General features: G+C 46.6%; 1 protein-coding gene across 1 annotated transcript; it reads right to left on the minus strand.

The window, feature by feature from the left end:
- Positions 1 to 23,697: 23,697 nt before the first annotated feature.
- Positions 23,698 to 55,310, minus strand: LOC146195758 (nose resistant to fluoxetine protein 6-like). Its single transcript, XM_084596854.1, has 15 exons — positions 55,019 to 55,310; positions 46,095 to 46,315; positions 41,263 to 41,386; positions 40,238 to 40,325; positions 39,754 to 39,863; positions 39,134 to 39,307; positions 36,806 to 36,899; positions 36,552 to 36,647; positions 34,181 to 34,346; positions 31,002 to 31,081; positions 30,092 to 30,214; positions 28,801 to 28,921; positions 25,670 to 25,856; positions 24,942 to 25,084; positions 23,698 to 23,997 (listed from the first exon to the last, which is right to left on the minus strand). The coding sequence occupies exons 1-15, from the start codon at positions 55,308 to 55,310 to the stop codon at positions 23,698 to 23,700; spliced, it is 2,319 nt and encodes a 772-aa protein (XP_084452980.1).
- Positions 55,311 to 72,089: the final 16,779 nt, after the last annotated feature.

Here is a 72,089-nt window from a genome sequence, read left to right on the forward strand (position 1 = left end):
GCAAATAGAGCTTGCTTTTAGAGCAGAGTTTTGCTGCCGCCAGGGAAGCTGTTCGCCTCGAAGACAGAATTTAAGAGCGATGATAGGGTAATCTCCGTAAATCAGGAAGCAACAAAAGGTACCAGAATACAAAGCAGCTTAGAACTGACCAATCTAAACTGAAAAAAAGGCAGAAAAAAATATTCCTAAAAATACATCTACAGGAATAGACGGAATTCCGATCAAGCTGATTAATGAACTCAGTCCAAAAAGTAAAGAAACGTTGTTAAAAGCTCTGGAAACAGTCATAACAAATAAGAAATTTCCGGACAGCTGACGGCAGAGTAAAATAAATTTGATTTATAAAGGGAAAGGAGACAGGATGCACATAAAACCCTACAGGCCGATTACCATAACATCTGTTATGTACAGGTTAGCCATGCAGGCGGTGAAATTAAAGGTGCAAGCATGGGTAGAAAGTAACAAGATACTCGGAGAACTTCAGAACGGCTTTAGAAATGGTAGGCGCTTAGATGATAGCCTGTTCGTGCTTACCCAATGCATCGAAATATCCAGAGTGGAAAATAGACCTTTGTATTTGGCCTTCCTGGACATAAACGGGGCGTACGACAACGTAAGCAGGGAGCTCCTGTGGAACATATTAAAAGAAGAAGGTATCGGTTATGAGATAATAGAGTTCCTACAGGAAATATACCGGGATAACAAAGTAGAAATTATGTGGGAAGAGATAAGAAGTACGGAGGATGTCAAAGTATGCAAAGGATTAAGACAAGGCTGTCCTCTATCACCGGTCCTGTTCATGCTTTATATGATAAACCTGGAACGAAGGATACAAGACAGTAACCTAGGTTTTAACCTGTCATATAGATTAAGTGGAAAGGCGGTAGAGCAGCGCCTTCCCGGTTTGATGTATGCAGACGATATTGTGCTGCTAGCTGAGAGTCTGGAAGAATTGCAAACTCTAGTTAAGTATTGCGGAGACGAAGGGGACGCTCTAGGCTTCAGTTTCAGCGCAGTTAAGTCGGGTCTGATGATTTTCGACGGCTCAACTGATCAGGGTCTTAAAATACAAGGCCATGAAATACCTAGAGTAGCAGAATATAAATATCTGGGGGCATGGGTAAACGAAGGATTAGCATACATTGGAAAGCATGAGCAATCACTTAAGGCCAAAGGGCGAAGGAATGCCGGGATAATGAAGCATAAGGCATTGTGGGGATACAATAGGTATGAGGGTTTGAGGGGTATTTGGAAAGGAATTATGGTGCCCGGACTTACTTTCGGAAATGCGGTTTTGTGCCTAAAATCAGAGGTACAGTCGACATTAGAAATAAATCAGAGATCCGTTGGACGATTAGCACTAGGTGCCCACTGCAAAACTACAAATGAGGCGGTACAGGGAGATATGGGCTGGGCATCTTTCGAAGTGCGGGAAGCTCAGAGTAAAATATTATATGAGGAACGCCTGAAGAAATTGGACAATAACAGATGGGCAGCTAAAATATTTAAATACCTGTACTTAAAAAGCGTTGACTCACTAAGAGGAAAAGAACTAGGAAACTAACTAGTAAGTATGCTAGTCACAAGGACGGAGAAATAAAGAGCATTAAGCAACAGGTGAAAAACACAGAAGGTAAAAATTGGATAAATTCGATGGAAAAGAAACAGAGTGTGGAATTATACCGAAAGTGGAAAATGTAGATCAGGAAGGAAGATTTCTTTGATAACTCAAGAGGCAGTGCCCTACTTTTTGAAGCTAGATCAGGGTGCCTTAGAGCACGCAGCTACAAAAAGAAGTTTAACAATGAAGATGACGCATGTGCTGTACGTGGAAACTCCAGCGAAACAATTGACCATATTATACTCGAATGTAATGGTATTTATCCGGAAGTTGATGCAGGCGCAATCACTGTTCTTGAAGCTGAAGCTTATCTCTAAACCCCATGGGGTTTAGAGATAACAGTGGCCGGGTGAATAAACCGGCGGTGGAAACTAGAAAAAAACGACTGGAAGATTGGTGGCTTAAAAGCAGGGAAGTGACATAATGTTAGTATTGTAGGAACAAAAATTTTATAAATAGAATGATGGTTTAGTTAACCATTCTAAATCAATAATTAGGATATAGGGAGAAAAATGAGCATGATAGCTACTGCTACCACCCCGTTTCAAAGGGGACGCTCCTATATTCCATCCATCCATCCATCCATCCATCCATCCATCCATCCATCCATCCATCCATCCATCCATCCATCCATCCATCCATCCATCCATCCATCCATCCATCCATCCATCCATCCATCCATCCATCCATCCATCCATCCATCCATCCATCCATCCATCCATCCATCCATCCATCCATCCATCCATCCATCCATCCATCCATCCATCCATCCATCCATCCATCCATCCATCCATCCATCCATCCATCCATCCATCCATCCATCCATCCATCCATCCATCCATCCATCCATCCATCCATCCATCCATCCATCCATCCATCCATCCATCCATCCATCCATCCATCCATCCATCCATCCATCCATCCATCCATCCATCCATCCATCCATCCATCCATCCATCCATCCATCCATCCATCCATCCATCCATCCATCCATCCATCCATCCATCCATCCATCCATCCATCCATCCATCCATCCATCCATCCATCCATCCATCCATCCATCCATCCATCCATCCATCCATCCATCCATCCATCCATCCATCCATCCATCCATCCATCCATCCATCCATCCATCCATCCATCCATCCATCCATCCATCCATCCATCCATCCATCCATCCATCCATCCATCCATCCATCCATCCATCCATCCATCCATCCATCCATCCATCCATCCATCCATCCATCCATCCATCCATCCATCCATCCATCCATCCATCCATCCATCCATCCATCCATCCATCCATCCATCCATCCATCCATCCATCCATCCATCCATCCATCCATCCATCCATCCATCCATCCATCCATCCATCCATCCATCCATCCATCCATCCATGCAGCAACGCAAATGTACTGTTGACGAATTTTGGCGCTGAGCACCAGCATCTAAGCATTGATACTGTATCATTGGGCGGGGTCACGCACATTCGGAACACCTCTGCTCTTGCGGTGATGTCACTGATCGAGTCGAATAGACATGTCAGCGATTTACAGCTCGACCTTAACCCCACGCTTTCTCAACACGCAGCATCTCCAAGTAAAAGACCTGTTCAGGCGCTATCGGGTGAACTTCTCTAATTCTTTACGTGTTGGCAGAATTAATGTCGGCAAGCATCACATTATTACGGATGACACCTTGCTCCCTCTTAGACACATTACCCGGTGTTTCCTACTGAACGCTGTGCTATCGCCCTCCAAGTGAAAAAGATGCTTCGCGACGGTGTTGTCTAGCCCCCCAGGGTCTGTGGGCAGCACCTCACGTCCTCGTAAAGAAATAAAGGTGGTAAACAGGTTTTTGCGGGGATTACCGCCGGCTAAACGAAATTACAAAAAAAAGACGCGAACCCCCTGTCATGAATTGACAGTAATCTGGATCGCCTCTGCTCCACGAAATATTTCTCTTCGATGGACCTGAAGTCCGGATGTTGGGAAATAGAGGCAGATGGGAGCGACCGAGAGAAAACCTCACTTATTAATCTAGATGAGCTCTACGAGTTTAAGGATGTGTCATTTGGTCTGTATTCTGCGCCGACAACCTTTCAGCGGCTTAAGGATACAGTCCCTGCGGACCTGAAGTGACAGACATGTCTCCTTTACCTTGACGCCATTGTCGACCTCGCCCCAACGTTCGAGGAACAGCTTTGGCATCTCAAAGCAGTTTTGCAAGCCATAACAACATCTAGTTTTACCTTTAAAAAAACGAGAAATGTCATTTTGCTTACACTGTGCTCAGGTTCTTGGGGTACGTCGTAAGACACGCTGGTGTCCTACCGGATTTCTGGAAAGCGAGAGCTATTGACAACGTAATTACCTCAGCCCAATGACCAGAAAGCCGTTGGACAATTTCTTCGCTTATGTGCCTGCTTCCGGCGCTTTGTCAAATATTTCACCTGACTCGCCGAGCACTTGACGTGTCTTACAAAGACAAACCTGCCTTTCACTTGGGACGTATCGCAGGCCAAGCATTCCAATAGCTTCAACGCGCCTATAAGCATTTCCCATTCTGGCTGACTTGGACGAAAACGCCGGCGCGGACCTTAACATCGACGCAAGCAACTTAGCCTTGGGCGACGTCCAAGTTTAAACCCAGGGCGGCCAGGAACATGTCTTCTCTTACACCAGTCTTTTTCTTTCTAAAGCTCAACAATTTTGCCACAGAGAAAGAATGTGTAGTCATTGTGTAGGTGACGCCGAAATTCCGGCCGTACCTTTATGGGAAATCTTTCAATGTATTTACACCACGCCCTGTGTTGGACGTGAACCTGAAGGACCTTTCAGTCCACCTTATGAGGTGGAATGTCCGACAGATGGATTTCGACATGAATTTTATAAGTCTGGTCGCCGATTGCATCTTGTGTGGTCCTAAAGACCGCCCCCCCCCCCCACCCCATCCCCCACCACTACAGAGGATATTGCTGATGATGCCTTATTCTTAAACGCAATCAACGCTGAGTGTCTCGATGAACGACAATCTGCAGACCTCGACTTCATAACATCATGGACTATCTAAACGGTGCTCAACAAAAACATGCACAGCTGCCCCAAGATATTTAAAGCGTGTTTTGCCATCGTTATCTGTGCGCGACGCTGCGCCTGTCCTGCGCAGTAGCTGATTGTTGTACCCATGAGCCAACGTGATGAAATTTTACAATCTTGCCATGATTAACCATCTTGCGGCCATTTCGAAGTCATACGAACACTTGCAAGGATCCAGGAAAAGTATTATTGGCCTCGTCTCAATGCGGACGTTTCACGCTACGCCAAATCGCGTCGCGGCTGTCAGCGCCGCAAGGTGCCGCCTACAAAACCCACTGGGTTCTTGAGGCCAATATATTGGCGGGCCTTCGAGACGCCTTGCAGCAGGTTGGCATGGGTATGCTGGGACTATTCCTACCCATCGAAACCCTTCCAGCAGATTGGAATGCGTATGCTTGGACTTATTTACTACTTTCGCACTCCGGTAACATGTAGGTAATCACTGCTAGATTACTTTACACGATATGCGGAAACCTTCGCTCACCGCAGAGGTTAGAAATCTGTTTATCCACCACTTTGTTCAGTGTCATGGCGCACCGAAGATTCTGATCACCGACAGGGGTACCGCATTCACAGCAGAACTGCTGCAGTATAGTTTGCTTCACAGTCATATCGAACACAACACAACGATTCTACACCATCCTTAAACGAACGGCTTGACCGAACGGCTGAATGCAACAGTCGCTGACATGCTCTCAATGTACGTTGGTGAGGAGCACAAAAAAGGATCAAATGATACCATATATCACTTTCGCAAATAATGTGGTAGTCCCGGAAATAACGAGCATGTCACCTTTCCGCCTGCTCTACGGCAGCGAGGTGACCATGATTATTGACGCCGCGTTACCATCTCTGCTCCACGACTGCCAAAACGCTCGCGTTCACATATTTCTGCAACTCGCCGAAGACGCCCGTCAGCTGGCCAGGGTGCGGATCTAGTTCCAACAACGCCGAGATGGCCAACACTGCAACGTCCGATGCCGTGATGCTCGGTACGCAACTGGAGACGGTGTCTTTGTCTGGTTTCTTATACACCGACGAGGCCTCAGCGAGAAATGACGAGCTCATCCCTGATTACTTTCATAAGTCCCGACGCTCCGCGCTCCCTGAGGTGGTCCACGTGGGCCGCCTGAAACCCAATTATGACCGATAGGGTTGATGTTTTGTGTGCGTCGAGCGACTGCCCTCTGTGCTTCCTTCAAGGACACTCTTCCAGCATCGGGACGATGCTTATTTTATCCGAGCAGTCAATGACACCATACATTCCTCGTATTCGATCTGCGTTGATCGCGAGTGTGTGTCATATCGAGCCGAGGAAACCGATGTTCTGACTCTTAGCCACTGGCCCTTTGCGATCATTGACAATGGAAGCAATGACATCATTCCTGGCCCAGTCACAAAACATGTACCTTCCAGATTTAAAAATTTGAAAATTCGTCGTGCTCACATTCCTCACTTAGAAAATTGTTTAATTTGCTCATGCATAGCCCACGCAGTGCGCCGTCTGTCTCAGGAATCAGAAGAGGCAAGTAAACCACGACTTTATCGTATGCATGACTGTGGATGCTTTCGCATTTGCTACTGAAAACGCTGGAAATATAAGAAAGGGTGAATTAAAGCAAGTATAATTAAGAACTTACGTCCTCCTGAAGACGACTTAGGAATGTCCTCCAAACGAAATGCACGGCACATCAAAAACGTTTCGTGAGCTGCTTTATGCTGAGATAAATGCTAAACTCATTTACTTATTAGTTAACTTATTCGCTGCTGTCCTACCATCTTCCAGTTGTCCTGTTTATTTCATTTGACAGAGCGACTGCCCTGGCCAGGTGATGGTCTTCGCCCTACTAAGAGGAATTCTTCAACTACACAAAGACTGCGTGGAAGCTTTATCTATTTCTTTTGTAGCCGCGTGGATGATAATGAGTAATTCCTTCCTTATAAATCGGTATAGATTTGAGGCCTTGGCCCCTTCCTTCAGACATCCTCACCGCGGGGCGCACTGCTTAGAGTGGTTGACTGCTGTGCCCAAGAATACGGGATGTAGTCCCAGCTGCTTTTCGATGGAGGCGAAGAGCAAGACGCCCATGTTCTGTGCGAGGTCAGTGAACGTAAAAGAACCTTATTTGGTCGCAAATTTTGGAGCCCTCCACTACGGTGTATTTCATGGCCTGAGCCGCTTCGGAACGTGAACGTTAAACCCCATAAACCAAATCAGACCGAACTCCCTTCAGATAAGTTACTATAGTTGTTCCCGGCTTCAGGTACCACGTACGAATGCCAAATGGAAATGCACTAGGTGTGCTTCCATTGAGAGACTGTGGAGAGTACGGTGGCAAACACATTGTTGGCCAAGGCATTCACGATCATTGCCAAGCAAGATTTCTTCCTCGCCACTGTGGCGGCGAACGTTGTACGCGTGCCTGGCGTGTACTGCAACGCAATCCGATGCCGAGCGTGGAATTGAAATTGGAAGCTGGCGTTAGGCTCTTAGAGTTTAACGTATCCGCTGTCGATTGTGCTGTAATAGTAACTTATTTTGCTTCAGTAGCTCACTGATAGTTGAAGACGTTTGATATGGGGCACATTTAGCCTGTCCTTGTTTTTCGTAGCCTGCCGCTACACTGTGCTCAAGGTGACGACATCCAACTGACACACTGAATGCAAAAAGCATCGTGAGACTGTTTAGGTCAGTAGTAGTGGCGTAGTGCAGCGCAGTGTTATATTTTGGAGGCCTATGGTGATTCTTGGGATCCTTTTATCATTTCGCAGTACGCTCCGCAGATAGACGACGTATATCACGCACCATCGGAAGGCCCCCTGGTGGAATTCCTCTACAATGTGAGTGCTTACATATGCTTTCTCGAATACTCCTGATTTTATTGTTTGACCACCATTCGCAGAAGACGAGTTTAAGGAAAAAGCGCCCTGATACACATGCGCTGATAACCCACTATCATTTTTATTCATGTTGGGCACGTTGAATCTGTTGGTGTTGTTTTTTGCGTGGGTGCAGTGTGTACTAAAGTCTTTTTGAAATGAAAGACTGGCTGATAGCGCTTGTGTCGTGTACTTGCATGTTCGTCGCATTTTCGCGCTGTGACCATTAACATTGTCATGAATCAAGAAGTCCAAATCACTATATACTTCTGAAACTGTCTCCTTAGACGGGCGAGTTTAATGCGGTTAGCAGTTCATTGAATGGGTGCCTTTCAGGATTAGTTTGCAGTTTTGGGAGACAATTAGGGTGAACATCGTGCAATATATCGGTTAATTTAAGTCCGCAAAACCAAGGTGGCATCAGCAGATCGCAGCAACTCTTGCCAGACAAGTGGCAGCATATACAGCGAATGGTATAACATTGAAGGCTGCCTATACCTTTAAAACCCTGTTCAGTAAACATGGGCTCTCACTGAGCACAATGAGCACATGACCTTGAGGTAAGCTTAACAGGGTGACAAGGTTGCTTGTCAAACTGTTGAGCTTGAGGAGTTGAAAGACAAACATGAATAAGAAATCAGGGACGAAGTAGATGAGGTATAAATACGTTTTTACGGGCAATATGTTCCAATGTAGTTCTACGGGGGTCGCTTCCAGCTCTGAGCGTTGTATTTGCAAGCATTCGTTTGGTACGTTTTCATTTTTTGCTGATAGTATGCCTCTTACTATAGCGCACTCTCAGTTATGGTGTCCAGTGCTCCTTCAGCGCTACTTTCGAGACTGTTTCCACCAGAGTTTCTCTCAAAAAAAATTTTTCCTCTTAATTTATCTCTGCCTTCCATCATAACTGCAGGCTATTGTGTCATCTGCGTTCTCACAATCTCAAATATACATTTCCTAGAAGGACTTCTGATATTCCTGCATAGACACTATGACGCCAAGTGAGCTGGTCGCATCTATCGCTGTCTGGTAACCCTATCAAAGAGAGATCACGAATGGTTTTGCCATACACAATAAAACCTTAGTGAGCAGCGAGACACCGTGATCTGCAGTGTTTCAACGTATTCTTGTAGCTCAGTAGTACCGCACGTTTTAAAAAAATGGATACTCTTCAGGAGGCATTGAAATTTGTGTTAAGGTGCACATTCTCATTTAATATTCAAGGGTGGCTAACTGAATAGTGACGTCATTTGATGTCTTATGATTTGCATCTCGTAGCGCCAAATGTGGAGTAAATATATTGTAACATTGGATATTTTGTTAGGGATTGTGGTGGCATTAAGGTACCCTGTTGGCCTTGATGTGCACTTGGAAAGATTGATTGAGGGGAAAAGTTTGGTAGGGGTTAACTGATATATATGGGGCGGCCATTGCCTTCTTCACCGGTGTGACTTCGCTTGCCGGCCCTGAAACCTTGACCGCCCCTGGTGCTTGTTAGCAGGAACCAGTAGAGGCTTGCTTCATCTCAATCGCCTTTGGTGCATGTGTTCACGTAGCTCAGCTGCAAACTGGGGCTAGAATCTGTCTCTTTACGACAAAGTTCTGGGTCCAGAGGTTCACTCAAGACCACAGCCAGCGCAAGGTCGCAGCGACGACTCAGGCGTCGATCATCTTCTTCAGGCTTGATGCTTTATCAGGCGAATGCTCAGAGAGGTCCCAGTAGGCCTAACATCAGCGCCGCGTCGACTTCTGGCTGCTCCTACCCGATGGGTTGAGCCCTTTGCGTGCAGTGGGCGGCTTGGCAGGCCTTAAAGGTCTTCCTAAGTCATTTTACAGCTGTTGTGTGGCAAAAGTAGCAGTTAAAACTCGAAAGCTCGCAAAGTGCACTGAAACGGTGTCCCACAACGACTCTTCGTTCTCGACACGAGAGATACTGCGGGAAATACTCATATAGCACTAAACTTTTGATTACATGTATAATAATGATAAAAGTGAAAGTGGGCAGCCGTTTAGAATATGATTTGGGTTTCTTACATAGATATAGAAGAATGAACGCGCCATGAAATCTCAAATTATCAAAGTTCTTGTTTTCATCTTGTTGTGTATGGCTAATACCTCTGAATGATCATGATTTAGTTTAAACGTTTACGAAATTGTATTCTCTTTTATTATGTCTCATCCAATCTGGAAACGCAGACGTTATCGCACATCATATGATGTTGACACGAAAAAAAAATTCATCTTCCAGGACTAGACGCCAGACTGATGACCGCAGATATGGAGACCGACTAGCGAAACCTAATTTAGGAAACATTCCCATTTTGAGCCGTAGTCTCGTTGGCACTTGTGGATAATTTGTTTGTGTTTTTAAGCTTATTACTGTTCAGGTTGAAAGCATTATCCTCGCACTGTAATTAACGTGGAGTGCCTTCTGAAACTATGGCGGAAAGAAGCATTTAAACAAGTCCTGTTGGTGACATCAAAGAGCACATGGACCGAGATGTGCATTTAATCGAAAAAAAAAAAAACAGCAACAGAAAAACGCTTCCTTAAAGCGGTATAGGCAGTGAGCTGCCCGTAGCTCGTCCAACGATAGTCACGCAAAACGCTTCTATCGCAGTTGTTCATGTCCAAGACGGAGAGCTGGAGGTTGAAGGAGAAGCCCACTGCAGAGAAGGTGTTCCTGTATGACTACCCAGATATCACCCTAGACAAGCTCTTTGTTATTGCCCTTGGGAGCGTGAGTACCCTCGTCGTTGGTACTCTGTTTGTGACGTCACTCAGGCTACGAGGCCGTGTTGGCAACACACGACGTGACATGCCTGAGCCGGGATAGGCAGAGGAGCTAAGGAAGCCTGGAGGGGTTTTGATTCGTCCTTTTCGGCTGCTCCAACAGGCACTTAATGATACTATAATCGAGCGTTACAGCGCACGCTGTGGAAAATAAGTCCACTGCTGGATTTTTCGGTTTAGAACCTTTGGCTGTCGCTCGCAAAGAACAAAAAATGTCATTGCACTCCTTCTCTAGCAATGTTCAATACCGTCGGGAGTCTCAGACGTTACTTCGGCACTGGGTTTATAAATTACGTAGTTAAGCTTTGTTTCCATCCGCGTCAACGATGAACTCTCTATATTTCGTCACAATCTTTACCGTGGTCGTGGTAAAGCATAAGCGGTAGCATAACACGCATGCTTCTCCTGCGCTCCGCAGTGTCTCGCTGTGCAAACTAAGGGCAGTCAGCATTGACCATATTAATGTGACGTCTTCTTCATTCCTTTTTTTTTGCAATTACTCTCCATTGGTCTCTCATTACTTACCTTCTTCCAACTTTTTTTTTCCTTGAAGAACTTTTGTCGAAAAGAGGACGACGACGTCAAGAAGTTTCAGAGCCAGAGGACCAATACCGGGATGAGCCGAAAGGACAGGTGAGCTATGCGCGCGAATACGTCATGTTACAATCATGATATATTCGCACATAGCGTATAGTGGGTACACTTGTAGAGAATTAACATATTTTCGACCGGAGCAGTGCGCTTATGTTTAGATCTCATAAGTTAAAACATTTGAGGGCACCAAGAAAAGAATCCTGGTTTTCGCGAGCACGTTTACGGGTGCCAGTTTATTTGTTTATGCCTGTATGCATGGTAGCAAGCTACAAACTTCCTGCAGCTTGACCACTGATGTCAAAACACTTGCCTCGTATCCTGTGACACGGTTCTGTTGAGGTACTTTCGACTGACTTTCGACGAACATGTGCAAGCAATTCGTTACGCGTATACTCAGTAAGAGAGGCATTGTTATAAATTAAAAATATATATATTAGTGACGTTGAATGTAGAGGTAGGTTCTTGTATTTTACATTTGTAGGAGTCCCGCGTAAAGATCAACGAATCAAATAGGTCTTTCTGAAGGCAGTCACTGAACCTTTGAAGACGTGGTGTGCTCAATGCGGCGTCATGCTGAACCATGAAGCGCCTATAAAGTGCCCAAATATACCAAAGGGAAAACAAATAATCAAAAACGCGTTGATTGCAGCCTCTCTTTACGTCGTGTCATCGGTGTATAAAATGACTTGGTTGACTATTAACTCTCAATCGTACCGTCATACGTCGAGTCGCTTCAACTCTAGAATCATAAAGTGACCGCACTATTCCTCGCTGTCCAGGCATTGGTAGTAGCAGCTTTGTTCTTTGTGTCGTAGCTCGGCTGTTCCTGCTGTAAACACTCAGTGGTTTACCAACTCTGTCGTGCACCAGTACACATTATTGTCATATTAGCGCCAAGAAGGACCGGCAAAGTAAAGGAGGAGTAGCCTTTCCAAAGAACGCATTCTTCAAGGGAATTCGCTCTGCAACTTTATTGGATACAGACTTAAAGAACGTATTGTTTAACGGGGTACCTAAGGCAAGGCCATTACTTTTTTAGTTTCAGTACAGATCTGCCCTAGAGCTTTTTTTGGTTATGGACACGACATGGTGGCGTAGTGGATACGGCATCTTGATGCAGAGCTCGAAGACTTGGACACAATCGAGTCGATGAGCGGGAACTTCAGCGTGCTGTGCGCTGTCAGTGCATGTTAAAAAGAATCTAAGGCAGTCTGAACTGACCCGGAATCCTGTCCTATGAGTTCTTTCCTAGCAGATATGTACAGATTTGCGTCGTTAAGCCTAAGATTGCATGCCTCTCAAGCTAAATTGAGAGATCTGTAAAGCAGCGCAAAAATAGGTATTTACAGCCGAGAAGTTGAATTTAACGATGGCCCGTTTTTTCTTCCTTATTCGATTAAAACTTTTCACAACACCTAGACGCACTGCGCGGTTATTGTTAGAAAGTGGATGGCAGCCCCGCCGCAGGGATCTGTGCTCAAATCATTGTCTCGATCTCGCCGCACTCTGCTTGCAAAAGCAGCCCCCGGTGGCGACACCTTTGTATACTCAATTTATTTTTGTTTTTCTATAGAGACAAAATCGTTTTTTATGAGACCCTTACTGCGAATAGCAGTTCGCAATGCATTAATCAGGATCAATTCCTTTTCCCTCGTATCGCTTCAAGTGTTCAGTGAAGTCATTTTCTTTACTACCGCCGTAACAGCAGCGCTGTCTGCTTCATTTTGCTTTGCGCTGGGGCATGCAGGCTTGTCTACACGATGCGCTTCTGGCCGAAGTTCCGCGAGATCTTCAACTGCAGCGCTACCGACTTATATGCGGAGGCTCCCACAATGCAGTGCTTTGGTGAAGCGAGCAGGCCGCCCATGTTGGTGACGCCATCTGTCCGATAGAGACCGCCGATAAGGGCCGTTGATAGGGACTGCCGATAGTGACGGGCCCGCTTTTGTTTGCTGTTTTATTCCAGCGTTGCGTGCGAGCATTGCGATCGTGGACCTTGAGGACTCGCTGCCTTATTTGTCTCCTGCACCGCGATTGGCAACACTGCAGTAGAGTGACTTCGAAAAGGTGTCGCTCTTTTGAGTGATGCCGCAGTGATATGGACAGAAGTATTGAATGTAGTGTGAAAAAGGAAATTTTTCGCTTATTTATATTTTTCAACTCTTTAAAAGTACTTCACTCATCCTTATGCGTGCCAACAGTGCAAATATATGCCAATGGTTGGCGTGGTGTTGAAAATAAATGTTCATAAGTCAAAATGATTTTCATTCAAACATGGCGCGTCTCGTCTGAAAACCACCGGTTTAAACATTAAACTTCTCTGCTAGACCCGCCCATACACACACACACACACACACACACACACACACACACACACACACACACACACACACACACACACACACACACACACACACACACACACACACACACACACACACACACACACACACACACACACGCACACGCACACGCACACGCACACGCACACGCACACGCACACACACACACACACACACACACACACACACACACACGCAAGCACGCAAAGACACGTTTTTGTATATACAGTGTGGTCTCCTGTCTGCTTCGCTCAAGGCGCTTTTCTGCTCGGCGTCCGAGGCACGCCTTTCTATCCCGAACAGTCCCAAGTACTGAAATAAGATTGACGATCGAGAGAAGGGATATTAATAGTGAAGTGTAGGAAACGCTAAATAAAATTTATTTCATAAAAACGACATTATATGTTTTGTATATCGCGACTTTTCTTACGAGCTGTATGTCGACTCAAACCGTGGACACGCGTTTGCAATCGAGTAACTGCGTTCGGCGCCCGCAGAATTGATTGATTGAATGTCCTTATTGAATGGAAAGGCTCATGGCCATGGATGGGGATAAAGGGGAGTAGACAGAATCTTCATTGTTTAGGTCGTCACTCAAATCACATTGCTCTAATCAGGCCACTAAGCGAGCCATACTTGGCAAATGTCATCTGTGTGTTAGCATCAGTTTCTAGAAGGATAGGGTTTGATCTCGGAGTGTCCAGTAGAAAAAGCAGGGTAATCCTAGAGTATATGAGATATGCCGCCACGAGTTCCGAAAATGCTCAGCAATATTTGAATGTTTTACATACCTTTCATATAGCTCAATCGCCTCCTTGATTACAGTGTGTAGGCGGAATTCAAAGCATTCCTTTGCAAGAATATTTTTGATATCGGGGGTTGATGTTCTGATCAGAACTAGCATGTCATCACGAACGTTTAATTTTTATAGCAACCAGAAAATCTGGTGTTTTCGTAGTGTCGAGGCTCCATTGAATTTTGCGGAAAATTGGCCACCGTGCTTGAGATTGACATTCTCAACTCCATTGACACTTATTTTCAAGTTGAATTCAAGTTGCAACTATTTGGCTGACTCAGCGCATAATACCGGCTTTGCCAAACAAATTTCGCATGAATGCATTGAATGCGTTAAGACCTGCCGATGTGCTTATCAGAGGCGTGAACACGTTATTGGTGCTGCCTATAGTTAAGCTTAATCTGCAGATGCTTAGTCCTAAAGCGTTTTAGACGCATACTATAATAAAACCTCTGCAAGGTAAGGAAGACACTTGGCATTGGAATATGCCTCGTCCCAGAGTCACACATGACAACTTTGCACAAGAGATTATTGAAAAAAAAAAAGTAAAACTCAACGCATAAAAGCAATAGTCAGAGAAATTTGTAAAGTGCGGGCCTTCCCATCGTGCCCAGTGACCCAATTTACTGTAGCGCACCAAGTAGCTGATAGTCAAAACTTCCGGTTTCTGTTTAGGTCACGCGGTTTGAGTGCTGGTATGGTATGTTCCCATTCTCGCTTCCACCACATGCGGGTACCCTCCTTGGCAGGACAGACGTGCTTGCTTATCACCGGCGGCCAGCGCCTAAATTGAGAAGATAAAAAAAATGTATTGCGGCACAATTTTTGATCACTAACAAAATAGTGGTAGGGGAATACTTTCCTTGCAAAGCTTTTTCTTTATGGCAAAAAAAAAAAAAACGAAAAACGGCTCAGAAGATAGAAGGCACTCAACGAAAGCTAACCTAGAAAGCACGTATACCATTACGCATCAACAACGATGATGTCTGCAGCACTTTAGAGTTACAAATGGGGTCCAATTAATAGTCTCACACGCGGTGTTTACCTACCTACCAGCCTTCTTGAAGCCTCATCACCAATCGAGCTTTGTTTACCGTAGCGCCACGTAATTCTCATTCAGGAATCGCGTGCCCTCATTCCGAGCGCTCATGCTGTGCATGCTGCTTACGATACTAATACAGCACTTACATTCATCGCGATCTTCGGCTGGAGACCACTGACGTCCTTTCAACTCGAACTTCACCTCTCCGCGTTTACTGTGCACCATGACCACTCATCTCGCCCTTAGTCTATTCTCATTTTTTATACTCTCCATAAAAAGTACACACTTTTCAAGTCACTCTCGCACTTTTCAAAATTGTACCGAGACTCCGACGTTTTAATAGGTGGGGACGCAGGAAATAGGCGACGCAGCGAGGTTCCCTTTCAGACCCCTCAGATAACCCGGGTCCTTAACCTAGTCTGCATCTGGAATAAGCGGGATGATTCTTGCCCATCCTTCGCATTCAGCCAAAGAATTTGCGCTTGTCCTAGCGCGTCACTGGATCGACGCTATACGTTGAATAATATTGCGTTACACTTTCCGTGAATTAATGGAACAAAATTTGTAACACAGTCAACGGCAAGATAAATAAAAAGAGAACCTGGAATGTACCTAGGGAACAAGTATGGGCTCCAACCGGCTCCTGTTCTCACTCTCGAGAAGCACCACACGATCTCTGTATTCCTCCTTCTTTACCTATAGTGTTTATGTTCCCTACAATGACGCGTCCAGTGCTGAACTCGATAAGCCGTTCACAGACTGAGATCAGGAATGGGCGCTAGAACCACTAAAGTGGATGTCACGCCCTGATCAGGGCCAGATTACCTATGCTCACTCATTCGAAACTTCTCCTACAAGGACAAAGAACATGTTCTGAGCATTGTAGGCTCCCCCAGAAAAAAGGCACCCTTCCGACATCTTGGAAGCAATCCCTTATAGCCCTACTATCAAAGCCAAGCAAACAAACCGCGCTTCAAAACTTCCGCTCTGTGTCACTAACCTCTTGCCTGGGAAAGACCGTAAAATGGAAGGCGCTCAGTGGGCTTGACGCACACCTAGAGTCCATGGATTCACCCCCCCCCCCCCTTCCCCTAACAAATTGGTTTCAAAAATGTGTGTACTTAGGATCACTCATACCTCTTGACACACGGATTTGATGCTTCTCCTTCTTCCCAGATCCAATCCGTAGTTGCCCTTGATGGGGTCAAGGAATTTTTATAACCTTTCCCACTATATATATCCCATGTTTCTCTACGCACTACCGGCTGCGGCCCAAAGATTTACGGCTACCTCAATGCATTTCTGCGAGACGGCATGACGGCATGGCCAATTGGTATCAGCAGCGCGCACACTGTCAGGGATAACACGATCCTCCGGACTAGTTGGTTGCGGTTCATTTGTAACAATTAGGAAAAAAGAAGGATACAAATGGATCCCAACCAACTAGCCCACTGATACAAATGGATTGCAACCAACTACCCCGGCAGATAGTGTTATAGAAGGCATGGCCAAGTCCGGCACCCCGATTCTTCCTCCGATCCTTTTCACCTCACGCGCAGTACTCCACAGGGTGTTATTCTATCAGACGCCTTTTTAGTAAAAAGCCTTTACATAGGCCCATTAGTGTGCGTCCGTCCACAAAAACGTGTCAGCTCAACCGGTCAAACAAATGACGGCGGTATTCTGTTTAACCTGTAAAAAATCATCCCACACCGGGAATGAATGAATGAATGAATGAATGAATGAATGAATGAATGAATGAATGAATGAATGAATGAAGCCTTCATTTGAAGGGATGGCTCTCGACCGTTGTTTGGGGAATTAGGGACTTAGTTCGGTTCCCGGTGCCCATTTTCCACCGGGAATCGAACTTCCAACCTTCCGATCACGTGTCGAGCGCGTTAACCGATACAAATACAAGTCACGCCGGGCACGTGATAAATATACCATATGTTTTGCGTAGAATTACTTCCGTCTTCATTAGTCTTCATGGCAACGTCAAGGCAAAATGACGACGCCTTCAACCAGGTCTCCAGGAGGGCGCGTGGCACACGCCATCTGCTGCCAGCTATGAAGATTGGACGCTGCAACCAGCGCGCTACCGCCGCCGAGTGAAGCTGCTCTCCCAGAAACCGGCACGAAGCAAGCAATGTGTGATCGGTGGGGCCTGAAAGCGTATGAAAGTGCGCAGGTCTGAAATGTCGCAAGCGAACCTCTTCGTACTGGACCAGCTAACGATTGTTGTAAATGCTTTTGCAAAACCGTTTGTGTGCTTTCGAGCGCAATGAGCTGGGCAGCATCGCAAGCGAACCACTTTGTGCTAGGCCAGCTAACGCTTGTTGTAAATTTTGTACAAGGTTGTAACGTTAATTTACGCTTGTTGTGAAGGTTTTCGTGTGCTTTCGAGCGCAATGAGCTGGGACCTTGGAAGAACTTCGCGAGCAGCAACGGTAAGAAAACCCTGCCAAAGTGAGGGCTGTAAAACGCTTCAAATTCAGGCATGATACGCGCTGCTCGCCAAAAGCACCAGTTGATGCACGCCTCTGTTGTGTACCTTTGGTATTATACGTACGCCAAAAGATAAACGTGTGCGCGGCGTCACTGCGAAAGAACTGAGTTGCGCCGAAATGATGGTTAGCATCGTCTTCTAAGAGCAAACGATGGAGGGAGCTTGCAAGGTTATGTGACCCTCATGCTGCTTCCTTTCAGAGTGGAAGCCTAGATTTGTTAGCAAGTAGTCCGGGACTGGACAATGCACCCTCTGATACCCTCTCCTCGGCGGTCGCTTTCAAGCGCGCCCTGACAACACAGCCTGATATTCCAGTCCTGGATGTGAATGTGAACAAGTCACGAAAAAATACGAAAGATGAGAAAACAGAGTGGCTCTGCACGCTGCAGGTCTGTCCGGAGCTGACGAGCACCGGTAACGTCACGCTCACTGAAGCCACGATATTGTGATCTTCATTGAGCAGGGATCGGTTGCCAACCCTGCGGGTCAGATGGGCACCTGCCAGGTTTGGGTATCAGCACGAGGCGGCTCTGAAAAACTCTGGTCTGATCCCGCTCTCAAGAAAGTAGTTCACCATAGTGACCAGATGGGTTTCAAGCACGTCAGTAGAACCTTGCGTAAAAGCCCGCGGGGCTGCCTTTTGGCCCCGGAGCAGAGACTGTGTTCATGCTCTTGGGCGTGGCGCGTAGCTGCTCGCTGGTAACAGGGGCGCATGATCGGGCCGGGAACTCTTCCGGTAAAGCAGGAACGGTACTGCAGAAGTCGCATCGCGCGTCATAGTACGCATGACCGCCCTCTTGGTCCACACCAGAAGCTAACAGCTCCGACACGCGCCGCGTAAAAACGTCACATATGTCCATCAGGCTGCTACTCCTGGTCCCGTCCAGGAGGGCTACCTCCTTAATGTGTCGTCCTCGAGTGCGCCTTCGCGTACCTGGTGGAGAGCCTTTCCTTCCGCAATAAGCTTTCGTCTGCTCCGGCTGTACCTGGTGATCGGTTCTTCTGTACATACTCCTCCACAAGGCTTCCCCGTTGTGTACAAGTAATGAGTTGCCAGTCAGCAAAGTTCTTCGTTCGAGTGAGTATTTGTTTAATGTGCAGTACAAATAATCAGATCCACATGCGACAACCTCTTAGCTGTTGTCTGTACAATAGAAAACAAAGCAGTGCGACATGCCGAGTCCTGGATTCGACAAAGGGAAGCGTGTGACGCCGCACTTTGTACTTCCTGAGTTGAGCCAGGCATCGGTGAAGTACCCTAATTTTTGAAGACGATTTGGATGTTTACAACACGCGCAGCTACAAGAAGGAAATTAACCAAGAAAAGGACACATGGGCAGACTGTGGTAAATGCGTGGAAACAACTGAACATCTTATACTCGAATGTGATGGTATTCATGTGGATGCTTATACAGGTGCAGTCACTCTCTCTGTGGCTCTAGGGTTTAGACACAGTTGGTTGGACGAATGAATCTGTGGCGAATGAATTTAGCAAAAGTGACTGGAAGACATGTGACATAAGAGTAGAAGGCTAGAAGTAAACATTTAGCAACTAAAATGACAAAATAGTTGACAAATTAATAACAACATTAAGACGAAAGGGAAAAAAAACCCGAGCATAGTGGGAACTGCCACCACCCCGTCTCGAAAGGGACGCTCTTATAATCAATCTATCCCCAGGAGGGAGGCCGGCGTGGCGGGAGGCTGTAATGCGCTGGCTGTGGGTGTTTTCTCTTAGGGTAAATTAGTGTGCCTGTTCCATGTTCACCGCGCACACGTACATGCATGTGTAGAAAACAAGTACCTGAGTACTGACGTCTAATGTTGCAAACTTTTTTTTTGGTACATTTGCGCACCGTACTCACGAATAGCCAGAAACTTGGTGTATTGTCGTAGATGTTCATCGAGAGAAAGAACATTTCTGGGTATGCTCTTCTGCACGTTGAAGTTGAAGTTGAAAGTTTATTTTTAATCAAAAACCAAGGTACAAGAATATACAGCGAGAGGTTTTTCACATCATCCAAGGGGTTCATATGATGCCAAAAACTGTTATTTGCAGTGGTTTCAATGAAAGGCTGCTATAAACATGGAACTTTCTTACCACTAACTATCACCGAAACTTTGGAAATCGTGGCTATGCAGTTTTGCCACAGGCAGCCAGTGGTAATCGAACTACAAAGGTGGGTGCTCACTACATTTTAGTAAGGAAGGTTATACGGGACGAACGAAGACCGAGCTGCTCAACCCGACGACGGTTCCGGTGCAGTTTCACTTCTATCCCCGTACAAGCAGCCAGTGACTCCAAAAACTGGAGATCACTTTTCTATTGCGCAGGCTGATGCTCTCACATATCAGACGGCCGGCAAGGTAGGAGATACATCGAAAATAATGAATGCGGAGGAGAAATGATCAGACTCAACTACGAGTACTGGAAACGGCGGAAGTGAATGTTTAGGAATCGAATCGGATGCAGCGGAAAGCTAAGCTTCTGCTTAGCTACGGAAGTACGTTAGATTAAGGAGTGCAAAGAAGGCAAATGTATGAATTCTATAACACGTTTTTTCAACATGCTTAATGAAGAGCTCGCTGCTCCGAAATTCAAGCCCGAAACTTGTTGAGTGACGGCTAAGGCGGCACGAAAGTCACGACAAATTCCGTCGACGGTGGAAACATTATAAAGATGACCCAGATGTGAAGGCCATAATAAATACGTTCAAAACTAATATATAGATTTGTTTTCGAACAGATGAAGTTCGAGAAAGACCAACATGGGAAAAGCCAATAGTGAGAGAGCGTGTCCTACGAAAAAAACATCCTCTAAAGAATACGATTTAGCGCGCGAAATAAAGCTTCCTAAAATAACTGCAAAAATGAAAAAGCTGCAGAAGCTTGTGTCGCCTGGGGGAGAGACCGGAGCCATTAGCCCCATAGCATTACGAGAGCAGTTAGAGAGGGAATGTATGGAGTCAGCCAATGAACTGTATACTGTAGACTCATCACAGACGAAACTTCGTTCCTCCAGAAAATTTATAATAGGTAAGGGTAATATTCAGGCTGGTTGATTGTGTGAGCTACAAAAAAGACGCTGAAGTAGCCACCAGACTCCTTTGCTATTTTATAAAGTTATTGCGCGCATTGTCATTCCGATCGGTTACTTTTTAAATAAATAACAAGCATTACAAGCTGCTGGATGTAATGCTCAATGCCATCTAGGGTTAAGAGAGCCAGGGTTTTGATCTGTTCGGTTTGTCCCCGATAACCATCAGACCGATACGGTGACTTTCTGAGACATGTACAATGAAACACTCCGTATCGGGTCCGCAAATGTGAAACGTTTTTTCTTCATCTTGTTCTACTCACGACATACTGGGAAAGTGACGTTAATTGATGTGGAGCTTCCCAGAGGTCGTTTCTTTCTCCATGTAGGCTCTCCAAGATTCCGGAGCACCTATTGGCCAAACCACCGCGACTTTCGAAGTCGGGCTGATGTGCAGTCATGCAGTCTACAAAGGAAATACAAGTATGACACGCGAAACCAATATTTCTTTTTCTTTTCGTAATCAGCACCTTGGAGTATTTTCAGCAGCATACACAGTAGCTGGAAAAAGTTTCCGAATTCAGAGAATTTATATCAACGATCACTTTTATGAAAGCAGTAGGTATGGGGTACTACACACCTTCCCAATATCTCCACATTGAAATGCAAATAAAGACTCACAATCTATTCCTTCAGATTTAAAGAGCCGTTTCCGTCCAATAAAAACAAACCGTGTTGTAAATAAACCACATGACTTGAGCATGCGTGGTCGGAGCTATGTCAGCGGTTGTTATGACATCTCAATTATGCTTTTCTTTTTCAGATCTGCTTGTGCCGTGAAAATGAACTGCTCACACGTATATCAATTGAATATTCGCGTACACAAACTTGTTGATTTTATTTGCGCTTCAAGAAATAAGGAATCGTGTGAGACCATCCAGTTTTCTACTTAAGATACAGAGAGAATCTCTCGAAAAAGTATTTTTGTGCGGAAGCCTTGCTAGGAATAATGACTGTGGAAACTTTCACAGAAAATTTAGTGCGGTGGTTAGGGCGCTGGACTGCTGCGACCGAAGATGCGGGATCGAATCTCACCAGCGGCGGCAGCTTTTCGATGCAGGTGAACAGAAACGCGCCCGAGTGCTGTGCGATGTCAGTGCACGTTAAATAACACCAGGTGATCGAAATTTCCTCCACTACGGCGTCTCTCATAACCTGAGTTGCTTAGGGACATTAAACCCCACAAACCAAACCAAGCCAAGATCTCAATTCTCCTTGTCTAGCGGGGGGATAACAGCGTTAACAACGATGCTGCAGTCAGTCGCACTGATAATGATGATAGTAGTGATGGCAATGACGGTCCTTTTGGTTTATAATGATGATAGTAGTGATAGTTATGACAGTATAGATGACAATGGTGAGGCTGTTAGTGAAATCAGTCCTGTAAAGTGGCTTTCGCCATATACGTTTTCAGCAGACATGAAAAATCCGAAATCACAGGGCTTCGAGAGGTTACACGCACGCTATAGCGTCCTTTCAATCGATATATCTAAAAGAATTCGCCAGGCAGAATTTCATGATGAAGCTTGTGTACTGCAACAAACCATTTTTGGGAATCGCAGTAGTTACTTCGAAACTACAGTTACTGCAGGCAACAACTTCGTCACAGACGCCCCACTTCCCCTTCAGCGCCTCTACTCTGATAGATAAAATATAAGAGAATCCCCTTTGAAACGGGGTAGTGGCAGTTTTTATCATGCTTGGGTTTTAAGGGGAAAGCCTTTATAGGCTCACGGATGTGTGCAGAAAGTGTCCTTCCGCGGAAGGTATAAAACCGTCCATGTCGAAAAATGATGTAATTAATGAGTAAAAGAATGGTTGTGTGAAATAGAGGGTGAAAATAAGTGTCTGTACGTGCAAATGTTTGTAGATGTGGAGTAAATAGTTAGCGGCAAAAAAGTCAATTGGACGTTGAAATAGTCATGGACGTCGATATATGTGCAGACGTCAAAACAGACACGCATGTCTAATTTCTGCAAAAACAAATAAATAGAAGTGGGCAAAACACGTTGCAAAGATGTAATGGCAGGTCTCGCCATTGTGTTACAACATGTGAAGCAGGCATGAATAAAAGAGGAAAAAAAAAATGCAGTAAAAGAGAAAAAAAGGTAAAAACAGGCCGATTAGACGTCGAGATGGGCAATTGAGAAGTAGAACTTTACGTTTTTTTTTAATAATAAAGTTGTCCTTCTTTCCTTCGATTTAGTGCGCAGACGAGAAAACAGCCATCGACGTCGAAATTGTGCAAAATACGCCAGAATTTTGCAAAATAATTGCAAAGCTTTACTGGTCATTGCTTTAAAACGTCGAAACATCAGCTAAGAGTACAAGAGAGAAAAGAGTAAAAACACTAAAAGAAAGAGACAAAACAACCAAAAGAGGAAAAATGTCGAAAGCAAAAAAAGAGAAAAATAGGAAAAGGAGCAAAAAAGGAAAACGAGAGAAAACCAAATGAGGAAAAAGCAGCAAATTAGAGCATATAGTAACAGGAAAGGCTTTTGCCTTGCCGCACTTAAAATATATCTGTGCCTCCAACAAATTATACATACACATATATATATATATATATATATATATATATATATATATATATATATATATATATATATATATATATATATATATATATATATATATATATAATATATGGTTTGACCACGGCTTTTAAAAGCCAAAAAGTTCTCTTCACAGACGAAACCAGTCAAAAAAGTGGTGCTCAGGTAAAATGCGTTTATTCCACATATATATGCACCATTTGGGGTACACTGCAATGCCCCTTATGCCAATGATTTTTAACGGTGGCGATCTGTACCATGCTCATCTGTTTGCGGTTGGATGAGGTGGCTCGAGACTTGTATTTCCCCAGAAATATTTGTCGCACGTACCACCAATTGTGTGAAGCTATTTGATTTCGCACTACATTGCCTAACTCGCTTCGCGGCAGCATCCTCCGTAGTCCGGGTTGACGCCGCCAGGCGGGCCTTTAATCTTCGTCTTGTTCGCCGCGACCGCGTCGTCGAGGAGTTCGTTTTTCCTGTTGGCGGTGAGCGCAATCATGGAAGACGAGCACGACTCATCCGCGCCGCGCGGCTCTGCGTGGTCGCTTTTGTGCAGAAGGCGGGCGAAGCAGGAGCGTTCCATGTTTGAGAAGGGCTTCTCGCAGACAAGGTAGAAGAGCCAGCCGAACAGGTAGCTCAACACTGCATTGGCCAGAAATCCACGAACCTGCAGGTGAGCGAGGAGAATGCTAGTGGAAATGGAGTGGCTCGGATGTTATTCAGCAAAAGCCGTATCGTAACCTTTTGTTTCTGCAGGTAGAGTATCGTACTGATTTTCGCCTTTACACCACCGAAATTGGTTCAGACAAGAGCAAGTTCCACAACGTTCTCTGTTCGACCGAGTGTATGCTTACTGAAACCTTAGGAAGTCGCGTCTAAATATTTCAAATTTTGAGGCGGCATGCTAAAATCGGGTACTAGCTGTCACTTTTGCGGCGCGAAGAAATAAAACGGTTGCGGAGGAAGAGGAAGGTTCTATAAGGTAACCTTTATAACAAATTGAACGATTTCTAATCTTGAGAGAATAGAAATCGTTGACTTCGTTATAAAGGTCACTTCCCAGAATCTTCCTCTTCCTCCAGCGTTGTATAAACCTCTGTTATACTTTATCTATTATATTTATTTGTTACCCTCCCTCTATTATCAACTTCTATCATTTCCCTTATCTACTATTTCTATCATGTCTAAATATCTTCCTTTATTATCTATTACACAAATTTAGCAGCATGGCTAACGAATAAGCGCAAAAGGCGCAGGTATCAGCATAGTACAGCTTGAAATCTTTTCTTCAATGCACTGAAGGGACTGCGTCGATAACGCGTCCGATAGTAGGTGGAAACTGTCTACTAGCCACAAATGAAACGGTTAAATGCATCTATCTATACCTATATGCTTTTAAAGAAAACCAAAGGCTACCTCATCGACCTCTTTGAGATTACAGAAAAGTGCAGCAACTAATCTCACATGAAACGATAAAACTTTAAGCTGTCGAGAAACAACTTTAACATCTCGTTAAATATTCGTCCGTCGTGTGCACATGAGGTCCAATTCGTAACGAAGTTTTCTTTATATTCACGAATGCAAGTTCAATCAACGGTGATTTAGGCTCACCAGAAACCAGTGGGCGATGTAGATTCTCTCGCGTGTCATTCCAGGCGAAGCGACCAGTACAAAGAAGTGCACGAGGTAGACTGAGAAGGTGAGCCGGCCAAGCGGCACGAACGCTTCCCAAGCCAGGAAACGGTTCACCAGAACTGCGTCGATGAAAACAGCAGGGAAAAGTGACACAACCTTGACGAACTAAACGCCAGTTACGGACGAACACCTGTTAAAAGGGGCCTCGTTACAGAGATGCGAATTGCGAATCGTATACCTTTATTTGATTTCCGTTTATCTAAAGGGCATCTACGGTGGAGTAATTAGGGAAGCTCATTGCATAGCTAGCCCAACTCCTAACTTGTAGTTTCCAAGTTTCTTCAAGATCTTCAGATGAGCACGGGTGTGCTCAATAACCTGACCTGTCATTAATACCAGACAAGCCTCAGTAACACCGCATACAAAATGCGTTGGAACGCATGCAAAATGCCATCGTTGTCTCAGTCGCCCTAACTTCAGTTAACGTTGAGCAGCTGCAATTGAATGTTAGAGGAATCAAGAAATTTTGCTGTTCGTTAGTTGTTCTTTTTTGTCTGTCCTCTCTAACCAGTACGTCAATCGTTTACTACCAAGAACGTGTGAAAGTGAAAATGTTTTCTGTCGTGCTGCTGAGCCAGCCTGCTGGGAGGCAGCCTCGGCATGGCGTATCTGATTTGCTTTTTGGGGACAAACTTATTTCTGACCGGCATTTCCTGACGCGCATGCGTAGATGACCCATGCGACGCCCATGGCGAACAGCGTGCGGTGCATTCCGTTGTAGAGGACCACGTCAGCGCCTATGGGAGGCGCGCCCTTCTGCCACTTGAAGGCGCCAAAAACGCCGTACAGGCAGGCTGCCACTGAGAAGGACCACAGTGCAAGCTGCGCCATCTGCATGCATAAACAAATACAAATTTTCTATAAGTGCGTATCACAGGCAAGTTTGCTGATATTGAGAAATCGCACAAAGGATGCTGTCGATGTGTCCGTCGTTTCAGCGGATGTGCTTGTAATATTGTTTGGAATAGGTTGTTAAAGTCAAGAAATGCAGTCCAGCTCACATGTAACGGCCGCTGATATAAATAATGGTGGCTTATTATAAACAAGAATAGTGGTACCATTAGTAATTGTATTAGGGTAATAATGCAGCTCGGCTATAACGATAAACAGCGGCCGCATCAATTAGTAACAATAGATAACGAAGAGGAGCTGCACACTCGCCATCAAACTCGAAAAACTCGCGCTTGAAGCAAGCACACAGCAAAGTGTCTTACAGTCCCTGTAGCACCACCCCGGGGGGGGGGGGGGGGGGAATGGCAACAAAAGAAAAGTTAAAAAAAGGCACATAGAAATTGAATAATCACCGTCCAGACATGTGTAGGTATAGGCCTGCATGGTCAGTCATTGTGCACAGATGTGCCAAATTGGCAAAGCATTTTAAGCAAAAAAAAAAAAAAAGCAGCGCGATAGACACGAGAAAGAAGCGTGTCAGACGCTAGCTATGTATTCAGCGCAGACGGCGTTCCACTATGTGCCAACTGTGAAACCGCAATGGAGGCGCTCCAAGCCCAGCCCTCCCCCCTCCAGCTTTACTATCACCATCATTCCAAATACTTAGCAAAATACAACTAAACTTGTTGCACACGTACTCCCGATTCTACCTTTATCCCCTTCGAGCTTACACTGTCTGCGGCATCTGCTCTGAACATTATGCAAATCTACAGTACTGTTCAATTGCTATACAATCCACACACTGTCCTTAATCGCCCTCTTCTTCTTAGAGTGCGTGGTTGGCCTTTGACCAATTCTAGCGGCAAAAATGAAATTGACCAATTAAGTCCTCTTTCCCACGTTCTGGGCTGATAGCGCGTGCAGACAGCGTGGATATGGCGCAGATGACTCAGCTGATATGCTTTACCAGCACGTTGTCTAGGCTGCTTTCTTTGCTGCTTGGGCACATGAATAGAAACGGCGCTGTCGAAAACTCGCATGTGTTCCTTGTAGTCGCATGTATTTCTTGACATTAGCCGCGCGACCATCGACTGCTCGGTGCAGAGTCGCTGATCTGAAGCAAGCGGAAATCGGGAGAGAGAAAGATACTTGGGAGTGGAATCATGCTGCTCGAGCAATGTGTCATCTGTTTGGCTGTTCTGTTCCGTAGGAAGCAACCCCTCGAATTGAGTTTCGTGTCGCAGTTCTGAGAGCGCTTGTTCTATCCGATGTATGCTTGTGGCCTTGAGTGGTGCAAACAAGTAAAGTTTGAAGTACTACACTTCTCGCTGGTTCCATTTTCTGGTGATGTCTACATGCAGTTTATTTTGAAATTATTAAAGGCCCGTTGTTTAATGCCCTCGACAGTTATTTGTTCCGAAAGTAACGAGTACAAATAATTATAGCGCACCCTATGTTGTTTATTGCCAATATGTGTTCTTCATTACAGATATTAATATTCGCACTATATACAACGGGTAAAAACAACTTTTGGGGCGCCAGTAAATGCCAGCCGATCGAGGCTGGGGTTGTTCCATACTAATCAGAACAGTCTAACAGAGGAGGCTCACTGCAGCAGCAGGACTTGTGGGCATGCCCTTGCCCTCGCTTGCCTTGTCATCTCCTGCGTCTTCTGGCGCAGCAACGCCGGGCAGTCAATGGTCGTGCGATACTGTAAAAGAATTGGCCGGGTGTACATTTGTACACGCGTGTAAATCTTGGATTGTTATATTTTGTCGCCAAGTTCACCTAGGGTCGTGGTGGAAAGTACGTGTTCGTGAGAAGGTGCCCTTTTGCTCCCACGCCTGGAGCAAATTTTACCTCCTGCACAATCCACTTCAGCTACAAATTCGGCGTTGTCGGTGTTAGCGAAAAATCACGATCATATCTTTACGGTGTAGTATTCGTTGATACCTGGGCCGGCTTGCACGATAAAGTCCGAGCTAAGTCCAGACTTAAATGGTGTCTTTAGAAAGACCAAGCTTATTTAAGACGGCTCGTGTTCCGAACGTCGAACGCTTCGGGTTCATGTTCACCAGAGTGGCTTCCCAGAACGGCCTCAGCAACCACTTGGGACATTTTTCCTCGTAACACAATCTTAAGCAGCAAAAAGCAATGGCACGGATTTTACACAACGCAAAATTGACGGAATGTGTACATCTTACAGCAGGGACAGTGCCAGCGCATCCCTCTATTTCCCTAATTTCTCTACTTAGACACCTGGCGTCCTTGTGTCTTAACCAAGACAGCACTAGAGTCGTAATCATACAAGCGACTTATTCAAGTCAGGACTGAAGCCCAGTCTTGACTCCAGTCTTAAGCGGCCATGCTAGTGGCCTATTCTTTAGACTCCAGTTAAGTCTGGACTTAGCTAAGACTGTCTTAAGATTGTTTTGTGCAAGCGGGCCCTGGTCTCCTTAGTTGTGCAAACATTGCGGCATCCTAATATGGTACATTTGCTGTTCACTATTTCACTGTATGCAGGCCCATATAACTAAACTGCAGGAGGTCTTCTGCATCGCCGTATGGCCATGTAGCAGTACGATCGAAATCGAAGCTGTTTTCATAAAATACCGCACTACCGTTCGTTCAGCGATGATCGCAACGAGGGCCGAATATTTATAGACAATTCGATGCATCTAGGCTAAAATTTAACCAACCCACAACTGTTCTACCAAGCACTGTAGATAAACCTCAGCGGAGGTGCAAGTAGCCAGAGGCTCGTTAGGGCATAACAAACCCTGGTCCAGCTCTTTCTGTGTTTAAGCGCTCGTCTTTGCTCAGGTATGCTTGTTTTAGTCAACAGCACCAGATTTCCGCTCGCTACAGGCTACGAGGCACTCACCTTGCCGATACGGGCATTCTTGAAGCGAAAAAAAGCGAATCCTGCCAGGGCTCCGACGACGTACGAGCCGACGTGAGGGTACGGCCGTTGGTGGATCAGGTCCAGCGCCTGCATCATCTTGCTGCATCGTGAGAACATTCCCTCAGCAGTTAATGTTTTGGAAATAGCAGCGACGTGGTGACATTCCTGACAAAAGCTATTCGATCGCTTACATTAACTTCTTGTCTGCGCAATAAATGTTACGATCCCTTACGTATGCAATACAAATGCCATACAACTACCAGTACGCTCGAGTCAATATTTATACGACACTTACAACATCAAGAAATAAGTTTTGCTTTTGTATCTTAATCCAACCACATGCCATTGATGGGGTTCAAACCTATGACCTCCGCATGTTGCTTGCGATTCTCTACTAATTCTGCTAAGGCGACAGTTGTAAAAACTTCTTTTTGGGCGGTACTTATGCAAGCCAGCCGAGTGTGAACACGTTCGGTATGATACTTGCGGTATTACAGGACGTGTCTATGACCGCCGCTAAGGTCAGGAGTGGCGCTGGTGAACATTATAAACGTTAGGTTACATGTAACATAAATAATACCCCTGCTATTAGATCTGAAAGTCATTCTGATACCTTAGTTGGTAGGTAGAGCATAACGCTTTAGGTGTGAAAGTAGCGGGCTCGTATCAGTGGCACGTAGTCGTTTTTCTACTACTTTCTAATAATTATCTTTCAGGTGAAAACAATTCCACTGCTAATATTTATTCGATCAGTCCTAACGAAGAAAGCATAAACATCCCTGTGTATTCTGCCGGTCTCAGTGATGGTCATATTTAATGAAACGTGTATCGTCACAAGCCCCTCTGTTTACTACCCACATTTCGTCAGAAGCAAAGGGAGCCGCACAGTTCATACTGTAAAAAAAAGGAGCTCTGACATCGAATAATACCTACGCTACAGCTGACTCTAGGTTTGTGAACAAGACCACGAAATACATTCGTTAGAAACCTTACTGCTGACTTCCTTTCGGCACATTGAAAACGTTTGTGGAAAAGAAATGTAAAAAGAGAAGTGTGGAAGGAGGGATTTTTATTAGGGCTAAGATAGATGTTTATTAAGTGGTAACTTAGCATGGAAAGGGTGTCTAGACAGACTGAAAGGTGTATTTTCTTCTTGTCAGAGATGTTCATGGGTAGAAGCAATGGATTCTCGAAACAACAACCCTAACCTTGCTTGCATGTTTCATGTTAACGTGTTTTTTTTTTTTTTTTTTTTTTTTGAGACACTCACGAGACGTCTCCACCCGAGCTGACACGCGAAGGTCCAATCTCCGCCGTGTGTGTGAAGTACGCGATGAAGGCGTTGCAGCCAACGCAAACCGATACCATGGCAGCAATTCCCAACCATGTGTTTCTATAAGTAGACAAAAAACAACATATGGAATTAAAACATGCAGCCCTTAATTAGGTGACGGAAGTGGCAACGACCATGTCAACTTATGTATCTCTAACAGCAAAAGGCGTCACAGCATTAACAGCATTTTCCTTTACGAGTGACATATGACTGATAATTACCCTAATTAGTTTTGGGGTTATTCTGGACTCAATATTTCTTAGTTGCTGCTACTCCAATACTTAAATTTGATCCATTTTCACCAGCCTTTCGTGAACATAGTATCGGGTGGGTGAATAAAGAGAGTGCACGACCCTGGCGACTCTGCAAGCGATGCATCACCCGTACAAGACAATGATGTTAATACACATGGACCTTCTTGTGCCCGATATCCCAGCGCTTAGGGTTTCCCACTATTAGACGTGTGGCCAGCCCGTTATCCCTACCTAAAATGGTGACAGGCCGCCATGAGCAGCTCTAGCATGGAAGACCAGCGGCAGATGGTGCACTTGGCCCAGCTGCCATGAGGGGCCTTCCCCGCACAATGTACCTGCCTTTAAGCAAATGGATATATTTTGTCACCACCCCCAGAAAGTGTAAGATGCAAAAGGAAGCTAACGTATTTATGCGGTTGTCGATTTCAAGGACAGCCTGCATATTTAAATTATCCGAAATTTAGAGCCTGTGTGTCAATAGCTGGCAGCGTAATGAGAAGTAAAAGAACACGGAAATGAGGTAATATGTGAACGGAAAACAACTGTTGAAATACTCCACAAAACAGGTATGTTAAAACTCGCGCACCACTCACATCGACAGCAGGACGCAGAGGATGGCGACCAGGGTGAATATCTGCATGTCACACGCCACGTACCACAGGTGGCCCGAACACTGTTGCAAGATGGGAAGGCAAGGCGCCATCGCTGGTTATTTATTCGTGCGGACGCGTGGAAATCCCAGTTCGTTTCGGTTCATTTAGGCAATTGTTTACTGATGAGTTGATGGCTGATGTAAACAAGCGCTTCCGTTATGCTGTTCTCGGCCATCTGAAGTACTTACTCAGGGCTACGAACAGCTGCCCACTACACGTTGCCGCTTCTTCAGTTTTATTCCAGGAAGCGAAGATAAAATGCTTGTCATCGATTTAAGATTTTAGTTCACATTCACAGAACAGCACAAGCTGCAACAGCTTCAATATGTTAGACACATTTTTTTCGGCATACTTAGAAAATTATAAAGCATGGCCCAGATGTGACACGGAGAGTCCAGGATTTGTCGGAATTATATTTGGCAGGAGAGGCATGTATATATGCATAGGAAACAAGACGAACATCGACTCATTTTGTTATGTTGGCGTTTTGGCTCCCCTACGTCAGAATTAAGTGATCACCGAAATGGCTCGTCTATATACATTTCGGGTATTCGTCGCGGATATTGTACATATGCCGGGTTAAAGCTGGAAACGCTTAGATTCAGTATTAGCTGTGATTTGGATAATTCATTGCTGCTTTTCATTTAGTGCTGCTGTTTTTACTATAAGGTGTCTAGTTGAGGCAAGGATGTAGCCACAACCAACACTACGTTCAGCAAACGTTCTCCTTCGCGGGGAGTTACAGTACTCATTGTAAATTGTTTAACTTTGTTTGACAACTGCATCAGCTGCATAAAAAATAAAATGCAAAGACCTTTAAAGCACCCGACTTCGAGGGAAATTTTATTGCGATAGCAATACTACGCCAGGTTTTGGCACGTCGTGTAGTCCCGGGAAGGGCCATGTTTCACCTTGAACAACCGCGAAGAAAACGAAGACTAAGAAGTAGACGAAGACGAAGAAGAAGAAGACGAAGACAAAGACCACGAAGAAGACGAAGAATGCTCGGTCACCAGCAGGTAATTTTTTCGCTCCTCATTCGGTTCAGCAGCACTGAGCCCTTCCCATTTATATGTGGGCTGGTAGCTTACGCTCTCGCGTCGAAATTCAACTAGGGTTAACCAGAGCTAAACCAAAACTAATTATTTTTCGAATAACTAACTCAAGCGACACACCTGGTTGCCTAAGATTTATTGCAAACAGATTTCTGACTAAGCTGACTCAGAAGAACAGCACGCATTAGAGTCAAAATAGGTCTCATACCCATAACACCGTTTCGAATTTTTCGCTCGCGCTGTCAACTTATGCCGCTTGATCGGTAAGATTTCGTTTGACGAGAAGCCGCGAACACCGAAGGCATTTGCGCAGAGAATTCGCAAGAGTCGGTCCAGCAGTAACATCCTTTGAGATTTGCGTCGCAGACAGGAGAGTGAAAGCTGTAGAGACGCATAACTGTCCGGTTGACATAGGTTTTTTTTATGGTGGCATTTCTTGTGCATTATTAAGGCGTGACAAGTCACGCCTTCATTTTTTATGAAAGGAAATTAGTAGGCACAAATATTTTCTGTAATTAAAGTTGCATGCCCATCCTCTGCTTTAAAAGCCATCCGCGTATAAATTGCATACTTTCTTTCCAGAGTTATCGAAAGCCCTAAAGGATTATTCGTAAGTCATGTATTGCACGAGGGCCCCATGCATGTGAGTCGATGGAAGTTGTGGACATGTAAGTTTGGCTAAATGCAAACAAGCTTTAAAAAAAGACAGTGTCATATCCCGATGAAACCAACTGAGTGTTCTGGAAAGTCGCCGCACAACCTTATGTGAAAAGTTTTCGTTTTTCATACTCAAATAATTAGTAAAGAAAAACTGTATTTAATTACAACCTTATTTTAATTAGATGCCTCAAGAATAAACTTGAATATGGAGGTTTCAGGGGACATTGAAAAAGAGCTGACTGAAATATTTGCGCCATGCATGCTTACCGTTTATGCAGATCTATCGAGGGACGTTAAAAGGAAGCTGCCACATGAGAGCTGCTGGCGCATGCACAGTCGTGATCTAAAGGAGCTTATACAACACACAGCTGGGGGCGGAGCTCGGTAAACCTGAATAGAAATGCCATGTAGCCAAAGCGACAGGTACAGCGACAGCGACACACCCATGTCGATGAAATGGGGCACCGACACGATCGTCTCGATCCCAGGTAGCTGTTGCTACAGACGTTGCAATGCATTTTTCCGAACTCCGGCATCAACTGGATATTGTACAATACTTCTGCTAACGAGTGTACCTTGCGCATTTCCTTCCTCATGCGGACAGAACGAGCAACACCCCTTCGGATACCGCTCTTCGGGCAAAGGGATTTTCGTTTCCGAGCAGTGCAGAACCGCTGTGAGGGATTGAGTACGTGGTAGCTTTTGTGTTTGCGAGTCATCTTGTAAGGCCGATAAAAAAGTCGCTTTATTTAAATGGTACTTTGGTGCAAACAGGTTAAGTAGCTGTGCTTCAAGACGACCTAGAGTTTTCGATTTACATTCTTTTCTCTGCTGTAGCGAATAGTTAAAAAATATACCTAATTCACCCTTGGAAGTTAAATAACTTTAAGCAGAAAAGATATACTGGAAAACAGGCTGCGGTTCTCCAAAGGTGCTCTATTAGTTACACGAGGCTATAGGGCTCTCGTTCGTTTTTAAAAGGTTGGGTACCCTTATTTGGGAACCTGGTATAACTGCGCCAGCGGTTTCTGCAACGGATCTATGCCCTATTGGGGGAAGCAGCTCCCGTAGCTAGGTACGCTGGCTGCATCCAAACTTATAGTGGAAATTTCACGGCCTCAAAAGCATTGGAAGTTTCTTGTAGAGGCTGAGCAATTGCAGTCAGTTCGCTCGCGACTACGCTAATTATAGGTACTTATGAAGCTTGGCATAGGTTTTCGACAGGCGCTTTGAATGCATAAAGGCTGGGTACTGCCGAGCACGCGCACGCAGAGTCCTCCTGCGCAGCATTTGATTTCGAGCTCAAGCCTCAAGTGTACTCTCTACGCCGAGGAACCTAAATGACAGTACTTTCGGCCCCGCAGTTGCACCAAGCTAGCGAAGAAGTGGCACTGGGGCACGTACGATGCGGGCATGCGTGAGCCAGTTGTTGTAGTGTAGGAGCACTGCGGGCCAGCTCCTGTAGCAGTTGGCCACCTTCACCGGAAGCCATTGGTCGGCGGCGGGACCTCGCACCAACGCCGGCAGCAGAAACACCACGCCCAACAAGAGTGCTGTAGGTATCGTCAGCCTGCGGTCCAGACATCGCAACAGTTTACTACAAATAAGGTGTTGCTGCAGCATGACATCAGCATTTCCATTTCGGCAAATATTATAGTCGGAAGAACTACCCCGAAATGAGACACTCTGATCGTGACACCACTCCTACATAAGGATGTTTGTAACACGTGGTCGGCATGTCACACACGGCTGGCCGCATTGCGCATAAGTAGTTCACTATCAGTTCAGCCGTGCTTACACCCCAATATGCCCAGGTGCGGCGTAAACTAACATATATAATCAGGGACAAAAGTTTGCGGGATGTGAATTTGTAGAAAAGCAATTTTTTCTGCCTTGCCTCGCTAGTTTTTCCTGAGGTCTTTTTCTCTAAATGGGCCGTGCATGTCCCCTCGTGATTCAGCAGATTTAATTTCCCATGTTTGCCCAGAAATAAGTATTTTTCCACGATCTAACGTCTCTCAAACTTTTGTCCCTGACTCTACTAACAAAGAGAGATAGCTAGATAGAGAGAGAGAGAGAGAATAAACTTTATCTATACAAATAATTACGCGGGCGGGTCTCTTAGGTCCGGGAAACCATTGGCGAATACGGCCCTCCAGGCCTGACCGATCAGCTGGCGCTGAAGGGGGAGCTCTGTGTGAGCCAGCTTCGCCTTCCACTGTTGATGGCTAATTTTCTCTAAACCGTATGATTTACGTTGTTCGGGGCAGTTCCAAACCATGTGGAGGATGTCTCTCCGCAGGCCGGACATGCAGTTGTTGGGTATTGCATGGGCCAAATCTTATTGTGTCGGGTTGGGTTTGGTAGTGTTCGGGTTTGCATGTTTCGCCATATAGTGGCTTGCAATGAGGCGGCTGACAGGATAGCTCGAGGTTCCACTAACGAAGTTAACAGAGAAGAACAGGCGATCATTACCTGAACCTCTTTTACCCCCACACAACCTCAACCATTTTTTTTTTGCGCTTTTTTTTAGACATGCTACGAAAGGTTTTTTCCTTCACTATTTTCCTATTTTCCTTCACTGTCACGGTTAATCGCGCCTTCAGCTGTCGACATCGTTACGTAGTTATCAGCATTTGACATCACAGACGGGGAGCTCCCAGTCGTAAAAATAGTTCCAAAATTCATCCCCTATGGGGTGACGCGCAGGAAGCCGCGGGTTCGATCCACTTACTACTTTCTCAGCCCTGAGCAGTAATTCAAGAACGTAGTAACAAATACTCCTTGAAGAATTCCTTTCAACCATTGGAACCGACCTATTGCAATGACCTTTCGCGGTCAGCCCTCTTGCATTTTTTAAAATAGTTTAAGGCGCAAAAACAAACACAAAGGTAAGTGACAGGACGAAGCGCCAACTTCCAACTGATTTTATTGCATGCAAGAAAAACGTACCTAAATAGTTTTGTAGTCACATGCGTAGATGTCACCTAAAGCTCAGGAACGACCTGATAAGGCGCGCTCCAGGATTTCATATACAACTCCTTCAGCACATTTCATGAACAGCACATTTCATGAACGGTGCTGAAGGAGTTGTATATGAAATCCCCCTGTCTTGCGGCCACTCCTACATAGGTCAGACAGGCAGGTGCCTGAATGAGCGGACGAGGGAACATGAGAGAAACGTACAACAGAATAAGGAAGGCACCCATATAACTAAGCACATTAATGAATGCCCGTCCCGCAATTGTGAGCCATGCTTCACTGATGTGCGCATTCTGGGCAAAAGCAAAGATAAGAATGCCAGGGAATTGATAGAAGCGTTTTATATCAAAAAGAAAGGCGACATGTGCGTAAGCGACACATCAATTGTTTTATATAACTGTGAAAAGATATTCCTGGAGCGCGCCTTATCAGGTCGTTCCTGAGCTTTAGGTGACACCTACGCATGTGACTACAAAACTATTTAAGTACGTTTTTCTTGCATGCAATAAAACCAGTTGGAAGTTGGCGCTTCGTCCTGTCACTTACCTTTGTGTTTGTCTGTTTTTTGCGCCTTAAACTATTTTAAATATGAACCAAAACCAACTAGCCCAGCAGCAAGTGCTTTTAGACTATACCTCTTGCATTTGTTAGTTTTTCTTGGTAGGTAGAAGGCCGTAGGAGGTGAACCACACAAGTTTACGCCAGATATACGCCTTATTATTTTTCTTTGCATAAACCTGCACGTTTCAACTACGTATTTAGCGAAAACAAAAGAGGAAAAGGAGCGACTAACCTGATGTAACGTCTTATTTCTGCTGTCAAGACGACTATTATTCTGGAGCGAACGTCTTTCAGCTTGGGATACATCTGGTACACTAAAAGGAAGCCGCTGAAAGAGCCACATGCGTCAAGGTAGATAAGCGGCTTAATGCACCAACAACAGTAACAGCATAACTAATCTCCTAAAATATTCTGGCAACACTAATAGCGATCAGTGATAAGCACGCTGAATAAATATATATCTTACATGGGCGACATAATCCTCACCTGATGACAAAAAAGGTTTCGACGCTTGGGTAAGCGTTTGCAATAATGCAGAAGAAAAACTCGTTCGTCATCTCGAAGATTCCGAGGGCTCTACCTAATCAGAGAAGAGAGACAAGTGAGAAACCAGCGATGTTATCCGATCACAAGTCGTGGAGGCTCGACTCTTACACAACATTCAAGCAACATAGCCGACATGATGATTTCAGAAACGGCTAGCCAAACCACGTGGAGTGGCGCGTTGCGTCTTCGCCCGAACTGCGCCATAGTTTCAAGACTACGTATACGTGTACTACGCCGCGCCAAAGTGTAGTTCCGTGTCTAGACGTCGACTGCCTAGACGAAGCAATGTTGCGCGTAGGAAGGAAGCTTGAATAGGAAGTTTTTGTAGGGGTACTCGCTGAGTGTGATCGAGTCGAGATACAGCTACAATGCTCCGATGAGACGAAAGAAGAAAATTAAGTTTAGTTTAAACTTTAGAGTAATAGTTGGCCATCCACTCTGTACTCGGGAAGGGTCTAGTGATTTAACATGTCCTCTTCGGCCAGCGTCGATTGGCCCTAGCTAGAATGCGGAGGTGACGGCTGTGTGAAATATGACCCATCTTTCATGTGACGCGTGATATCGGTTAAAAAGTGCGATTGAAGTTTAATCAATAATCGTAGTACACAGGAGAATATTTCAACAGATTTGCTATTAATTTTATTCTGACTTTTATGGCAGTGTTCGAAAAAAAAAAAACAGGCTTTCATTTTTTATTAAACATTTCTAACGCGTCTCCGAAATGAAGGTGATCCTCCAATATGGTGGTGGTGGCGCATTCATTCGGGCATAATCCCCTTATACGGACCCTTCAAGAATCAAGAAAAGGAGCGGGACGCTACTTGGTTCGGTTCTTTGTTCTCGTATACAAAGCTCCGATCTTACAACTACTTCTACGTCGTGGTTCTTACAAAGCTCCGTTTCTATCCCATTTTTTTCGAGAAACAAGCTTAGCGCGCTCTGTTTCCTTCATGTTCGTACCCTCTACCCAGTAATCTCACTTAGGATTTGGAGGTATCCGTGCGTAGGATTCGGGCTCTGACCCCTCGTGTGCGTCATCGGTGGAGTAACAAATGGTCGCAAGTGACTGTCCGATGCCTTCATTGTGGTGCTTCATCGGAACTGTGTGATGTGAAAGACTGGTTGTGGACTTGCCCACCTACGACTTCTGAAAAACTGCACTTCCTTAGGAAAGGATGCCTGCGGTGGGACCTTGAATGCGACTACTGGAAGCGGACATTGGATAACTGTTTTATTCGGAAATTTTGCAATTTTTAAGCGAGACTGGCGTACACTCCTTCTAACTTTCTCCCAGTGTGCCCAGTGGCAAATATCCCGAACAAAACAAAATGGAGGACGTTTAAGTTTCACATTTAAGATTTCCACGCAATAGCGTTACTGTGCCCCGTTCGCATCGCTTTCTCATGCTCTTCAGCCTCACAATGACGCACTTCTCAAGACACACTACTCCATTTTTTTTTTTTTTTAGATTTAGCGCAGGGTGAAACTTCACTCCTGCCTTGATTTTAACCACCAATCTAATTTGGATATTTCTTCCCGCTTAAAACCTGTAGTCTGTGTTTTCTCCGCTATTTTTAAACCCCAATGCTTTGAAGACGATGGACGAATGTATAAGGCTGAATGGGGCGGCTGCTCGCGCCATCTGTTGCGGCAGCGCCGTAAAATTAAAGGAATTTTCCAGTGAGCGCCGTATCGCAGGTAAGCAAAGCGGAAATGTTCTTTGCTACTCGCTTAACTACTACTTCCATAATTAGATTCTTCCTAATGACGCATCTAAACTTTAGCTGATAGCCATAAGGCAATGCATACATTACGTCCATTTTTATTCGGAGAGAAGCAATGCGGTTCTGTTTTGTGGACTCTGTGCATCCTATACTGCGTATCGTGTTGATTCTATGCTCTTCTCTAACTCAATGTACATGCTTCATGTACATAGGACATTGTTTCAGTGTAATAAATAACATGCTAAAAAAAGGGGCTCTGTGGCGGAGTGGTTACGTGCTTGCCTCACACTGTGAAGGAATCTTGTCCGACCCCGCGGGTTTCCGTAAAGTTTTTACTGTTCTTAATTTGTGTCTGATTTTCACGTGACGAGCAGAACGCCTGCACTGGCGGCACGCTATCCAATTAAAATCGGTCTGTAGAAAGCAGTGAATTAACGCGTCATACATGTACAGTGAGCAGAACCGCTATAACACTCTACACACGTTAGCATTGGCTTTGGACCTACGTGTGGGTCGTTTGGAGAGAAGTCAAATGTAGACGCACCTAGTATGTGCGGGTCCAGAATGTTGTAGCTGTGGCCTAGGATGACCCAAAGCGCGGTGATGAAACGCATTCCATTCAGGCACTTCAGGCAGTCGTGCTCGGGCAGCGTCTCCTTCAGCAATGATTCCGTATTGCTTACAGCCGAAAACGTTTTAAATGTATCTGTCCAATGTGCTGCACATAGTAGGAAACACCGTATTAAGAAACAACAAAGGAACATTGATACCTTCTAGTTTCTAAAGCCGGTGCATATGAGACCTTTTTAATCAGTCTTCGGTTTCTTTCATCTTTATTTTCTCTCTAAAACAGCTGCCTCAAACAAACATGAAGCAAAACGAGCGAAGGTCGAGGGTAAGCTGCAGTGGGCTCATCTACATTTCGACAGGACACACTGAGGCTTCCTTTCAACCTTTGTTAAATTTAATTTAGATTTCTCAAGAATTAATTCTTCTACTTCCCTCTCTGCCGTCAAACAAACTTTTGCTGAGTTCCGGTAAATGCCTGCAGTTACAGTGGATGAGCTGTACAGATTAATCTACAAGCAAAAGAAGGCCAATTCAGCGGCAACCCGTAAGCCTCCATGACCTGCTACGCATGGTTGCTTATGGCGTATGCCTTACCTGTTTCCCGGTCTTTTTGAAGCAGCGCTGGCTCCTCTCTGTTCCCCCTTGATATCACGTCGACTGCCGTTCCCACAAGCACGAGGAACGCTAAAGTGGCATATATAACTCTGAAAGATTGAATAGCACAAAAACGAATAGAAAATGCCTACGTAGTGCGAATATTGTACAATGGCTTATACAGTCCAAACACACGGAATCAACCGAACAAAACCTCCTCTCCGCCAACATCTCTTGCTCTAGTTTTATTTCAGAAATAGGACCGAAACACTCATGCCTCCTCGTAACCCTTCCAAAGTTTTTTTTATCATACCTTCCTCACCAACTACCTTGCCCCCTCCCCTCTCTGTCTACAAGCCCCGTGCAGAGGAGCAAAAACATCCGTAGGAACCTCGGATATATCACTGAGTCACACTGAAGCATTTCAGTTGGTGTGAAAATTGGGGCGCAATGTACGATGCAGGCACGTGAATCGTATACCTACATGAAAGCAACCTGAGTGCCATTCAGCTCGTCCTTCTCATCTGTTCGGCAGCTTGCCACTGCTGAAGACACGCTGATGAGCTGGGTAACTGCGCAAGATACGCCATTAAGTTCGGGGAGTCACGTGATCATTGTGGAGAGTGCCGACGACAGTGCTCATCACACTTGTGCCGCCAATACTCATTTTGGAAACTACTGAACCGAGGCGACGGCTACCGCACCTTCGAGTGTACCTCGTGCCACAAATGCACAACATAGACCCTTTCACCTCAAATCTCCCCATGCATAAAGCATGGCATTTAGGATTGAGTAATACTAAAAAGAAGAATTACGAGAGGCACTTAAATGACCACTTACCATCCTCCGGTCGAAAATACTTCCTACCGTGGCGACTGGAGACATCATCCTCGAAACGTACGGTAACCACCGCTGTTGACCGTTGTAGGTGTTTGTGTGCATGGCGGCGTAGCTCTGTCATAAGTCACATACCTCTCCCTTAATTTGCCAGAACATTCTTGCAGGCTAGTTGGTGCATAAATTTTGTGTCCTGTCTTGTTTTCAATGTTTCTGTTGTAATATCTTCCCGCGCTTAGCCTCCAGCTCTCACTTAAGCTGTCACATTTAGTTATAACAGTAGTCGCTACGGTGGAACAATGACCACCGCAATAATCGCAAAGCGAATCCCACCAGAAGCTTACATCGTCAATGTTAGTTCAAAATAAGAAACCGGTTTAGTGGGCCGTTTTAGCAACGAAGTAAAAGCGTTATACACAAAAGAGCCTTTACCGTTGCAAACGAGCACTACAATCACTGCAGTATACGTGCTAACTGTGGAAGACGCCACACACTCTCATAGTCAAGGCGAGCGTTTGACGCCTGAGAAGTGCAATTACATCTTCCACACGAAGGTGGCACGGACTATTGCAAGCTTCGCTCGGTCTGCAATTGAGTTATCGTGGCTCGGGTGCAGGCACAAACTGCTGAGAAACTTCTGCAATCGCCTAAGAAATCGAGACGCTGGATTACGTGATCCCAGGATGGCCTCCACTTCTCCGGGTGAGCAGGCGGAAGGAACGCATATGCCGAAGCGGAGGCCGCGTATCCTGCCCTTCTTGATGGCCTTGCGCACTGTGGTCAGGTTGAAACGTTTCTGCAAAAGCGGCACCATGGGATATTGTCCACTTCAAGGTTCGTCCTATTTACTCACTTCATGTAAACACTTTGCACCCCTCGCCTCGTAGCGCAGCAAGCGAGCTGACCCTCAGTGGAATACGAACTAAAAAGTGTTCAAAAATTGATTCGAAACAAGAAGTTTGTCAGAAAAGTAGAGACACCAAAATTTTGAGTGACATTTTTTTTTTAATGACGCAAGAAAAAAGCATACACGAGTCGCAACTCGGCGGCAGCTTTTCGATGGAGGCGAAAAGCAAGGCGCCCGTGTGCTGTGCGATGTCAGTGCACGTTAAAGAACCCCAGGTGGTCGAAATTTCCGGAGTCCTCCACTACGGCGTCTCTCATAGCCTGGGCTGCTTTGGGACGTTAAACCCCACAAACCAAACCAAACCAAACATAGAATTCACCTAAAGCAGATATATAAACGTTTATTTAGAGTAGACGAAAAGTCTTCACCCTAGGTGAATGCCTTCTCAGTCCAAGAATCCGTACACCTCGGTCATCTCCCAAGGCCTGCCCACCAGACCACGCTGTCGTTCTAGGCTGGGACTTGACAACTCGGCCTTCCGTGCACTGCTCTTTGGTTTGGTATTTCCCTTGCATCTCCACTCTAGGGCGTTCAGTGCTTTACAAAATGTGCCTTGTATAGATGGCGAGCATGATCCCGTACAGTGAGGTGGGTCCCGTCGACGTGACTGCTGGTTTGTATTTTTCGGAGGGTGACTGTTTCTTCTTCTGTTAGTTCCGGGTGAGGTAAAGCATATGTTCTATCAAATCTGTATTGCATGTTGTCTGTACATTTCTTGTGGACCTCCCGGTTTCTCCTAAATCACTCTGACATAGGGTACTGTTAGCGTATCTTCAGGTTGGGAATTGGAAACTTCATTTTCTGCCAGGCAGGTGTGCCTGAATTTCATCTAATGTAACCACCTGAGAGGTGACGGGATGCAGTACGGCGAAGGATTTAAAGTGTTACGGTGAAAAGCTGTCTTTGGCAGTTTCTGCGCGCGGGTTTTGAATAAGTGAGTATTAAAACATGTTCCTAGCACGTCGAGAGGGCTGAGACACTTCCAGTAGTGTCATTTGTTGAAGCGCTTGCAAGCCTTTTCCGAAAAGGTGGAATTCATGACACCGAAAATTGACCGTATCTTTCTGTGTATCTCGCTGAATCTGTCTATTTGGTGTTGGGGTTTGTTCCGTGCACTTTTGTTACGGCTCGAACTCTTGCCAGCCCCTAGCTGGTCTTTGTGGTAAGTAGGATAGAAATTTCACGAGATGGGTTCTAAATGTATGTATGCGCAGATGTCACCTAGAATGCGCTGCTGGTGCATTTTGAATCTGCCATTTTTCTGTACCCCAGTTTCTTGAGGATTGCACGCACCGCTTCTGCTAGATCTAAACTGGATGACTTTGTGCACCTCGGCAAGCTCCTCCTATGTAATGTGAAGGCGCAGGGGGAGCAGACATTGCGCAAAGACGCATTCGGTTGTACCAATGACGATTTTGGGGACTTGACGATGACAGCGTTCAGTTTTTCTACCTACCTTACATATGTTGTGTGGCGTATAATAAGACCCTGTGTGATGCGGACGGTACCTTATTCTTTAACACCGTGCCTTCTGCTGGCCGCGTGGGATAATTAGTGTGCCACTGAGTAACGGTAGCTCGAATTTAGCGAGTGATGGAGTCCCTGGGACATCTTTCGGGACGTTTACGCCAATAATGCGCAGAAAGTTGCATTGATAGATTGGGCCACCCTCAAGAAAGTTTTCCGGACCTGAATTTCACCTTTCGAGGTCTTCCTCGAGTTCGCGTTCTTTAAAGAACCAGGAGTGTAGGTCTGCGAAGATGATACCGCAACCTTGTGCGTAGTTGCAGATGCAATCAACAACTTTTTGGAACTCTTCGTGATGCTTTCCTGGAGGGCCTACGTCAGGTAAAGTATTTATAAAATACTTATTCTGGTCCATACCTCCGGACCTGAATTTCACCTTTTGAGGTCTTCCTCGAGTTCGCGTTCTTTAAAGAACCAGGAGAGTAGGTCTGCGAAGATGATACCGCAACCTTGTGTGTAGTTGCAGATGCAATCAACAACTTTTTGGAACTCTTCGTGATGCTTTCCTGGAGGGCCTACGTCAGGTAAAGTATTTATAAAATACTTATTCTGGTCCATACTTTTTCTGGTCCAGTTTTGGTCTCGACTTCGGCCGCTGAAAGACGGTTGTGATGTCACAGAAAGGGGCAGACCATATGACACGTTAGTTGTGGAAAAAAGAACTGGTATGTAATTGCGGCTTAATAACCTTTTGTGATTCTAACTGTTGGGCAGGCTTCGGTAAGATTTGGTGCTAATTGAAATCAACAAAGCAGCGACCATAGTCCAGGTCTGGTATACCTCATCCCACCTAAAATTGTCTATGACTTCACAGTGTCGCTCGGCAGTCAAAACGGAAACAACATGACAGGTTTCACTCATAAATAATTTACCGCTTTTTCGAGCAGTCTACGCGGTTTTCAAGTTTTCTAATCTGCCCATCACGTAATATAGAGAAGAAGCACTTGAAATTTGGTGTTTCTACTTTACTGGGAGCCCTATTGTACGCCTATAGACCGTTTTATTATAGGCGCTGCATTTTGTGTATGTGGCGCCATCTAGCTGCCGAGTTGTGAACAACCGCCATGCTGGTATGTGGGGTCCCATCCGCGGAACAGGCGACAAGTAGCGCAAATCGGCATTTTGGAGCTTTCGCATGCAATGTTTTGCTTTCTGAAAGTACCTAGCTGAAAGAAAAAAATTTTCAGTAGCAGCGAAGCTATTCGGTTAGAAATATGACAAAAAATTATGCTCCTGATCAGGTTGGCGGAAGGCTGCAAGCCTGATTACAATTAGTGTGTACCTTTGATGTGGCACAGAGAGGCGGCGGCGCACCACTGGCCGCGAGGCCAGCTTTCGATCTACTTTTTATTCTTAAAATATTTCTAGAGACGGCTTACCGTAACAATTTGAGGAAAAAATGAAAGCGAATGTAGCCGTTTCATGTCACGTTTAGGAGCAATGCTAATCGCGCTACATTTGTTGGGTCAGCCGATCATTCATACACTCTTTACTGCTTGAGCGGCTACTGCGGAAGTTCCCACACCTCCACTGGGGTTCTGTTCTTAAGTATCCATTATCCATTTCGGATCCATTTAATCTACCCTGGCTACTTTTGTTGGGAGACAATCAGGCAGGGTGTTCAAGCGTCCACTACCAGGCAATCGGATTTCAGCATTGCCTACATGACTCACCACCTGTTTGCCGGTATGTGCGGGGAGTGGCGATGACTTGTCAATGACGGAAGCTGCTATCCTGCAATTTCTCTGACTGGGCGTTAGTTGCGTTTGTCTGACGCTGCCGTCATGCTGACATCCAAATAAAAGATAAAATGGACAATTGATACCTATGAAATAGTGACCTTAAATTATGTCCCATAATGACCTCATCAAAAGTTGCTTTTGTCAACAATTATATAGTCCATTTCTCGTCGCAAGGTTTGCTTACTGCAAGTAATCGCTGCTATTCCTATATGATCATATTCCCCTTTATTATCGGCAGCAAAATCTAACGAGATGCGTGTTTAAAGAAAAATATTGTAGCGCTGTTTCAATAAATAAGTTAACAACCAATTTATTAGTACATCGTTGTCTTCAAGTGGGACAGGTTCTTTCATACTTGCATTAACCTCAGGTGACTGAATCGAAATAGTTCTTCTTTACCTGGCAGCATCTCGTAAATGTTTGCCGCAAGGAATATCATCCGCTTGTTGCCCAAAGACTGCCGTTGTTGCACGGGTATTCAGTTTTCCCGGTCCTTACTCGACAAACACAGTGTTCAGAACTCGCACGAAAGGCTGCCAAAGCTAAACATTTTCGATTGGGGCATGAAATTCAGAAGCTGCTCGTCTTAGCCCAATTGAGTGAGTTGCAAGTGGAACAGTGTAGAGCGACACACGTGCATACCACCGCTATTAATCTTTTATCTTCTGTTAATCATCTCCTTTTGGTTGTTATTATTTTTTTTTTGTTAATGCAAGCAACTGAGTAAAAAAAAAAAAGATTGTGCTAACCGCGACAGCTCTTAGCAGCTAAACTGCGGCCGGCGGAAATGAAACGATCAAGGAAATGAAGGAAAGAAAGGGGCGGAAGAAGAAAGAACAGGGAAAGAAAGCACATCGCTCACATTAGCTAATCGGCTTATATACTTTGCGGCTATTCAAGACACCCTGTGTGCAAAAGACTGCAACGTGTGCTCTTTCTCCGTAGAATGCCCTGCCACCCCCACTGCTATCCCCGCGTCCCCACATACCAGACAGGAGGAGCCGCGCAGCGCGTTCCGATTTCAGGCTTTTCCTCCTCGCCGCGAAAACGGTCTATAGTTGAAGCTTTCAAAAGCTGCACTTTGGGCAGAGTGTGACTAAACAGAAATTTCGAATTAAGCCAGCACAGAATAAAAATATCTAGTGAAGCAGCGCAACGGCACAAGGCCAGAGGAAGAAAGGGACAAAATCAGCGCTGTGTTTTGTCCCTTTCTTCCTCTGGCCTTGTGCCGTTGCGCTGCTTCACTAGATATGTCAGACCAACTCGCGTACCAGTTCTTAGAATAAAAATGCTCTTCTTATTTAGACACGCGTTGTCCATGCTCTCACCTTGATTACCGAGTACCGTGTAAGATGGGTGATAAGCCTGTCCATGGCTTGGGTCTGCTTGGGTTTGAGAAACACACTGCAGTACTGGCCTCGCGAGAAGGAAGCCGATTCGGCCCCTTCAGGGGTTTCGAGTCTTGTGGCTAGGCATTCGTCATAGGCGCCCAGGTCACCAGTGGTACCCTCCAAGATGCCTGACGGGAACTTGCCCGTAGCGTCCAAAACTGCGCAAGCGGCGAAATGTAGACAACATGGACGTATATTTGCTGCTTCTACTGTACGAAGAACATGCAACGAAAACAAAGGTCTGCGTAATTTCACCAAGTTATATTTGTGGTTCTAAACGTCGGTGCTAGACAGTGAAGCAAGGTGAGCGGTAATGGACCACGTGTGTCAATCACAAAGATAAAAACCACTGATTCACTGCTTTTCAATCGAAAATATCAAAACGCGGATTTAAAAAAAAAATTGGAAGTCCTGACTAGAATTTTCAGGTGAAAAACCTGGCTTAATAAATATAATTTAATGCTGAGAAATCCAATCAGAAATGCTTCAGAAGTTTGAAACGATAGGAAATGAGTGGAAAACTTCCTCAGTGTCGATCCCAGAACCAATAAAGAAATAATGAAAGAAAAAGGAAGAAGAATGTCTCGAAATTGGGCAGAGAAATATATTTCTCATTAGAAAACGTTCATACCTGGTAACTGGTAATACCTTGGTTGCATAACCTACACATTGTATGCAAAAATGCTTCTAAACATGCTTACTGTGGTGTAAGCCCTGTCCAGGGCGCGTATTCAGAGTTTGCGTCGTTATCGAAGTGTCGCTATCTCACGTGACCTCGAGTCATCTGATTGGTCGAAACGCCAAAACCGGGTGTTGCCACTACGGAACCGGAAGAGGTGACAACATCATGTTCTGGCGTTTCGACCAATCAGATGGCTCAAGGTCACGTAAGATAGCGACACTTCGATAACGACGCCAACTCGGAATACGCGCCCAGCTCTGACCATGCTTATTGTTCTCACACCCCATCAAAGTACCTGATTGTGTCATCACACACCTTAAATATGAGTGGAGAGGTTTGTTGCGGAACATTACTCCTCTGAGTTCTGGCCTTTTTCGCACAGCGCAATTAAGTTCTCGCTCACAAGGCGCGAGACGGTGCGGCGTATAAACTGGACATACTGAGTCGATAGCGGCGAACCAAGATCAGCCGCTCTAACTGATTTGCTTAGTCTGTTGATTTTCCCCACCTGATCTGTACCTGTCCTGGCACGGCGAACCTGTGCGCCCTCTACGCACCTCTTGCAAAAGAGGTGCGTAGAGGGCTACCAAGTTTTGCACTAGTGCAAAACTTGGTGGCCTGCATGATTTTTTTTAGGTGTCCGGAGCCCTCACCTTCACCTAACCCACCCACTTTCCCCATAGGCCTTAGGTCATCCTTGTGGATATTTATGAATGAATGAATGAATGAATGAATGAATGAATGAATGAATGAATGAATGAATGAATGAATGAATGAATGAATGAATGAATGAATGAATGAATGAATGAATGAATGAATGTCGGGTTTTAACGGTCACCGGATTGCTTAGTGCAGAAAGTAAGTGTGAGTGGCTTTTTATGGTTGGCGATCGTTTAATGTTTGAGGTTGAACACTAATGAACAATGAGTGATCTGAGGACCATTTTTAAGCGGCTTCACAGATACCTTGTGCATCGAGAACGCACTCTGAGAAGCACCGGCAGTGAAGAATTAACACCGGTGTCATATGCCAGCCCGTCGACGTCAAATACCCGGAACTGAGCTTTGCAAAAATATATTTTCGTTTTGATCTGTTAAACTCTGATTGACCTTCAATTGTGAGCTCTGCTCGTTTGTTTTCTCTTCGCGTCGGCGATCATATCATTGAGCGTATCGTCAGGTCTGCACGTCCGCATTTCATGGGCGACGCCACATGACGACGAGTACCCCTTGGGGAAACTTGTTGATTGATAAAGTGTCTAAAGCTGCTCAAAAGGAAGAAGGCTCGATATTGGCCATGGCGGCCGTTTTTTAATGGAGCTGTGAAAAGAAAACGCCCTTGTACCGAGCATTCGGTGCACGTTGAAGCTCGCTAGGTGGTCAAAATTAATCCGTAGCTGTCCGCTGCTGGCAAAACAAAACAAAACAAAAAATAATAATAAATAAAAACGACATCATATTCAGTTGCTGCTCGAATTTTTACGCAGCACGATAGCAGGCGTGCAGCCGAGTGACGAACCAACCATGTCCGCCAATGTGGCCGGGGAGTACACACCATCGCGTGGACAATTTCGCTTGAAAAAATCGATCTTCGCAAAATAAGCGAAGATTCGGCCTACCACGAGCGGTAGATGACGAATTTAAGCGCCTTATACCGCGCACGCTACTTACTGACCCTAGTGGGTATATGAAGGTGCCTTGTAGATACGTTCGCTTGTGACACTTCGCAAACGAAAAAATGCATGATTTGCCTAACTGCGAAGTGAACGTTAAGTATACAAAATGGGGCACATGATGTTGAGCCGCAGGTGCAAAACTAATCACACGTGAGAAACTACTACCTGACGGATGAAGTGCACTATAACCTCTAGCAGGCATAAGTGACCCTTGAAAAATACAATAAAACCAAACAGTTTACTTTCGCGCCTTTTACATAGGATATAACTTCTTCTGCGAGCTACTTATTACCCCTCGAAAAGTAGTGAACGACCGCAAGCGGCTTCGCACCAAAAAATAAAAAGAGTGCACGACGCTAGCACCATCATTTTATTTACTGGTTATGCTTGAGATAATTTTGTGTACAGCGATGTACAGAGCAGTATATGGGTGCCTTATCCGCCGAAAATGCCAACTTGCGCGTCGCTAATCCTCTACTACCTGCGGTGCCGGTCCCCCAACGTGGTGGAAACGCGTACGGTCCACACAAGGCGGCGCCATTTTTTGCATACAGAACAAAATGCGAATGTTCGACTAGGCTGTCGCCGCACCTATTTATTACAAGGCCTTTTGCAGTGATGACGTTCGGTATGTAAAATTAGCATGGGCATTCGCCCCTTGGGGTACTTTAATATTCAAGCGGAGAAAACTGCAATCGATTTTCAGTACCTTAAAAAAAAGAAAAAAAAATGGCAGCAAGTTGGAATTTGACAAGAGGAAGTCAGATTTCAGTGGGCTGCACAAGTTTTTTCGAGAGCTCCAATAAGCCATTTGCCGCAGCGTTTTCTGTTCTTTGTCTTCTTTACATTTCCCCCGCGTGAAGAAGTCGCCATCCTGGCGACTCAGGGAGAAGAGACGACCAGAGGGTTGTAATATGGCTTGAGGCGGCTAACGTGGACAACCTCGCGGCCGCGACGGCGGTGGTCGGAAGAAGGGGTGACTGGCTCGATGACATAGTTCACAGGGGATGTGCGTTCCAAGACGCGATAAGGTCCGTGGTATTTGGTGTCTAGTTTGTTGGTGGCAGGAACGCATAGCCAAACGTAGCTGTCGGCCAGGAACGTGGGAGCAGGGGTATCGGTATCATGCTGATCTTTGCGATAGCCTTGAGTGTTAGAGGTAAACGTGCGAGCTAGCTGACGGCATTCCTCGGCCTTCTGTGCAATATCTGACAAAGCACTGTACTCAGAGGTATCTGGATGGTATGGCAAAATTGTGTCCAGAGTACAAGATGGTTCACGACCATATAAGAGAAAGAAGGGCGAAAACCCAGTTGTTGCTTGGGTGGCAGTGTTGTACGCGAACGTTACGAATGGCAGTACCTGGCCCCAGTTGGAGCTTCCCGATTCAGATGTAACATACATTGCGAGCATGTCCCCAAGCGTACGGTTGAAGCGCTCCGTGAGGCCGTTTGTTTGTGGGTGGTACGCAGTTGTAGCCCGATGTATCGATTTAAAAGACGACAGGAGCTCTTGGACTACTTCGGAAAGAAAGACACGACCTCTATCACTCAGTAGCTCGCGAGGGGCGCCGTGTCGAAGAATGAAGTGGTGCAGAAGAAAATGGGCTACCTCTCGGGCTGTCGCCGCGGGAAGTGCAGCAGTGTCGGTGTAACGGGTCAGGTGGTCGACGGTGACGATGACCCATCGATTACCAGCGGCACTGCATGGTAGCGGACCATAAAGGTCGATTCCCACGCGATCAAACGGGCGAGCTGGACACGGTAAAGGCTGGAGAGCGCCAGCAGGGTGGCGAGAAATCTTGCGTTGTTGACAGGCGGTACAAGAGCGAATGTAGCGACGTACGAAATTGTACATTCCCCGCCAGTAGTACCTCTGACGAATTCGATCATAGGTTTTGAGGACGCCGGCATGAGCACTTTGCGGGTCAATGTGATGGTGGGCACCAACCTCGGAGCGGAGGTGGCGCGGAATGACAAGAAGCCACGTTCTGCCGTCTGAGTTGTAGTTCCTGGGGTAGAGAAGGCCGTCCCGAATGGCAAAATGGGAGGCCTGTCGGCGGAGTGCCCGAGGATGCGTAGCCGCGGAAGTAGTGCCGAGGATATCTATCAGGTTAGAAACCCAAGGATCTTGTCGTTGCTCGAAAGGCATATCCTCAATGGTGAGTGCTGACAAGAATGCTTGAGGAGGGGACGATGAGTTAGGCGAGCGCACCGGTGACCGAGAAAGAGCGTCGGCGTCAGAGTGCTTGCGGTCAGGGCGGTACACTACACGGATGTCGTATTCCTGAAGCCTGAGAGCCCAGCGCCCGAGACGGCCAGACGGATCCTTGAGAGATGCGAGCCAGCAGAGAGCGTGATGATCTGTAACTACCTCGAAAGAGTGGCCGTATAAGTAAGGGCGGAACTTCGTTACAGCCCACACGATTGCTAAGCACTCCTTTTCGGTAACGGAGTAGTTGGACTCGGCTTTGGTGAGAGCACGGCTTGCGTAGGCGACAACGTATTCGGAGAAGCCAGGCTTGCGCTGGGCGAGGACGGCGCCGAGGCCGACACCACTGACATCGGTGTGACGTTCTGTAGGTGCAGTAGGGTCGTAATGGCGAAGGATTGGTGGTGACGTCAGAACATTGCGCAGTGTCGCGAATGCATCATCGCAGGCTGGCGACCAAGAGGAGAGGTTAGGGGTGCCTTTCAAGAGCTGTGTAAGGGGGGCTATGATGGTTGCGAAATTCCGAACAAAACGACGAAAGTACGAGCAGAGGCCCACGAAGCTTCGCAGTTGTTTCAAAGTGGTCGGTTTCGGAAAGTCAGCGACGGCGCGCAGCTTCTCAGGATCAGGCAGAACTGCACCTTTACACACAACATGTCCGAGTATTGTGAGCTGGCGGGCACCAAAGCGGTACTTTTTGAGGTTCAGTTGAAGACCGGCGCGGGTTAGGCAGATGAAGACCTGGCGAAGTCGAGTCAGGTGGGTCGGGAAGTCGGTTAAAAAGACGACGATATCATCGAGGTAGCATAAACAGATGTTCCATTTCAGGCCGCGCAGTACAGTGTCCATGATTCTTTCAAATGTGGCTGGGGCGTTACAGAGTCCGAATGGCATAACATTAAATTCGTATAGTCCGTCTGGAGTAATAAAGGCGGTCTTAGGACGATCCGCCTCTGCCATGGGCACCTGCCAATACCCGGAGCGTAAATCGAGTGAGGAAAAGAATTCTGCGCCTTGCAAACAGTCTAGGGCATCGTCGATTCGTGGGAGGGGGTACACATCACGACGAGTGATTTTGTTGAGGCGGCGATAATCAACACAAAATCGTATGGAGCCATCCTTCTTTTTAACTAGGACCACAGGAGACGACCATGGGCTACAGGATTCTCTAATTACTCCGCGTTGCAGCATGTCATCGACTTGTTGGGCAATAACACGGCGCTCAGTCGGGGACACCCGATACGGCCGCTGATGGAGAGGTGGGTGAGAGCCAGTGTCGATGAGGTGGGAAACGTCGTCGTGCGGCCCAAGGAAGATTGCGGAATGTCGAAGGAGGCGCGGAATTGGTGTAGAAGGTCAAGAAGTTGCTCGCGGTGGCACGGTTCTAGAGCGCTGTCCACAGAACGGTCAAAAAGATCCCGCTGTAGCGGATCTGAAGCCACACGAGTTGGAGTCAAGGCGTCAACTTGGCAAACAGGGAATGACACATCATCAAAGGCGAACAGAAGGTCCACGGGCTCGATGCGGCCGAGGCACTCCCCTTCGATCAACATAGCGGGAGACGGAAGAGGATTGGGTACCAGAAGTGTGCTTGCGCCGTTTTTCATGTCAAGGACGGCAAACGGCAGCGGTAAGTGGCGGCGGCGGCAGACAACGTTAGAGGGCACAAAGAGGACTGTCGCGGCGGTGGTAAAAGAGGCAGTGAGGGGAACCAGAACAGCGCTAACGGGTGGGATGGTTGGGTCATGTGCTACGAGGAGGTTGGTCGCAAAACTAGGACACGGCTCGTGGAACAGGGCATCAGACGGTGCATCACTCGATTCAATGAGCTCTACTTGAGGACTGGCGCAGTCAATGATAGCATGATGCTGGGACAGGAAATCCCAGCCGAGAATGACGTCATGATAACATGTGGGGAAAACGACCAATTCGATGATGTACAAGGCTGCAGCAATGACGACGCGAGCAGTGCAGATAGCTGTCGGCTGTATACTGTGAGCGGATGCGGTACGAAGCGATAGTCCCTCGAGAGGCGTAGTCACCTTTCGGATGGAGCGGCAGAGTTTTTGGCTGATAACTGATACAGCGGCACCGGTGTCGACGAGCGCAAGAGTATGAACACCTTCAACGATGACAGGAATAACATTCGCGGGATTGAGACGAGGACTTTGAAATTCTGTCGAATACGCAGTTCGTGCCTCGCGAACTGCGGCGGTTAGTTTTCCGGCTGGGTAGCGGGTCGTCGGCGCATTGGCGAAATGGAGCGGCGACGTGGTGATGGCGAACGACGAGGGAGGAAGTCCGGAGGATCAGGAGTGCTGTTGAAGGACCCGATGGGACTGGGAACTGGGGGGGGCCAAATAAGGTGGCGCAGGCCGTGCAGCAAAGGCCATATTTATTCGGCGCCTGCAGTAGCGTGTAGTGCGCCCAGGGATGCCGCAGCGTTTTCTGTTCTTTGTCTTCTTTACATTTCTTTATTTTTGCTACTTGGTAGGCTAGAAGAAATGTGACGGGGCCGTGCAAGCGGTCGTCTGTAGCCAGCACGGGCTATCAGATTAGCGGTAGCCAGAGAAGGCGCACGGGCATGCAGTACGCGATGATAACACGCTATACGTGGTTTCGCGCGCGCACAACAGCTTTCACTTGTTATAAGAAATAGCTTTCTTTGGCTATAAGCCTTATAGTCTCATTCGTACCAGAAGTAAATGCACAGGTTAGTCGCGCCGCTAGGAGCTGTCATACAGTACCATGGACCAAATCAATTATCTCACTGTTGCAGTTTTAGAGTGGCCGGGCATGTTTTGCGCACGCTGCCCTTTTTCTTTAAGACGCGTGCAAGAAATTGGATTTCCGAATATTATTACTGGACTCGTAATTACAGTCTCCAGATTCAAAACGAATAAAAGGAAAATTGGCCTCAGTTCCACTCTGAAGTCAAAAAATGTCATTTAAAGTCCACTCATTAATACACTTTAGTCGACGAGGAGCGCAACTGGAAATCCAGTGGCACCCGAAAAACAAATTGCATTCTCACCGTCTACATGAAGTTACATTTGCTTATGTGCACTGCGGTAGAGAGGAAAGGCAGGGTCTTTGGATACGTGCAAGACGACGCTCCACCCCCCTCTCCCTCCCCTCCTGATCCCCCTTACAAGTCTGACTGCTGTCCACTCTCTCACTTCGCACATTTGGTGCTCTTTGGTGCACATTTGGAAAGCCGAACCGCGAAAACCAATCCAGTGCAAAATACAGCTGCTCATTGGGTTGTCCACGTAGAATTGAAACTGTCAACCGACGCCCTATTGTTGTTTTTTCAAGTAACTTTGCACTAAATGATTTGACGACTGAGGAGTGGGCTATAAAACGCGACAGGATGCACGAACAAGCAATCCTGCACATTCATAGAAAGGCGTGAAAGAGTAAATCGTAGAGTGCCGTCTCCTTGAGTCAATTTCCTACAGAAAGCACAAGAGACCTAAAAGATGCTGCGTTCACTGCATTGGCGACGATCTGCTTCGTTGAGTTTCCATCGAGGGTGTACAGCGGTTGTGAGCGGGGCTTGAATAATTTCATAGTTGGTTTTAGCGATTTTAGTTAGACGTTCTTTTGAGGTGAATAGCTTAAAATAGAACTAAAGCGGACAGCACTATTTGTGACAATGAAACAGTTCAAGGGCGGGGGGGGGGGGGGGGGGGGCGGATACGTATGCAAAGGCTCTACCCATCCCTCTCTCTGAAAATTTTCCCCAACTCGTCTGGGGGTAGTATACACTTGCTGAGACATGCGCCACTTGCACACCTTCTCCTTAGGCCACCCCCTAAAAACAATTATGGCTGTGTGCATGGAAGGCGCAAGGGGGATCACAGCTAAGGGGAAACGAGTGAATAACAATGAAAAAGAATAAAGCTATGCACAGGGCGCAGTATGCTGGTATTTTATTTGATTATTTAATTTAATTATTTAATACTGTCAATGCTGAGAGAGACTGTACGAATACGAATGGCACACAACGTAAGTAACATATATTCGAGAGGACACAAGGCGGCCGAATCGAGGCGGCAGAATGACAAAATAGGGTCGATATGGCGAGAAACGCTATTCAACAGTCAATGGATGCTCTCCGTAGATCTGGTGACATGAATGTTAAACAAGAAAAAAAAGTCTGTCAAGGGGCAAGGAAAAATTGTTTCTATGCAAAAGCGCGATGGTTTATACTGTACCTCGCCTTAGCATTAGGTATATTGCATGTTCCTGAGATCTTTGAGCTAGGCTCGACCTAGGTTTCATACTCACATCTCCAAGCGGTAACGTCCATCTTAAGTATCCTTCGAGAGAAGTCCATGAGGGCTCCGGTGCACGTCACTGACACGTTTGCGTGCGCCAAGGACCGCTGCAGCACGGGCACCACGCTGGCCACCAGGCCTCGCAGGAGAGACGAGGCTGCCGTACCTCCGGTCTGGCCGGACTTGCCATCGCCTCCTTCTCGGTCGTCCGAAGTTGACAGTCCTTGTGAGGCATCCGTGAGGTGCCCGAGCATCCCGCACATGATCGCGACACCACAGGCTGCCACACTCTTGGCGCGCATAGCTCGGGGGTCGTGAGTCGCGCTTGTGCGAGCCAGCTGGACAATGGGACTGGAACGGGGGCAATGGATGAAGAATATTTTGGTGTATACGAATGGAGGGGGGGGGGGGGGACAGATTGACACAGAAAGAGAACACAAGATGGGTCCTCATCCTCTGTCATCTTTACGCGTGTGTTTCGCTTCACCCCAAGGTAATCTGTCCATGTATACTGCCTAGCCGAGAGTGTGCGTGAATCCAAATGGATTTCGACGGATGAACTTCGCAGGTGAAGCACAGGTGGGAGAATAAAAGCGGTGAAAAGACATTTACAGTTATCGGTTCGTGAGAGGAAAGAAAACCTGACTAGACCACCATTTGGGAGCCCAGCGGATGAAAACGTAACGCCATGTTATCGTTTCTGCCTGGTTAATATCAACACTATTGTTTTTTTTTTGAACTTATAACGACGCGTCTCTTGTACGAGCTTGCATATCGAATGAGTCAGGCCTGCTCAGGAGTCTGACGAAGCGCGGTTTGAGTACGCCCCTGTTAAGATTGATCAGAATTTGCTACGTGCTCCGTCATTACAGCGTGCGACGCACATTGCTCCATTCAGTGCGGAATTCACTTTGGTGTGTTACGGTCTTAAACAAAGGCAAATGGTTTCAGCCAGACCTGCCGCTTTTGTTGTTGACGACAACGCATCATAGAGCGGGCACAAAACTCTGGTCTGAGAATATGGTTGTCTGGTCAAAATTTATACGTTGAATCCCGCCACAACGAATACCGCCACAACGAAATTTCCGCGACAACGAATAATTTTTTATTCCCCGCGAGTATCCTATAAGAATTAATGGCCTAAATTTCTCTGCACAACGAACCATTTTTGCAGAGCGTTTCCGCTTCAACGAAATTTTCGCGTTCAAAATCGAAACCGAAACTAGTTTTATTGGCGAGAAGTCCAAGTCAAATCCAAAGCCACATTAAGCATGAAATCACGTGATTGCAGTTCCGCCATTTTGGCTTTGTGTCGTGGTCGCGTTGTTCACTCGCTGCCTTTCTCTTCGACAACGACGAGTTTTCATCCGCAGGACACGATGGCAACGCAAGTGAAAAAACGCAAAACTCTTTCCCTTGAGCAAAAAGCTCAAATAATCGCCCAAGCAGAAAGCGGAAGGAAGAAAGCGGCAATTGCTGAAGACTTCGGAATTCCTGCAAGTTCGCTGTCAACGATTCTAGGCAATAAGGACAGCGTGAGAATGGCACTTGCTTCAGGCACATCCTCGAAGCACAAAAAGGTGACGCGGCCCCTCCATGAAGAGTTGGACAAAGCAGTGCATGCGTGGTTTGTGGAAGCACGAGCCAGCAACGTCCCCCTGTCCGGAAGCATCGTCCAGCAGAAAGCCTTGAACTATGCATGCCTACTTGGCATTGATGATTTTAAAGCCAGCATTGGCTGGCTAAACCGTTTCAAGGCCCGCCATAACATCGTTGGAAAAGTGTTGTGCGGCGAGTCAATGTCAGCAGACGTGGACGGAGCAGCTGCTTGGAAGGCGAGTAACATGGCCGGAATTTTAAGCAACTTCGCGCCTGCAGACATTTACAACGCCGACGAGACCGGGCTATTCTACGAGATGTTGCCGGCTAGGACGCTCGACTTCAAGGGGCAGCGCTGTCACGGCGGCAAACACAGCAAAAAACGCATCACAGTGCTGCTTTGCACAAACATGGATGGCTCGGACAAGCGTCCGCCGTTAGTCATAGGCAAAAGTGCCAAGCCGCGCTGTTTTAAGGGAACTCGTAGCCTACCTGTGCAGTACAAGGCGAACAACAAGTCATGGATGACCCGCGCTATTTTCACCGAGTGGATGATGGCATTCGACCGCGACATGAAGCGGCAGGGCCGTAAAGTTTGCTTGCTTTTGGACAATTGTTCAGCGCATCACTCCGACGAAGTCAAGCTCACTAACACGGAGCTGAGGTTTTTCCCTCCCAATTGCACGTCTGTCTTACAGCCTCTCGATCAGGGCGTGATTCTTAGCCTGAAGCGCGCTTACCGCGGGAGGTTAATTCAGCGGCTGCTTTTTAACACTGAAACCGGCCGAGACACGAAGGTGGACTTGTACGTGGCACTGCAGATTATGCCTGCTGCCTGGAGCACACTGGGGCGCTCAGTAATTGTGAACTGTTTCAGGCACGCCGGATTTGCCGAAGGTCGACCCGTACACTCTGCTGGCCTAACACCAGGCGTTACAGACGACGACGAAGAGGCGTCACCGGCTCCGGGGATCGCGGCCGCCTGGAAAACGCTGGGAGAAATAGGAACCGTGCCGCATAATCTCGAGCTCGACGAATACATCGGCGCTGACGCTTGTGTTGTTGTTCACGAAGATGTGAGTGATGAGCAGATCATAAAAGCTGCCCGGAATGATAAGGACTCTTCCGATGAAGAAGACGACGACGTACAGGAAGCGCCGGCTGCGGCAACCGCCGTACAGGTGATGGACGCTTTTGATGTCATCAGGAATTTCGTTGCTGTCCGAGACGACGATGTTGCAATGGGTTTGCTGACCGAGTGCGAAAATCGCGTGACGGCGTTGCTCGCCGTGAAGCGTAAGCAAACCAAGCTTACAGATTTTTGGCATTAAACGCCTTTGCTGCTGCTTGGGCAATTCTTTCTGCGTTTCACGTCAAATTTTTGCGATAACGAAGTTCCGCGAGAACGAATTTTTTTTCGTGCACCGTGAATTTCGTTATAGCGGGATTCAACTAATGAATATTTGAGTCTGAACACGTAGCCAAACGTCTTCCTAGAAAGCCTATTCGCAGAAAGAAAAAAGGCTGTCTTGCTCCCTTTCGCTTATGCAGCGAGCGTATGAAAAATCAAAGTAAGCATGTTTCAGTCGCATACACCGATAAACAAAATGAACACTTGTCGGTCATCCGTATCTGTCTCAGCGTTAATTTCATGGTGCTTTCCCCACTTTAACTTACTTTAATGATGCTATTTTTAGGCACTGGTGACAAATCAGTCCACTTGTTCCGCGTTAATAGTTTACAAAACAGCGCACATGACAAGCCTGATGAAATAGAGAAAGCGCGTGCACGCCCACACACCTGCGTCATGCGTTCATTTGGTCTTAAATATGTTAAGTGCCTGTTCTGAAACAATTAACACGTAATTAGGCCGCATATATGTACTCTTGCATGCCACATACATGCATTCTTAGTGTCTGCACAGGTTCTGTTTGTAAGAGGCCTGGTGAAGTCGGGCCAAACCTGAAATGTTAACAAAGGTTGGTTTGGTTTGTGGGGTTTAACGTCCCAAAGCGACTGAGGCTATCAGAGACGCCGCAGTGGAGGACTCCGAAAATTTCGACCACCTGGGGTTCTTTAACGTGCACTGACATCGCACAGCACAAAGGGACAAGATGGTTGTAAAAATTTCGGAAACCACGTGCTTTTGATGCCTTCTAGCAAGAGATCGAAATACTCACATTCGCTGTGTACGAGGAGCCCAGTTTCCTATGCAGTTCAAGTCGGATCTCACTGCTTCTGTGTGCGAATTGTACGGCTCCGTCGAGATGGTAAAATCGCATACAGTGACCTCTCACGTAAGTGCCGGAGTGCCGCGCAGCGGGTTTTGGAAAATGACGCCTTTCCAAGCGCGTAGCTGAGGCACCACCGGCCAGCTCGGGCAACGCAGCTACTCAAACAGAGCTCGCATATGACCGATGGACGCGAACGAACGCTCGCAGTGCATGCAGCAGCACGTCGTACACGTTGGAGGACAGGTGCAAGGTCACCTCTCGCTAGACTGAGCCTAAATCTGTGCAAAAAAACAAAACAAAAAAAAAAACTCATAAAAAGAACAAAAATATCGATGCGTGAGTAAAGAGACTATGGAGCCAAAAGCATTGGCTTGGGTGTGTTTGCTGCATAAAAGCAAGCCTTCTCCCCCATCCTGTTCACATTTGCTGAGTTTGAAGCATCTAGAGCCCAACAAAACGCAACGCATCGGTTTTAAACTTTTGAATGTATATACCTTGACCGTTTGGATGGTGACGCTTGATTGCTGTGTAACACCAGCCAACAAGACTATTGTAGTAGGTACGAAAGTATACTGATACGTTCACAACCACCGAGCATGATCTTGCTTGTGCCATCGTTATTGTTGGGAAAAATTTTTGATGACATCACACTCACGGGGCCTCACGCGGGCAACCCAACAAAGTCCGTTATAGCGGTTACAACGAGCGGGTCTACTGGGCGGTTCTTTCAAGTTCGCCAGCCAAGATAGCGAGTGATGGAGTCTATGAATGACCAGTGACTGACCCCGACCCCTTTGGTGCTTTCACTTGACAAGAATCCGTCGGAGCAGATTGCAACCTGCCGGGATCCGAACCAAGTACTCAGGTTTAGCAGCTTATCACCTTAATCATAAACTTACAGACGACCTGGTAAATCACCAGCACTATGCCATGGTGGCGGTTATTTTAAATCGGTATAACCAGGTTTGAGCCGTGGTAAACATCCACAATTTAAAGCGCATAAGGGCACAAGTAGGTTTAACCCCGCAGACTGCGGCATCAAGCATGTCATTGCAATGGAGCTGATTGTAGAAATTAATCGTCTGTTCTTGGAATGCACGCCGTCGGCGTTGTAGGTGGCGCAATAGTAGGGTAAAGTAGTAGGCGTTGCCGTCTACCATGCCTGCTGTGGCAGGTACTAGCAAAGCGAAGCCCTACCTGCAATGGCTAGCAGGTGGCCGAGGGAAGATGGAAGTTCCCACCCCGCATTTAGGAAAGCGATACAGGGAGTTTGACTGATTGAAAATATTTGTTATTTAAAAAGTCTTGTTAGAACATGTAGGTGGGCCGCCTAGTACGATAGTCCACTGGTTAACCTACCGCGGTGGTCCTTCCTGCCGGCCAGTGCTGATGGTCAGGGTCATTGCTTAGCAGAAAAGCCGCGGCGCTTGGAATAGCGTCAGCTATGGAAATGAAGGAAATATAGAAAGGGTGTCACCTATATTCAATGGGTGGCTTGACCAGGGGGAGACGACTATGAGTTTTTGGAGCAGCGGATAGGGCAGGAAACTATGCTTTTTAGAGCAGCTGTGCCCCAGAAATAGTGCGTTCTGGAGCAGATATGGAGGAGAAAATATGCTTTCTGGAGTAGCAACATCATCATTTTGGAGCTACTTGAGGTCTTGTGGCCAAATAATTATTAAACTTGTAAAGGCTTCGTTACCCTTTTCGCAGTTCATCGCAGCAGAAGTGGCGCATGATAACAAACGGCATCGCCGCGTTTTGAGGATTCTTCACTGCACGGACCACAGCTCGTGACCCGTGCACAGTTTCAGTGTACTCGAATACACGTAGGTGTAAGCTAATACGCGTAACGGCATCCTTATATAAAAAAATAAGTTATTTAAATGAACAATTCAGCTAGTTCACAGGAAAGGCGCAGTATCTGTCACACATCTCTATGGATTGATTGATTTATAGGAAGGGAAAGGCACGGAACATCACTATGGTTTACAGGAAGGGAAAGGCGCAGTATCTGTCACACTTGCTCTGTGGACACCTGAACCGCGCCGTAAGGTAAGGAATGAAGGTGGGAGTGAAAGTGGAAAGAGAAAAAAAAGGAGCCGTAGTGGAGGGCTACGGAGTAATTTCGACCACCTGGGGATCTTTAACGTGCGCACATCACTATAGACATCTTAACGGAGCCGTAAGAGAAAGAGAAAGGAGAAAGGTGCAAGGAAGGTGCAAAAAGTAAAAAAAAAAAAAAGAAAGCTGTGCCGTAGGTTAGTGCTCCAGAATAATTTGGACCACCTGGGCATCTTTGCCCCGCCGGGGTGGTGCAGTGGTAAGACGCCCGACTTCTGTGCCGGAGTTCCCGGGTTCGAACCCGACCGCGGCGGCTGCGTTTCGATGGAGGCGAAACGAAGTGGCGTCCGTGTGCTGTGCGATGTCAGCGCACGTTAAAGATCCCCAGGTGGTCGAAATTACTCCGTAGCCCTCCACTACGGCTCCTCTTTCTCTCTTTCCACTTTCATTCCCACCTTCCTCCCTTCCCTTACGGCGCGGTTCGGGTGTCCACAGAGCAAGTGTGACAGTTACTGCGCCTTTCCCTTCCTGTGAACCAATTTACCAATTTACCTGGGCATCTATAATGGCCCCGCCGCTGCGACTCGGTAGTTGACTCCCGGCTACAGCGTGCGAGTACATGAGTTCACAATCAATCACTTGCGGATCAGTTTCGATAGAGGAAAAACGGCGAGGCGTCCGTGTGCTCTGCGATGTCAGTGCAGTTATAGGTATCCAGGTGGTCTGCATTACTCATCAAACTGGCTGAAGAGACTGCTGGGACGCAATATCTACCAGCCTGCATCTAAGGCGGCGGCACCTGCTCCCTGACCTACGTGCTGGGAAGTGGGTAGATCACCTTATCCGTTGAGAATTAAAGTTTATTCAATCTATCCGCAGCCCTTCTGTACGGTACCTCTTTATTTCCACTTTAGCTCCCACTTTCGTCTCTTCCCACATGGTGCAGGTGTCCAGGGAGAGTGTGGCCGATACAGCGCCTTCCCTTTCCCATAAACTAGCTATCTTTAACATGAACTTATATCACACAGCACACGGGCGCCCTTGCTTTTCGACTCGATCGAAACGCAGCTGGTTGCCGTCGCTCCTTCTTTCCATCCTTTAGTGAGCAATTTAATGTTCTTCTACAATTAGTTTTTCGCTTTCAATCACAAGATAAAATGCCGCAAAGAATTAACACAAAAGCCCTACGCCTCGTATAGAAATGGCTTCATTAGCAAAATTAAACTGGTAAGCGTTTGAAAGCACATATTATACAATTTAAATTATCCAAATTTTCTTTGGGTAGCAAACTATGTCCTTTGAGATCACATCTTGGGCACTATTTATAACCAACCGGCTATCTGAATTTTCTTATGTTGTATGGTGTGTTCGGTTTGTTTCCTTTAACGCGCAAAGCTTCGGCTACTGTTTCTGCATGGTTCATGGCCATCCGTTCTTGCTTGCTGGGGAAGTACAAATGTGTTTTACACCCAGACTGTGAAATTCGCGCGCTGAGGGGGCATCGCCGCAGCAGCTGAAACGCATCATCTCCTAGTGTGCACTGCACGATGCATGGCGATACTTACATAGAGATGCGTTTGAAGGTTCAGCTCCAGTCAGCTGCACCGCGTATATATCTCCGACGATCCCTTGTGCAGTGTCATATAGTGCCGTGTTCTCGATCTTCCCGTAGATTCTGGGCACATAATCGACCATCACCCGCTTGCCATCGCCTTGCATTTACCTGGTCGGCCCGGAGAGCGCAGCGACTTATGGCGTTTAGATGTTTCGGTTCTGCTAGATCTACAGAGTTTACGCGAAGTTTACGCAGACCAGACTTGGGTCTCCAGATTGAGTCACCCTGAAAGAGGAGTGGAGGGGCGCGTGCATGCGTTTGGGTGGTGGTGAAAAATCTATTTAGAGAAGGCCAAAATAAAAGTGTGTTGCCGCCGTTCCGTTGGTAGCCTTTCGGCTGCTGGCCGTGGCCTCCAGGTCACGCCTGGCGACGACTTCCGCTGCCCAGGTCGTAAGCTGCAATTGAATATGCGGCTCCGAGCTGGCCAAAGCAGCCTCCCACAGCTGCGGGCTGTTTAATTGCCAGGAGCCGGGGGGAAAGTACGCCGGACATGAGTATAGAATGTGAGCATAGTCTGAGCAGACTATGCTCTCCAACACTCCACAACCGCGGTGCCAACAGCCTCTTTCAGGCGTCCTATTACAGACGCCGAGGTGTTGCGTCTAGCAAGAGATGCAAAATTCTCGGAAAAGGCGTCGAAGTCAGTTGCGTCCGTTTTCAAGGAAGACGGAGAGAGAGAGAGTTATGAGAGGTGCGACAACAAGCGCGTGTTTGCAACTTTTTCTCTTATTTATTCTCCTTTGGGCGACAATCGGCCGCTAGGAGGCCAGGCGGAGCGGACGCGCCTCGAATGATCTCCTGCTTTGAGCACGCCAGGCCGCGAAAGAATTCACTGTGGACCCAGCGAAAACCGGCGGAATCGACGCAGCAAGTTGAATGCTTCACGTAAATACCTAACTCCGGTACGTGGAACCATACAATCATTATTTATCGGCAACTCAGCTTCCGAAGCAGAAACCGGCCTTGCTAGTCCTACTTCGGACGCGCGTGTGACCGTGTCGCCGCTCGGCCTGGCGACGAACGCGACAAATGCGTCGAGTCGAAGAGCCGTCGATCGACGAACGCGGCAACATGATTCCAGCCGAAGCGCCATCGATCACAACGAGAAACTCTTTCGACTTGCTCAGAGACATGGAAACGGACGCGGGCGAGGAACACAACGCCTCAGTAACTCAGTCAGAAATACCCAAGGAAGGCAGACTTGAAAAAGACCGAAAAAAACTGGGAACAGTACCTAGAGCTCCAGCGAGCAACCCGAGAAGGCGTGTGGATAGACGCACCCAGCAGAAAAAGCCCACGGAAAGACGAAACGAGCAACAACAAGGCAGTTGGCGAGGACATTACGCCAACGAACGCGGGAAAAGAGAAACAAGCCTACAAACCCAAAGCACTCCCAGGAAACGACTTCAAAATTGCCATTCGCCCTGTCGACGGCGATTTGCGAGAGGTATCGGAATTAGCGTTTGCCAGGGCACCTACGCGCGCGTGCGGCATGGAAAATGAGATTGGAGAACTCATAGTGCAAGTGAACAGCGCATCGAACTCCGTCATTGCAAGCACCCCAAGCGTGGAGCAGGCCAACCGAATCTGGCTAGTTGGAAAAATCATGATTGCCGGGAGAACTTACGAGCTCAAAACATACGGGACGACACCTGGAAATATCGAAAGAGGCGTCTTCTACGGCGTGTACCCCGACACAAATCCGGAACATTTCATGAATAACATCAGGATTGTGAAAGCTGGCATCCAACTCGCATTCGCAAGGATGCTAGGAAATTCAAGAACAGTACTCTTGGCGACCCGCGGAGACAAGTGCAATTCCAAGTTCACCTCTACAGGAAAACTAAAATCATCTGCAGAAGGTGCAACATGCAGACACACCGCACGGATGTATGCCCGCATCTCGACAAAAAGGCGTGCGAATACTGCGGCAAAATGGAAGACCCGACCATCCACACGTGTGACAAGGTCTGTGCCTTCTGTGGAGGAGGACATCCGACAGGCGATCCAGTATGCAGGAACAGATATCAGAGACCGCCAGAGAAACTTAAGACAAAAGAGAGAGAAAAAAAAAGGTCGTCTTCGACGAGGAGAAACAACCGTCCATAAAAGAAGAGAAAGAATTCCTCCAGCTAGAAGCCATGAAGAATACCAACGACAGATCCAGGCCCGAAAAGAGACATGAAATTCAAGAGCACGAAGCCGCCAAGCCTCGGCACAAGTCCAAGACCAGGGGCAGATCAGCATCCAGGGACCCTGGACCCCGAGGAGAAACCAAGGACATGAGCGGCAACAATGCCTGGGTAAGTGTACCATCCCTGTCTCCCACTGACGCCTCTAGTTTGACCGAGAAATACAGAAAATCTCTCGATGAGGCAATAGTTAAGATCAGACAGGAAACAGACGCACAAATTAAAGCAATAGCGAAAGACAAGGACGAGTGGAGAGGCAGATTCGAAGATCTAATGAGGAAAATTGAGCAAGAAAAACAGCTCAAGCACACAGATGGAGGTAGAAAACGGAAAAGCCGAGCGCACGGAATATTTCGAAATGGTAGACGAGAAACACGAAATATTAGTTAAAATGCAGGAGGAAAAATTGAACAACGCAGCCACAGTACACGACGCGAGACACGCAGCAATTGATGCTAAGCTGAATGATATAATCGCGGTTCTGGAGAAGCTCGTGCAACGTTTGAAGAAGATAGAAGAAGGTCGAATGTTACAACCTAACGCAGCAACCAAAAAAGAAAGGTCGCAAGAAAGCATACCAAACAATAAGAACAAAGTCAGACCAACGAGAACTGAAGACCAACATGGCTCACGCCACTAACAGCACAGCCACCAGGAAAGACACGTGCCGCATCTGGCAGTGGAACTGTAGAGGTTTCAGGAACAAGAAAGAGTTCAGCTTGCATATATTGGGCAGCCGCCAAACTTCTACTTCTACTTCTGATACTTCTACAGGGAACCTTAATTACTCCAACGATACCAGGATACGACTCGCATGTCGAGGAAATCCAGACACGAGTGGCCACACTCACGAGCAAAACAGTCACAGTGATCAAACACGACAAGTTAACGTAAGACACAGAGCACATATTATTAGAAGTCCTTCCCAGAAAAAGAAAGAATAAAAGCCTATTTTACTAAATATATACAGCCCTCCAAGGGACAGGGAAACGGACTTCGGGTAAATCATTGAACAGACTCGGAAGATTGCTGGAAAGAACAGGCTAGTTATAGCGGGGGACTTCAACGCGCCACATCAGACATGAAGATACCGACAAAATACCGCGAAAGGAAATCTCCTGCTAAAAGCAACGGAAAGGGCCAACCTGAAGTTGCTAACCGACTGCGGCACCTTGACGCGACAGGGCAACAGCGTAAACAGAGATACGTGCCCAGACCTCGCATACGTAACAGAAGAAATGAAGCAGAGTGGACCAACACGAACCTCAACTTCGCGAGTGACCACTTCATATGCGAGACACTGGTGAACGCAGGAAGGCTGCGCAGTGCACTAAGGAAATGTAAAGTAACGGACTGGCACGAGTTAGGAAAGACCTGGAAGAACAAAGTGCAGGAAACCTAACCCAATGGACAGATCAGATTCGAGCCAAACATAAAAAACACACTAAAATGATATAATCACAGGACCACGTACAGGAAGTAGATCGACACCTAGTCAACCTATGGGACGCGAGAAGAGGGCTGACCAAGCGATGGAAAAACCAGAAACATAACAGGAAACTTAAAATTCGGATCGCAAAGCTCAACGACAAAATTTAGAGCTACGCGCAGACAGTGGCCAGCAACAACTGGAACCAAATCTGCAATGATCTCAACGGAAATCTAGGCAATGCTAAGAGCTGAAAACTAATTAGACACCTAATTGACCTAAGTCAAAGCAGGAACGAAAATGGCAAGGCAATAGAGAGGATGCTTCACCTGAACCAATCGACAGACTGTGAAATCGCGGATCAGATCTGGAATAGGTACATCGGAGAGCCAGACGGAACAGTCAACATCGATCAGAAATACGCAGGAATACCTAACCCAAAGCTGGACGAGGACATTTCAGTAGCAGGCGTATACGCAGCAGCTAGATCCTTCGTCAAAAACACTGCACCCGGCAATGACCAAGTCAGCAATGCAGTCATTGGAAACCCTAGCGAGCAGAAAATGGAGGAAATAACGAAGTTCTTCAATGAAATCTGGTCTAGCGGAAATCTATTGAAAGAATGGAAACATGCGGAAATGCATGTCACCAATATTGTGCATTTCAACACATCCTTTGACGGCACGTGCCGGTACTGTGGTGAGGTGGCTGACACTTTCCACGTTGTCTGGCGTGCCAGTCAAACCCATCCATTCTCCCCAACCACAATCCAACTAGAGAGGACTGGGAGGTGGCCCTGCTCGGCTGTCAAGACATTAAGGCTCAAAAAGCCTTGGTTCAACGGACGCGGGCGGCGTTGCTTGCCAATGGGGCCCCGGAATAGGGGCTCCACCTAGTGTTGTGAGGGAAGGAGACCAATGAGGCTCTAACCCAATCACCTCTCTGTAACCATTTATTGGTTAGTAAATGTTTTAACCACCACCATCGCCACGCTTCTATGTTTGGGTGCGTGGGCGTTCTCTGTGCCCTTTTCGAGAGTAGCCACACCGCGCGGAGCACTTGAGCATATCCCGAAGTGCTCAATCACGCTCATTCCTTTGGAGAACAGCAACGTGGCTACACAGGTGCAGACACCGCTTCGATCCATGCAACCCCTCATGACCAAGCTAGATGTGTTAATGTGATGTTTTCTTGAAGAACAACGTTTTGTTCTTAGTGAGGACGCCTTTCTTAGGTGGTGGTAAACACGCCACATACATATAATACAGGAGAGTGGCCCTTGAATGGGCCGCAAAACTGACACACCCAAGTGGGGAATCTCGCAAAATCGTAGTGACTTACGCGTCCTAGGCGGATGGCGTGTGCTTTCACTCTTTGTACGTCTTGAGGCTTTTGTGACATTGCCTTAGTTTGAGTGCGTTTCTTTGGCCGTGTGTACTGCTGGGAGCATAAAATCCCGGCAAGGCGCTGGCTCATCATCTGTGAGGTTTATTGTGCCAGGTTTTCCCTTTTTTGTTGGCTTAGAAATTTCTGGTTTGTTTATTTGAATAACCAGACACGACTGCATACGCCTGTATTTGAAACCTGTGGTTTACCGTATCAAGAAGCAATCCCGTTGTCGCTTTTATATTGGTACATATAATAATAATAATAATTGGTTCACAGGAAAGGCACATTATCTGTCACACTTGTTCTGTGGACACCTAAACCACGCCGTAAAGGAAGGCGGGAGTGACAGCGTAAAAAGCGAAAGGTGTGCCGTAGCGGAGGGCTCCGGAGGGATTTAAGACACCTGGGGATCTTTAACGTGCACTAACTTTGCATAGCATACGGACGCTGGCCAAGCGAAGAGGCGTCCGTGTGCTGCGCGATGTCAGTGCATTTCAAGATTACACTCGCGCATCAATGAATGCTTCTCCCAGATAACGCTCCCTTTTCACTATGCCTGATGGCAAACTTCTAGAATAAAAAAGAACTTTGGCTCAAATACATCGCCAAGATTTTTCGACAATTCCTCGTCAAAAACAGCGACAGTGGCCATTGTATCAGTTGTGTGTTTAGATTGCAAGACTACAGCTTTCTAGAGAGTGAATTGTTTGGAAACCGAATTCATTGATTGGCTGACCAACTGCTCATTTATGGCTGCAACATCTATGGCTGTGAGCTCGAACTACCTGCGAGCGATAGTTTATTTTGTGATCTGTGCCTCATTCACTACTTCGTGTTTTACTCATGAATGGTGACAGAATTCTTGTCTGCAGCTTATAGCAAAAACAAGGACAGCTCTGTGAAAGCCTGGTGTGCCAAGTAAGACAAGGTACGCGACATGCAAAAATAGTTTTCAAGAAAAGGAAGTGTGTGTGTGGGGGAGGGGGGGGGGCGAGAAGGAGTTTACGTGCACGTTACTTAAATGAAACTTTAATGAAACTCATCATACAAACATGTGAACCTGTCTCTGTGACCTACAGCACATAGTAAGAAGCTAAAGCAATGAAACGGCTATTTTCATGCTCCATATTATTTCTTCACACTAGTGGAAGTTGTGCAACAATTATTGGTGGAGTCGCACGAGCAGCTTGCTGCAACATGTTGTGCACCAAGCGTGGCTGACTACAGTGACGCTGAAAAATATGCCATTTAAAAGACATTTCCTTGAAATGTGATTCTCCAGCATGTGTCTATAGTATGCGTAGTTGCAAGATGTTACACATCACCTCTCATAAAGTACAAGTATTTGTGTATCTTTTCATCACCCTGTTCGAGATGTCCAATTCAATTATTGTTTTTTTCTTTCTGTTTCATAATGAGAGACATGACATTTGTTATAGTCTCAGGGAACTTAAAATGGTGTATAGATTGCAGATATGCAACTTAAACCCCAAAAGGCTGTAGCGGCTGGCTTGCTCGGTTATCCTTGTGCTGAGAAGGACAGACAGTCGGGCCAGTTGCTTCATAATGAATGAAAGGACTGAGTAGTGCTATAAGATAGAATGGTAGAGAAAGAAGCAGAATTGACATCTTTTCTCTCCCATCCCATCTGTTAGTGCTGTTGTTTCACAATCGCCTTTCTGTGGTTTTTAGTAGTGAATATGAGCACTGTAGTTCAGTACTGGAGGTTGGCTTTCATATTTCTGCTGTCACATTTACTCTCCATTCTTCAGTGGAAACTTCAAACACTGCACGCACATTTCTGATGCCTAATTGATGGTGGTAATACTGTGCAGCTATTCCAGTGCGTCGCCTTCATTTATATTTTTACGTAGTGACAAGCAAAGAAGAGGGCAAAGCATGACGACAGGATGCACGATGATTTAATGGCTGGCCTATAGCGCGAGGGCTCCTCTCGCTCCACTGCCGATCTTCTTCGCAACACTTCCCGGTGCCACCGAGCGATCGTCCCGATCATTTCGTTGAAGTCAATGGTGACGTGATGGTGTCCATGTTCAAGAAAAGATAGAAGAGAATGATGCGCTTGCCGCCACGATGACGATGAACACGATGATGCTTGGATGATCCGCCTCCCCTGGAGCTGTTCAACTATCCGCCACCAGAATCCATGGGACCGATGGCTCGAGGTCGCGACGAGCAGCTGGGATTGGGGTTGCGTGTACATTTCCGGTTCCTTTGGGTCCTTCGAGTCCTTCGTCTCTGGACTGGTAGGTCTGTCTGTTCTCCTTGTCTTCAGATCCGCGCAGAGGGCTGGGCGGTGGTGCGAGGAGCTGAGCCACAGCCCCAATTATTGATTGATTGATTGATTGATTAGAACTTTAATTTCCACTGATTTAGGAGGCCCCCTACTCCCCGCTCATGGCACGCAGGCCTGAGGAACGGGAGCTGGAACCTCAGCCGCCAGGCGGACGGCTTTCTGCTGGTCAGCGGGGACGCCGCTTCGCAGCAGGGTTACCCAGGCTTCGCTACTTTTAATGTTTTCCCTAGCGCCTGGAGACTTGGGGCATTCCCAAAGTATATGATCGAGGGTCCCCAGCACACACGTCCGTACCCGGCAACGAGGCGGCCCATGATTTAGCCTGAGATCTCTACTTCCGGGCAAACGCGGAACCGCCCAACTTCCAGGGGATGGACGAACGTTTGCAAACCTATAAAGAAATAATCAAAAATTATAGATTAGGAAGACGTCTGATGCCGCCGCCGGATCCTAGCTTAAATATTAAAGAGGCCATAGCCTGGCGGCGATTACAAGCCGGAAATTTCCCGAACCCTGTCTGGTTGTTTCACACCCAGATAGATGAGAGAAAAAAATGATAAATCTACAGCCCATTTATCCTCCTAGCGTGACGTCACCAACAGCGAGTGCCCTCTCTCGGCTGCGGCACAGCGCCGTGTATGGACTCGCCGCCACCATCCGATGGCGCGAGCTGGGGCACCGTCTCTCGGTCTGGCGTGACGTCAGACGGTCACGGGAAAATGGCGTGACATCACCGCTGCGGCTCCTGTCTTTTAATGTTTTCCCTAGCGCCTGGAGACTTAGAGCATTCCCAAAGTATACACACACGTCCGTACCCGGCAACGAGGCGGCCCATGATTTAGCCTGAGATCCGATGGCGCGAGCTGGGGCCCCGTCTCTCGGTCTGGCGTGACGTCACACGGTCACGTGAAAGGTCATGTATGCAGGTGCCACGGCATGCCAAAGGCTCGAAGCGCTACCAGTATTGCCTTCGCAATAAAAATTATGTACTGAAATACCAGCGGCGCTTTGGAAAACTTCTAGCCTATAATTTTTTAGCTCTTTTGTACTTTTACTCCCGCCGCACTTTTATATATGTTTACGGGCAATCTTACTTGCAAAAGAAAGGAAACTGCATCGGCTCTTGCATATCTCCTATACTTCTCAACATCTTTTTATTATTCATCGATCGCTGTTACCATTTCGCTGTTTTAACCATTTCAGTAATGATAATGTCCCCGAAGTTTTTCGCTACATGGACGACTTTCTAATTGTTTTAAACAAGCAACGGACTTTGTGGATTGAGACAATGATAAACAGCGTTTTATATGATTTCAGTCAAATTGAAGAAGGCCTAACCTTCACTTTTCCACTTTCGGATAACCATGCTTCAGTTCCTAGACTTGCGTTTGAGGCCCCTCACGTATGATCCTCCCCACTAAAAGGGGGTGAAAAGGGGTATCGCAACCCTCTACTTCGGGTCGTCGCACCGGAAGTCGTGCTTGCATGAGATGCAAGCCAGCTTTAACAGCCAGTCAGAGTAGCGTGCTGAAGCCAGATTTACGGAGTAGGCCTTAGTGCTAGTGGCTGAAACACTTCTGAAGAAGTTGAAGGCTGGTGTGAGTAGGAATGAGCTTGTGGGGAATGAAAAGCGTGTTGTGGTTCCGTACATCTACAAGATTACTCGCGGCCTGATAAAAGTGGCAAATTGGTTTATTGTCCCCCACAAGCCTGCTCAGCTAAGCCGTTGCGTAACGTGCGAAAATTAAAAGGCGGGTGGTTAAAAAAGAAATAAAAAATAGGAAAAGGGCAGGGATGGGGCGGGAGAGGTGGCGGCGCGCGCCTAGTGAAAGGAGAGAAGAGTGAGAGAGAAGAGAGAGAGAGAAGAGAGAAATTTCCTACACAAACTAGGACATTTGACAGTCCACACTGAACCCTGGCCAATCCCCCTTCGTGGGTATGTGCCATATATTAAGGCAGAAGAAGAAGAAGAAGAACGAAGGCAGCAGCGATTGGAATTTTTTCAGAGTCTCTTTGATAGAGTTTTTCGGTGCGTGTCCCTGATTAAACGCCGATATTTCTAGCAGAGTTTATGGCAATTGGGCTAGCACTACTAAATGTTCCCTGCAGTCGATCAAACATAATTTTTCTATCAGACTCTCTTTCTGTTTTGTTGTCACTGGAGTCAGCACGGGATGCTCTGTTGAGCCGCTCACTAAAGTATTTCATACCGGGGTGGGTGAAAGAAATACGCTTCATCTGG

Source organism: Amblyomma maculatum, chromosome 3 (assembly GCF_055883805.1).
Source record: "Amblyomma maculatum isolate TAMU_Amacu chromosome 3, ASM5588380v1, whole genome shotgun sequence".
NCBI classification, from domain to species: domain Eukaryota; kingdom Metazoa; phylum Arthropoda; class Arachnida; order Ixodida; family Ixodidae; genus Amblyomma; species Amblyomma maculatum.

Bases quoted from the DNA above. Each gene is read 5' to 3' on its own strand.
- LOC146195758 (XM_084596854.1), bottom strand. From the start codon at position 55,310: ATGCGCGCCAAGAGTGTGGCAGCCTGTGGTGTCGCGATCATGTGCGGG. The intron at 39,864-40,237 runs GTAGGTATACGA...TCAATCTTTCAG, and splicing joins GGCACTCAGGTTGCTTTCAT to AGTTATATATGCCACTTTAG. The intron at 23,998-24,941 runs GTGAGCCTAAAT...GCTCACCTGCAG, and splicing joins ACATCGCCCACTGGTTTCTG to GTTCGTGGATTTCTGGCCAA.